We start from the raw sequence: 71667 nt of genomic DNA, 5'->3' as shown, positions 1-71667 counted from the left end.
GTCGAGGGAGCTGGACTGGTTTCATCCAGCACGCTGGAAGGTAGTGACAGAGATGATGGAGCCAAGCGCTGCCAAGTAGTTCCCAACAATATAAAATTAGTAATGGCCCTTGGTTCAGGTTCAATATTGGCAAAAACTTCTTCACTAGGAGGGCAATGCAGCGCTGGAAAGGACTACCTAGAGAAGCTTTGCAATATCCTCTCACAGAGGTTTCCAAGACATAGCCAAAATCATGGTTGAGCTGACCTAGTGTTGGAGAAGGAAACTGGCTTCAGAGGTCCCTTTCCACTGCTTGGTGGCTATCAGCAAATGCAGGTTTGTTTAGTTTTCCTCCTCCAAGACAAAAAGCCACCTCTTAGTGCTGCCGATGTTATAGCACTGGTTGTCAATAGCTCTATTGCAAGCACAGCACAAGACTGAGGAAATACACTATCTAGGCAGCAGCAACTGCGAGCCATCATGCAAGGCTATGATATATAAAGTCAGGACTAATGAAGCAGTACCTTTGTCTTCAATTCATTCATTACTAAGTACTTGGACAAGATCATTTTTCTAATCTTCAAAGGAACAGGTGCCCATATGCAGTAGGCAGAGAGGAAAAGTGTGTAGGCACTCTCGTATGCGTGGGTAGGGGAGAAGCTTGGTCTGCCAGCGTTAGGGAGACAGGACTCACTCATGACAATGCTTGGTCAGTGGTAGAGTCCCAGCACACTCAGGCAGGGAGGGACTTCCACTTACAGAAAGAAATCATTGTAATTTTCTCAATGAAGGAAAAGGAAGTCAGTTTATGAAAATCAGTTGTAATAATGTGGAGCGGTGGGACCCATTATGTGTGACTGGTCTACAGACTCAGTCTGCTCATGTCATACATGGCAGCAAACTCAGAGCACAGAATCTGAAAGTTAAACTGAACTTTCTTCCCATTTATTGCTACCAGTGCCAGTTCTTTGTCAGCCAAAAGTGATTTTATATATAACTCTATTTGTCTAAATTTTGCCCATTATATACGTAAATAAGAGCAGCCTGTCTAAGCATATTTGAAATTTCTGAAAAAAACAGAAAGAAGGAAGAGAGCCCAGCTGTGTTGGTTTTACAGGGCTATTACAATAGTCAAATCTTTTAGCACAAAAAGAGCAGATTTTTTGAGCAAGAAGTTGTCACTTTCAATTCACTGCTTTTCAGGATGAGCGTAAATTTAAATGATACACTTAATCTTCAACCTGTAAGATTACAGTTCTTCCTAAATCAGAATTTTACTTACAGGAATTTACTGTTAACCCTGGAGAATCCAGTCGGTTGTATTTTTATACCAGGACAAAAGCAATCAAAAAAGGAAAGGTTTGAGAAAGCTTGAGAAGGTGTGCAACAATTTTGTTGATGAATAAAACTGAAAAGCATTTGACATTTTAAAAACAACAAAAGCCTTCCTGAGTCAATACACAAGTTCACCACTTCTATTTTCAGACTGCACAACAGAAGAGGTTTCTTCTCTCTTGATGTTATTCTTAACTCACAGAAAAATGGTAGGAACCTGAACGTGAACCCCTCACATACCCAGGGACTCAGTGTGTAAAGTCAAAGGAGCTTTTCCTAGTGGGAATAAAAAAAATCAAGGGCTAACCAAAACCACCCTAAACAATGCCTTTAAAAATTGCATTTTTGGGTTTTGCTGTCTTCTGTGAATTGAACATAAACTGATGCAATTAACTACAGTCCTTTAAGAGCAGCTGTAGTTAACCTTAATTTTTCTGGACAAGACTGTTTCAGACACCCAGGTGATACTCATGAAAAGTGATTTTGTTTTCATCCAGTCAAAAAGTGATTTTCTTTTTATCCAGTCAAGCTTCTCCAGCTGGGCCAAACCCCACAGGTCTTCACAACACAGGAGAGGGCTGGCTGCTCTCAAGGGCATTTTTATCGATGGCAGATTATCCACCAACATCCTACAATTAACATTTGTTCAATAGTGAACACGATCCCCAAGCTGTATTTTGTAGACTCACGCAGCAATTGAAAGACCGTAAAACATAAAAGTAGTTTGGACAAATGGAAAAAAACTGAAACTGACCCAAAAAACCACCCCCAAACCACACAGGGTTTGTTCCTCAAACTCTTTTCCTGTACCTTTGCCTGGTGGGTTATATCACCTTCCATTTCCCAGGCCTGCTTGAGCACTGAACAGATCAGTGCCACTCCACTAACTTCTAACGCTATAAAAGTACTGTCAGAATAATGCCAGACTTTTGAAAAGTAGTATTACCCCAGAAGTCCCTTTGAGATAACATAGCTAAATGATTTTTAACAAAAAGAAAAATTAATGTAAATTCAACTGGTTTAATAGCGAGTAGAGGATCTAATACAGAACTTCTTTTTATAGCTTTCTTAAAACTGCTTGTATGATACTATATGATTTATGAGCTGGAAGACAGCTGAGGAAGGATCCAAGCCTAGATCAAAAACACTGATAGTCTCCTGACTTCTAGCAAGGGGCCATGGTGAGCATAGGTGGACACGCACCCTGTAAAGGTCGTCCAACATCATTTCATTATGATTAAATACATTAGTTAAAAAACATAAACCAGACAGTTTTTCCATGTGAGAATGATCAGCCACCATTTCTTCTTTGTGAGTTTTACTCACAAAAAAAAACCTAATAAATGTCACTCTAGCAGTTTATCATATCAAGTAATTTCAAGTGTTCAGAAATCTGCAAAGTGAGATGAGCTGCCACCACACTGCCTAAGGCAGCCTTCAGATCACAAAACAAAGTTGAAATGGGTTTGAAGACTGAAACTGATCTTCAGAGAGATATTGTCCTAAACCTCACAACTTTGTGTGCTGCTAAGCAATATTTCACTCAAAGGTTATTCTCCAATACCGCAACTTAACCTGTCCAAAATGCATGCAAACGAATGAAAGATAAACCAATGCTACTCAAAGATACAGACTTCTGCCTCTCTCATCAAGATGGTTTTGCAGGTTTTTTCCCCTCACATTCAGAACATTTTCCACTTTAGACTAATTCCTTCCTACAAGTCTTGGGTGCACTCTCCATCCTTCCACCCAAACACAAGGAGAAGAGATGTGGAGAGACAGTGTCCTTTGAGGAACTGGTAAGTCTAACAGGAGAAAAGAGAGAGCGGAGACCCCTCCAGCCCTGTGTACAAACCTTCCGAGATGACTCTAGCAGCTGCCATGAGAGCCTGCAGGGACCTGCTCAGCACCAGAGCAGCAAATGGCAGTAGCTTGGACAACCCCTTTATGGAGCAAGGAGGACGATGAGACCTTAGCTGCTGCACACCAGAAGGGACTTAATTTTTCCCAAATGGAACTGTCTTTATAAAGAGGAGTAGAAATGTGCTTTCCCTGAGCAAATTAAAAAGAAACCTGCCTGTCTTTGTTATTTACACAACAGTACAAATGGGAAAGCTGGCTTGGTTAGATTTCAAATTAGCATGCTTGCTAAGCATGTAGAGAAACACAGAGACAAGCTACACACACACTCTTTGCTCTCCTAGCACTGGCAAAACATGTGCATGGAGAGAATAGCTCAAAGGCTTAGTTACCAAAAGGGGTAGCAGCTTCTTCTCTTACTCTCTAGCTCGCTGTGTCTGTGTGGGGGAAGGAAGGCCCAGAGGAAGAAGAAAAGAGGATGCTGTAGCATGCGGTGGAAAGTGGTTATACAGAGAGTGAGCTGAGCCTGCTGCCATGAGAAGGGTCTGTCTGGGCGGCCCATGGTGGCTTCAGTTCAAAGATGCAAACCTGCTCCTGGAATAAAAACCACAGGAGGCACAGAAAGCCCCTTCAATCCCTCTTTCTGCCCAAGGCAAGATTTTGTGTATCTCCGCAGAGGTGTTCCCAAGCTGCTGAGGGCGCGTGCCTGGCCAGCACTCTCAAAAGTCATGCCCTTTGCCACTGCATCTCACATTGCGGCTCCCACCCAGCTCTCACACAGGAGACAGACCCCGCTCCTCAGGCAGGAAGGACATGGCAGAGCAGAACTGGGTGCTGGGCACACCATGTGGTGCCCATCTTGCTACTCAGCAGAGGTGGCCACTGTCATGGGGATGGATGGTGAGATGGGTCTGCCTAGGCTAGGGCTTCCTTCAGCTACAGTGTCTGCTTTTGTAAACAGCTAAAACTATTTCTCCTGTAAAGGTGTGTGGGAGAGAGAAGAAAACAAAAACCACCTATTTTTTTAAATTTAGGAAACATTAGTCTATGGAGAATATTAGGTGAGGGATCCTGTGCTGCTTCTAAACATGTAATTGAGTTTCTGTTAGCAAGAATGCTATCCGCATTGGAATATCACTCCTAGGAACTGCTTGCCACAAATATCACTGTGTGATGAGCTTTTGCAGTTCTGCTACCTCAATGTTAGCTGGAAAGCTCCAGAGAGGGAAAACTTGCCCCTTCAGCATGGACATGTCAAGTTCACACATGCAATCTTTTGTTTATCTTTTTAACATCAGACCAATGCACAGACTAAAGCAGTGTTAGCACTGAAGCATACCTCACCAGACTAAGAATAGTCATATTTATATAGTGTCTTTCATCTGAGGAAGTCAGAATGACTAAAGACAAGACACACAATCCTCCGCTGCACAGACTGCTCTCCATCTAGTGCCGGAAACATGGGAAGCAAAAAGGGTGAACCAGACAGGCAGCAGCTGAGCAGCCAGTGTAGCTCAGGTCCTGCGAGGCGATTCTGTGTCCCTTGAGTGGCACAGTTCATTGCCTTTGGCCCTGTCAGAAATTTTGCTCTCATTTATTTCACTTTAAATACCTATAAAGTAAATGTCAGCAGCACTCACTGCACAACACTGCATGACAGAGGGATCACCAGAGCCAAATTCATGCTGGAACCATGGATTCCTAATTTACTTATTTTTAAAATTGCTGCCATTTTTGCTTCACCAACAGGTCATAGGGATGGCACTGTTTTCCCCAGTACCCATTGCTCCAAGCTGAGGACTCATCCTCTCAGTAGCGAACTCATGCACGCTGAACGCACCCAAGTTGAAAAGACCAGCAGTAAATCTGCTCTGGGGCACCCAGATGTCATCTACACTGTCTGACACGCTTCACTCCAAAAAAAACCTCACCCAGCATCTGGCACCTCCTCCCCACCATATCCAGTTGCTTTTATATATGCTGCCTGTACTGAAGGTCACAGTGCTTACTCAAACCACGAGAGGCAGGGCTGTGTGGAGGCAAGGCGCACTTGCAGACTTCGTGGCAAGCCTCAAAGCCTGCCCAAGATGCAGGTGTTTCAAAACAGCCACGTCCTGCCATTTATCTTCTCACTCCAGCTTGTCACTTCTGCAAGTCATCTTATGAGCCAGTGTTCTGGGCCCCAGCCCTGGACGCACATGCAGTGGCCAGCTTCCCGTGGGGAGAAGGGCATCCCACAGGCGTGAGAGATCCTATCTGGGCTGATGGACGCTGCCACCACGGCAGCCCCTTCGCAGCCTGCACCATGGCACCCAGCTGGTGCCCAGAAGTGCTGCCAAGGGCAGGCTGCTGCTTGTGAGCCATTATGTTTGTGGGAGGTTTGAAAAACCAGTTGGTTTTCCCCCACTTACTGACGCACAACAGCTTCAAGGACAGGCAGATTTCTATGTTAAAAGAATAAGGGGCAAACTGCTTTTTTTGTTCAGTTTTAGAGCCCTAGTCTACCGCTTTCTTTTTCATATTTCCTGACGCCAGGCAAACTAGACTTGTAAGTAAGTGAGAGATGTGGTTCCACAGTTAATCTTCATTCCAACCAAGACTGCATTTACCTAATTCAGCGCATGGGTAAAGTCCTGTTGCTGTTCTGGAAACTGCAAACAGCAGCACTGATATATATGACCGCCACATCAAGATCACACAGGAAAAATACTGTTCTCCTTTTAAAAACTGGAGCTTTGAGTATACACATGAGACATACCAGTTAAAGCTACCAGAGAGCAGAGAAAGGCTGAAGGTTGTCCAGTCATGTAAGCTATACATATATATGTATGTATGTATTAAATATATGTATATTTTTTTTTAATCTTTTGGACAATGTGCTGAAGTGAAACTACGGTTTCATTTTGGTCCCCCACAGCAGTGCCATGGCTCAGTGTCACTTTCTAGTTTCCTAGAGGTCCTCTCAGCAGCTCTATTTCCTAGCTGCATTTTACCACACTCTAAATATGCCACATTGTTCCTTGAGTGAAGCAACTGCTCTCACCTCAAGCGAAGCACCCTACTGCAATGTCAAATAAAGAAACTACTGAGGCTCCCTCAACAGTCACTGAAGAGCTTCTGGCATCTCCAGCGAGCAATTCAACTTTTTAACATCTGGATTGCCCTCAACAAGAGCCAGTCCATCCTCCCCAAGGACAGAAGGCTTCTAGGACATCTGGGCTCTCAGATCACCTGTGTACTCCATATCTGTTAGATACTTGTATATCTGTACCCTGCAGATGAAACCATACAGCTGCTTATTAAGCATCTCTGCCACCTCAATCAACTCATTACTGAAAAAGATGCAGCCAATAATCATGCCAGAAGCTATCTAAGCTCTGGAAAGGAGACCATGCATGACTGCCCTTGTAGATTAATAAGAGTTCAAACAGTCATTAGTATCAGTATTAAATCTACTAATTGCCTCGTGTTACTGGAAAAAATGAAGATTCCAGTGTTTCTCTGAAACCTTTGATCTGTTTATTTACTGAGTAAACATAACTACGATTTGTCTCCTCTTTGCTCAAGTTTATGTTGGCTGGGGAATTTTCCCTCAGTATTTCCTAGAATCATATCAATGCATGTGGAATATGCCATTTCTTTTAAAAGATCCTAATACCTCAGCTTTGAATCTTGCACCAAGTCATTTCCAAAGCCAGTCCAGTGAAAGCAAGATTCACTCCCAGTTCCTACAGCAGTTGAAAAAAAACACTGAAAGTGTAAAGTCATCAAAATAACTGCACTGAATTCTTGCAAATCTCTGTCCCTCTTTTTCCACTGCACTGTATCTTCTCAAGCATGCCCAACACATTGCAGTTCCAGTACAGAGGACTCTGTGTATCTCCAGCTCTCACCTCCTAATTTACTGAGATCACACTGCAAAGCAGGGCCCTGTGACATGATTGGCTTGAAACTATAGGAGATCACTTGACTGGTTAAAATACCAGAATCCAAACTGCAGCAAGTGTGATTTTTAGGTTTTTTTTATATAAGAACTAAACTCAATAAAGATAGTAATGTTATTACAGAAAGTTATCACCTGCAAAACCTGTTTCTCTTTAGACTTTTGTAGTAGAAACACAAAGACATCCTAAGAATTAAATCTTTTTCTTAAAAGTAGGCTGCATGATTCGTTTTGAGTCACACAGTTCTTTAAATGAATCTAAACCACATTTGCCCAGTTTACATAGCAAAATCTGTTCTTTCTCCTGTTTTGACTTCCAGTGCTGGAAATTCAGCTTGGGGAATTCAGCTGCATCATTTCTTATTTATCCATCCCTGTCAAACAAATTCTGTGCTGGCTAAACTTTGTAAAAGTCCATTTCACTGGTGTTTTCTGGCAACACACAAACATAAGAAGGGACCGAAGCTGATGCTACAGCCAGAGCCTCACCAGTAAGGATGCTGACAGCGGGTGAGAACAAGCACATTCTCCCTTTCCACGCTCATGCTGGAAAGCAAACGCCTGCTCTGTGTTACACCACTATTCATTTAGAGCACAGCCTAATGCTTCATGTGTCATCACTTGCAGGTTTCAGACTCAGTGGGAATTGCCCATGTGTTGGCTCAATACTGCAGACAGGAGAAAAAGAGAAGCAAAAAAGTCCTATCACCAAATAAAAACATTCTGTACAAGGTCTATTATGTAAAAAAGGTGTTCAAGTTGATCTTTACAACAGAATTCTCTATCACCACCTTAGACCTGACTTCAGCAAACCAGTGTGTGAGAATTCTCCCCTATGAAAAGCTGACGAGATTTAACATGTAATTTTTTTAAGAGAGACCATACATCATGCTCTGTCTCTCAGCATCTAGTAGGTGGGAAATAGCAAGGAGACATTTCCTTACTTTCAGCCTTTAGCTGCATCTTGCCTCCAGCTTTCTGCCCTTGATCATGCAGCCATGGTTGGTTTTTTCTGTCTCCTGCTTTTAAGTTGCTGCCTCTTGACTTCCTGCTGCATTCTTCCTACAATTTGACCCCTGTACAAATCAAGAGGTGTGACCAGATAAATCTTTTATCCTGTTTGCACCTAGTCTACCCACTGATAGAAACCCTTTTCAATGCCAACTCCAAATGTTTTTTAAAATGAATTAGAGCTCAGTATGGCTGTCCATCACCAACCTCTGTCAATGCCAGAGTCAGCATCTGCACCAGGGACTCGCCATCTAATGATGTCTAGTCTTCAGGTCCCTGGCTTTCAGTCGTCACTAAAAAAGGAACAGTCAGCTGTTCCCTCAATTTTTTTGACTGGAAGGTGGAGAGCGCACCTATGAGCTTCAGTGAGATCTGTAAATGCCTAAAGATCAGGGACACACTAGCAGGAGGCACCTGAGCTTCAAAATAATTTCAGACTATTGTAATTTCTAAAGTATTTGTTAAATAGTTGGGTTTTTAAATTATATTTTTTAAGAGCCAGTGTCTACAGGGTTGGGCTTTTTGCTTTTTCTTACTCTAACTAGAAGTCAGGAACCAAATGACTAGCCCAAAGATGTACAGACATCACCTACCAAGATCAAAGGTGTCACTCAGCTTTTTAATCTAGCTGGACATGAAGTCACAGCCAAATTTTAGGCATCATCATTAAATGGGGAAGTTGTTTCCTTTCTGGCAGGCTGTCAGGAGCAGTGGGGCACCACCTGGGAGCATCAAGTGGCCATACCCTCCCCATAGGGTGCGTCCTGCTGTGCCTGTGCCAGGTGAGCAGAGTGGGCAGCCATGGGCAGCCAGGCTCCTCCTGAGCCCTGGTGCACCGGCAGGTCTGCAGGGATACAGCCAGGCCAGGGCCGGGGCTGTGCCCAGCACTTAGGGCAGCACCAGCAAAACAGGAGGCTGGGTACAAGTGTTCCCCAGCACTGCCTCATGTTGCTCCTCCACAGCAGCCTGATTTTGGCTACAGCTCATCTCAGGCACTGCAAAGCCCTGTTTGAAGAAGAGGTTTGGAAAAGAGAAAGAGGTTGCAGAGCCCCTTGGTGCACTCAGAGCCATGACAGTGACACCCACAGCTGAGCCGTGGTCCTTTTAAACATGCCTGCTAGTGCTTCACAAACAGGTGATGCCATCCGTGACTCAATCCTGTGGCCAGAAACCTCTTTAACAGCAGGCTGCCATAGAATCGTTCAGGTTGGTTGGAAAAGACCCTTGGGATCATCGAGTCCAACCATCAGCCTGTCTCTACAAAGTTCTCCCCTACACCATATCCCCCAACATCTCATCTAAACGACCCTTAAACACATCCAGGGATGGTGACTCCACCACCTCCCTGGGCAGCTATTCCACTGTCTGACCACTCTTTCTGTGAAAAATTTTTTCCTAATGTCCAGTCTGAACCTCCCCTGTTGCAGTTTAAAGCCGTTCCCCCTTGTTCTGTCACTAATTACCTGTGAGAAGAGACCAGCACCAGCCTCTCTACAATGTCCTTTCAGGTAATTGTAGAGAGTGATGAGGTCTCCCCTTAGCCTTCTCCTCAAACTAAACAGTCCCAGCTCCTTCAATCGCTCCTCATAGGATTTGTTCTCCAGGCCCTTCACCAGCTTCGTTGCCCTCCTCTGCAGTCGCTCCAGCACCTCGATATCCCTCTCGTATTGAGGTGCCCAAAACTGGACACAATACTCCAGGTGTGGCCTCACCAGTGCAGAGTACAGGGGGACTATCACCTCCCTACTTCTGCTGGTCACACTATTTCTGATACAAGCCAGGATGCCTTTGGCTTTCTTGGCCACCTGGGCACACTGCTGGCTCACGTTCAGCTGCTTGTCAATTAGAACGCCCAGATCCTTTTCTTCCAGACAGCTCTAGCCACACCTCCCCAAGCCTGTAGCAATGCATGGGGTTGAATCATAAAGTATTGAAATTTTTTCAAATTATTAAAGATTTTAACTACACTCTTTTTCTGTGATGTGCTTGCACACTTCTTTAACACAAGCACAGCCTAGAGAGCAGCACTAAAGTTGGGACATGTTGAAAGCTGGTCCCTAAAGGACAGAGCGTGTAACGCACACTCACAGCATGACAAGACCCGGCACACAGCTTCAGACCAATTCCTTTGCAAAGGTCAGTAAGTCAGAAAAATACATATATTATAAAACAGTATAAATAAACCACTGTCTGTTCCCCATTACCACAGGCAGCCGAGCTACCAACACACACTTGTAGAGTGATCCCAGAAGCACTTTCAGTCTCTCAGCAAGTGCAGAGTTTCCTATGGGACAAATGCTGGGCTAGCTATGCTCTTCAACCAAAATTTCTTTAATTTAAGTGTCTGTGCCATCTAGAGTACCAAATACATCATAATTCTCCTCCAGGTCCTAAGGTAATACCAATTACTCCAAATTTTAACATTCTGTGCAACACTTTTCTGTCCCTGGGCATGGCCTCAGCTGAAATGCAAACCTTCTTCCATTCCTGAGCCTTGCACATTTGCCTCCTTAACCTTACATTTCAGTTCTCAAAACGGGTTTGTGGCTCAGTTGCTTAAATTGAATAAGGTTCCTTACCAAATTTTCCACTTTGCTTGTCCTCTAACCTCCATCTAAGGTAGGAAGTTATCCCCCCGGGCCCGGGAAAAGGAAAGCCATCCCTCCAGCACGCACGGTGATCACCCCAAGCAGCCATCCCCCTCGTCCTGCCCTGCAGGCATCCTCTGCCTTCTTCCACCTTGTGGTGCCCATTCAGGGAGTCACATGTCCGCAGAGCTCTTACCCCAGACTTGATATGTGCTAGAAAGCCACAGCTGGGACTCTTCAGAGAATCTGCCCCAGATTTCCCTCAGCAGTGAGAAAAGGCTGCTTTTTCCTGTACATTGAAAAGTGTGGGATTGAGTCACCATTCTTCTCATTTCTGTGAGCTGGGAGACCTGAAGATCTTGTGTAATCCTGGGGGTGGAGAACATGGTGCTAAGTAAAAAGTGAAGAACTGGGGTAGTGAAATGACTGGCATGCAACATGAAACAACATGAACATGAAAACCCTGCCTAGGTTTCCTTCTTGCTGGGAGATTCACTGCACAGCACCAAGACCCTTCTCAATCACTCACCCAGGTTCACCTTCAGCAACATGATGCAGCCCAGGTGACTTCCGTATCTTGGTAAGGGAGACAGACCCATCCAAAATGAAATGAAAACCCTTATAATGAAAACACCTTAAAACACAGCGCTTTACCACAGGCAGAGAGATTTCTGAAGAGGAGATTACCCATCTCCGACCATGGCCCACCGGGAGGAAGGTGCAAGGTGGCAATATTTATGCTCCCTCAGAGCCAGCGCTGGGGGTCTACCTGCTTTTCCTGCCCTTCTGTTGGGCAGCAACTGGTCCTTGGACCCCCTACAAGCTGGAGCGGGGCTAAAAGCAAGCTGTGCTTCCTCCATGCCTGCACACCGCAGCAACGCACAACCTGGCTGTGAAAACTCAGCTGAATGCAAAACAAAACCCAGCACTCACATTCGCTCTGTGGTTCCAGTATGTACAAAAAGAAATGTCATGGTATAACTATCACCAAGTTAACAAATACAAATCATTTTACCACAGCATCACGTACCTCTTTTTTGCCTAGCCTGTTGCTTACGTGTTGTTAGGACCAGGCTGTAAATCTCTGTCCTGCTGAGTAACAGCTTCTTCTACCAGGGGACACTTGGCCATTGGTGTGGAAAGTGCTATTGAGCAGAAGAGTGCTAAGCCACAATTACATAGTGTGTCCATTTGTTGGGGGAGGAATTACAATTACATTAGCATGCATGAGTTTTCCTCCAAACATGTATCATCTCCTCAATCCAGAATCATAAACAAGAATTCTTCTACACAGAAACGGTCAATATTTCTTAGTTTGACGAGCCAGATCAGGTTAAAAGAGGAAGAAAGAAAGCACAACAAATAGTTACTTTAGGATTGTTACTCTCTTTCTACTTAAGAGGAACAAATTTTAAACCACTATTTATACTTCCTGGAAGAGATTTGCCTGAAATGTGGCAGGCTATGTACTACTATTAAACTGCAGTTTTAGAAGCTTGGACTCATCTTGATCTCAAATTTGACCAAACTTTTCACAAGTTTATGAGATACAGAAGGAATAGAAGAAACAATGTTCTGGATCCTAGAATAATTTACTCAGAAAACCAGGTGTCAACACTGCAAAACATGAACCAAGCATCAGCTCTGCAAAAACTGAATTATGGTAGGAATATTAAAAAAACCCAACAAACTGTAGTTGAAGAAAAAGATATTCTAACACTTTCTCCCCCTCCCCCCTTAATTCAGATCACAAGTCTGACTGCTAAATCAGCAACAAAGGTATAGCCCTTGTTAGTTTTGCTTCAGTGGTTGTGGTTATTTACAAAGAAATGCTCAAGACCAAAGAAATTTTATGCTAAAATGTTTAAATACTTGACTTTAGAACTGCTTACCAGGAAAACAACAGGAAAAGGATGTGGCCTGATAAATGCTTGTGACAACTTCATCAGTGTTATATTTATTCATATGTATTTGATTTCACTAAGAATTAGTAAGTGTGAGAAGCCTGAAGTGTACACATATCATGGTACAAAATTACAGTTAAATAATCTCCATTTTCAGGCAGGAAGACAGACATTTTTAAACTCACAGCAAATGCTGTCCACTAAAAGCCCTTTAGACCTTTCACTGAAGTTGCAGGAAAAAAAAGAAAAGGTACAGAACAGTGCAGCCTCAGCCCTTGCATACCAACCCTCTGAGGAAAGCAAGAGATGGCCAGTGGAAAGTGGAGGGAGGAGATGCCATGAAGGAGAGGGCAGGAGCAGGGGGTCTCCCTTCATTTGGTTGAAACCCAGGCTGTGGTACCATGTGGGCCCCTTTCTATAGGGACTACGTATCTAACTATGCATACATACTGTAGCATATAGTTACATATAGATATAAGGCTACCTTAGAGTACAGGTGGAATGAGCCTCTCCCTTCCCTAGTTCTGCAGAGCAGGAACACCCTGCACACACCTGCAGTGAGGAGACACGGAAAAACATGTAAAGAAAGCCCATAAGGACACAACATCCCTCACAATTTCAGTTGAATCCCTGTGAAAAGGTGAAAGGCCATCATACTCCTTTCCTCCATCTTTCCTCTCCCTCCCATTGTGTCCTGTCTCTCCACACAAGTATGTGCAGGCAGACAGCAAGCTATCTTAAAGAGAACAAATAGTAAAAAATGACCCTAAATTTGACTGAAGAATTAGGAGTGCAAGAAAGCATAATGGAAATATCAACATAAGCAATAATATGGAAAGCCTTTACTTGCAAATGTGATCAAAAGCCACCACTTCCACAGTGTAAAAAAAAAAAAACCCAAACCACCACAAAAAAAACAAACACAAAAAACCAACCTATTCTATTAAATTACATTTCTTCTTGTCTCAAAGCCATGAACTTAGTGGTTCCTTCCAACCCAAACAATTTTATGATTCTAACTTAGTAGGATTCAATGGAACAATTCAAAGATGCAAAATAACGGGTATTAGGAAGAACTACTTCCCTTAAATCAGGTTATTTTAGAGGTTTGAGACAATGCTTGAACCCCAGACTCTGCAGTATGAAGTGCTCAGAGGATTAAACATGCTACTTGCTGAGTGCTTTTCTGAACATACTTTCATGTCTGTCAGTTATGTTCTGAACGTGGTTCAACAAATGCTTTCCTAAGGACAACGTAAAAGCAAAACTATTCTGTATGTATCACCCCGCAAACACTAAACCTCGCACATTTCTCATTTTACAGGTAAACCAACACTGAGGGGGTTATTCATATTGTTGAACCATAGGACTGCTGGTTGACCAGCTTCTTCAGGCACTTTCATTTGCTGCTTTGGTTTACAACAAGCACTGGTGGCAGCCTGCAGGACAGGAACAAGGTAACAACCACTACTCAAACTGCCTTTCAAAGTCCCAGCCAACACATTTGCCAGGGTCCCTGGCTCCGGTCCCAGCTGTCCCACAGAAGAGCCCCTCTCTGCCTCATCCCATGAGCCTTCAGCCTCGATGCCAGGCAATGGAAAGATGTCCATGAGGTCATTGATAGCCAAGAGGTCAAACCACATCCTGGAGTGCATCAAACAGTATAAACAGATGGTCAAAAGAGATGATTATTCTGCTGTATTCAGCATTGGTGAGACCTTACCTTGAATACTGTGTGCAGTTCTGGGCCCGACAATTTAAGAAGGATGTGAAGGTCCTTGAATGCATCCAGAGGAGGGCACCAAAGCTGGTGAAAGGGCTGGGAGGAATGTCCTGCGAGGAGTGGCTAAGGACTTTGGGCTTGTCTAGTTTGGAGAGAAGGAGGGTGAGGGGTGACCTCATCACTCTCTGCAGCTTTGTGAGGAGGGGAAGTGGAGAGGGAGGTGCTGGTCTCTTCTCCCTGGGATCCCCAGACACATGGGAATGGTTCAAAGCTGCCCCAGGGGAGGTTTAGACTGGACATTAGGGAGGATTTCTTTGCTGAGAGGGTGGTCAAACACTAGAACAGGCTTCCTAGAGAGGTGGTCGATGCTCCAGTATCAGTGTTTAAGAGGCATTTGGACAATGCCCTGAACAACGTGCTTTAACTTGGTCAGCCCTGAAGTGGTCAGGCAGTTGGACTAGATGATCATCGCAGGTCCCTTCCAACTGAAATTGTCTATTCTATCAGTCAATGGCTTTTAAAGGGATTGGTGTTAAAATTAGGGCTGGAAATTCAGAGTTCCCTTTCTGTACCCAAATGTAGTTATTGCACAGTAGCTCTTCTGAGAAGAGAGAGCAGTTCAGAAGCTAGGTCTTGCAAAGGTACCTAATGCCAAAAGGTAACAGTGACAGGGGACACAAAGCTATCACAAGTCTTCCTCTTCCTTTCATCTGAACATGAAAGGAATGAGGGAATGAACTTCCTTCTGCATAAATTTCTCACTGTTAGCAAACTATAAATAACATCTCCCCAGAAAAAAAAAAAAAAAAAAAACGTAAAAAATACTGTGTCAAAGGTAAGCAAATTACAAATGTGTGAAAAGCAAACAAAAATGTGCAGACTATTTTCTATGGCTGGGAGACGTGGGATGCTGCACGCACGTTTCACATAGAAGAAAGCAAATGCTCAACATCACTGCTTAACAGTAATCTAAAAACCACCAGCATCACTGCAATAGGCTTTAGCGTAACCAAACTGGTGTTTCAACACCCGTACTTGTTGTAAGAAAAATTGTGCTGGCAAGGCAAGGTGAAAAAAAAAGAAGAAATCCTTCTGCTAAATGCACAAGAGATACTTGGCCAAAGAAACCAAATATTTAGCAGTACAAATTCTTTCTCTAAGATGAATCATCTTAAAAGGAATAATAATGGAAAAAGAAATGATGAATTAGGAGTGCTCAGCAAATTTCCATAATTTAGGTGACTAAATGGTAAGTGCTTCCGCAAACACCATACCACCAACACACAACAGCACAAGATCTGCTTGAAGGCCACCTCTTCCTGAGTTCATCTACAGAAAAAGGAGGGAGAGAAAGATATTCTCTTAATCCTTGCTGAAATCTGCACAGAGCATACCTGCAGAGACACTATATTTTTATCACATGTACACAGCCTCACCCTAACTAAAATGTTATGGAAATTAAACAGAAAGACTGAAAGATTCAAATTAAGTGATCACATATATATGGAAAGTTACATGAAATACACATCATCATATTCTTTATTACTCCTTTTGCAAGTTACTACATAGTTTCAACACTTACCAGCTGAGAACAGTTAATTCTGAATATGAAAGGGCAGACATACAAATTATTTCTGAAGAATGTGGGACTTCTAGAAGGGGTGTGAACATCCAGACCTGACTGATGCAATGCTGTCTCTCCTGGGTTGCAGACAGGGAGCTGGGCCCCAGGAAGGAACTGGCTAAAAATAGCATGTTGGTACTGGGAGGGAGGCATGTGAATTTGGGAAACCACATTCCACTGCTGGTGTCTTGTATCACCTTTGGAAAGTCCTTTGGCTTATCTCTGCTTCAATTCCCCACACGTAAAATGGAAAAGATAACAGACCCTCCGTACACCACCAGGATGACACCAGAAGAGTTACATTTCAGAGAGGATGGAAAACCCCACACTTGAGAGCGTCAAACAGACAAGCCTGCCATGGTGCATGGCAATGTCCTGTGTAGACACACAAATCACCCTAAAAGTGGTATGGTTAGGCACAGCAAATACCACACCTCATCAGCACAATGCTCGCAGAGCTAACAGGTTGTAAGGCTAGTGAAGCACCAAACTGACACATCCAGCTATGCCTATAACAAGAAAAGTGATTTTCATTAACAGCCAAATCCTCTGTGCACTCTACCTCTGGTGACAGCAAAGTTAAATCATACTAGTATGCCATGATATAATAAACATATGCATTGCTGCTGGCCTGTTAATATTATAGTAGACCATGAGATGACATTTGCCACAGTAATGGTACACAGTTTGCCTAATGAAGTAATAGAGCTGAACACAGAGAAAGCAAAATGAATTCCAAGAAAAAATTATTTTTAAAAAGTTTCCCTTTTTTCCTGCCAAATAAGTCTTTTGGAAATGTATCATTTTGGAAAAATATTTTCTTTGAGGAATATGCTATCAATATAAATTCAGGGAAAAGTAGTGTTGCCAAATTCTGACTGCTGTCAGTGCATTTATAACTAATTCATCTCCTCACGCTAATTATCTAAACTCAGAGGTTTTCTGTCTTTCAGTTCCTGCTACCTTAGGAAGATCAGAAACCATGATTCAGCAACTTACCTGCTTTTTCTGTTAAGCAATTGTAACAAACAAACTACCTCTATACAGTTCATTGATATCCAACTGGTTCCCTAAAATACTAAAGGTACATGGATAAAACATTTTGGTATTTTCGGCATAAAGATGCTAGAATTGTCTGCTAAATAGACACATGCAGATCATGTTCAATGCATGGCACATATCTGTAAGGCCTCAGCAGAAAAACACTGTGGGATATGGGAAGAGGAAAGTCTGGAACCTAAGGGAGGCTTTATGATCAAGCGTTCCTTATTTTCTAAACTGCTTATTACTGAAAGCATCATCAGCAACGGGAATGCAGTTTCTTATGCTCTTCCCCTAAACATCCACTGCTGGCTTCAGCCTAAGGATGCTGAATTAGATGAACTTTTTCTCTTGCCTAAAACGACTCTTATGTTCTTCTTCAGTTCATTTTTTTTCTCGTAATGACATTCAGTGAACTTCCCTCCCTGCCATGAGAGCTGCTGTAAATATGTCTAACAATTTCTCACAGACACACTCTGGGCCATTACACAGGCCCCAGAAACAAAGCAAGGAAAATTGACTTTTCGCATTAAGAAGGAATGGACCAGTGAGCCATGTGTGGTCTCCTGGTCACCATGGGGTGCACCCCAGAAGGACACTGGCTGAGGAAGAGTGTGTATGAGTACCTTTTGGAAAGGAGATCTAGTTATGCAGTTACTCCTAGAGTTATACGTGCACTTTGTGAAAAATAAAATGAGATCTCCTTGATCATCTTCAGTAACTTTTTTTTTCCCACCTTGCAAAATTACAGCTGAAGTGCCTGTCTCATCATGTCAGGGGAGCGGGGGTGTCTTATGGTTTGGAGGTTTGTATGACCTGTTGGGAAATAGTTGATTTACGAAAATGCTGTCTCAAGTCTTTCAAAGGTAATTATGAGTTGAAGATCAGTGTAGCTAATGATTTGAGTAGGAAAAAAAATATAAAAATACCTTAGAAGTGTCAAAATGACTCAGTCATTAGGCTGGAAAGAGGCATACACTGTGATGTGGTATGTAAGGCTCTCAGCCAGGGCGCATGAGCCCCATTTGAACGCCTGGTCTGCAGAGTTGGAGAACAACTAGAAGCACAAAAGCTGCAACACAAGAGACAGATCTCCACCAAGTTGTTGCTGTCGGTGCTGCAGCTTGGGAGATAGCAGAATAAGGACATAGGGACATAGGAATGAATTGCCTGGGCCTTAGGTCAGAATGTAAAAGATTTGGGAAAAAGAGTTTAGTTTCCTTTAGGTTCATTCACATTTCACCAGTTTCAAATTTCACCACTCTCAGGACCACTGACACAGAAAATACCCACCCTGCTGACCTGGTCTCAGGAGTCCTACGAGAGCATCCCCAACTGATTTCTCTGTGGAAACTGAGACACGTCTCTCAACAAATACTAGATCACTTCAAAGCTAAACATGTCAGGGCTCAAAGAGAGAAATCAAGTTCACCTGCTCTCCCAAGCAGCATATTTAGCTCCTCCAGCATTGAAAGAACACTTCTCTGCTGGGACACTCTTAGCCCTGGTGCACAGCCAAGGTTTGCTGGTGCCTCCCTCAAGCTGTAGGGTCCTTTCAGAGGACACTAAACACCAGTGAAAAAGCCATGGCCTGGGGTCAGACCTCTGTACTGCTGCAGCAGCTTTCTGGCCCTGGCCTCTCAGCCTCACCAGCAACCCACAGGCAGTACTTATGGTCACTTCCTCTACAGAAAAGCTTCATTTCAGCTGTTCCTCTCTACCTATCACCATCAGAGCTTTTGGCTCTCCCTTTTCTCATCACCCCTGGGGCTGTTCATGGTGTAGATGCTGGAGCAAACACAGAGGCCGATGAAGACAAATCTAATGCTCGGGCTGGTGAAGGCAGGTTGTGGGATAAACTGAGCTACAGGATCAGCTGTTCCTCCTGGTGATCAACCACAAATAGAGACAGAGACATCTCAGGGCTGAAGCTGTTTCTCATTTCTCCTGTAGCCACGAGATGGAGCAGCTCAATAACAAACAGCTCTATGGAGCCACTGGATTTAGGTGATGGGACATTTCATCCCAGTTCTGGCTCACCCAGAGGCTGCAGGCAGCCCTGGTGGGATGCTGCAATGACCCAAGGCGAGTACATGGCCCATGGTAGGCAGAAGCAAGCTCAAATAGCCTCCTGGCCCATGTCCCAGGTGAGACACAGGGAGAGGTTGGTGTTCCTGGGTGCCACCCAGTGAGGCCTCATGGCAAGGCCAAAGAGCTCAGAGATGCTCTCAGCCCTCCATGGCAACCCCAACTAAACACATTCTAGCAGTAAAAGCTTGTCTGGAACCATCCCATCTAGTTGCGGCCTTTGTTGCCCAACCTCATGCTGTTTCCTTCTGGCTGGCTTCCAAAGCCTCCTCCCCAGCACAGAGCTAGTGCAGCCCTTCAAAAAAGAGAAAATCCAGGGGCCTGGGGATATGGGAGGGCAGGGGGCAGGTGAATGAAACTGAAAAGTGGAGAAGACCTGAAGGGCATCTGGGGGAAATCAAGGGAGAAAGCAAAGGGATCACAGCAGTGGATGCTCTCTCTTCTCAAGCAGAGCAAATATTTTTCTCACTGGTTAGACTCTGATTTAGGTCAAGAAAAAGCCACCGTGTCTCCACTGCACAACCCTGTGTGGTGCAACAGTTACTGATTCAGCTCCTAAACTGGAAGGATGTCAGCAGCACCAGCCCCATACTGACACTCTTCCCGAGAGCCAGGACTAACAGCTGAAGAGCCAGGACCACAGCACTGCAGTCTGCAGCGCGGTCCGGTGTCAGGGCACAGCAACACACTGGCAGTGCCTTGGGATGGCCAGCACAACCTGGCACAGGGAGTCAACAGAGCTTCACTGACTGCCACCCAGGGATGCGTGCATGGCCTGAAGGGGAGGGCTGTGGGGCAGTGACAATAGGCAAAGTCCTCAATACTAGCAAAAAAATGCACGTGAGACAGCTTCTTCATCAGGAAAAAGTAACAAGATAATGCATTCAGCATCTGAAATAGCAGGAAGCAGCAGGTGCTTTGCATGCTGGTGGCATCAGTGACACACGCAGAGATGCCGAGGACAGAGCAGAGTTTGCAGGGTGTGGTCCTCTTCTCCCTGGTCTGCAAGAAAAGGGACAGCACACTTGGTCTTGCGGACTTCATGAAGAATCATGTCCCATTAGCACAAAGTAGGGCCTGTGGCAACAAAAGAAAGCTACCTTGGCTGCCCACAGGTTTCTCACCCTTGTATCACAAGTTACACTATTAATCAACAGTCTGAAAGTCCTTCATGGACTATCCCAGCCTTTCCATTATGCTTCTCACTCAGTTTCAATCTCCCCTTTCCATCAGCCCTCAGCATCATCCTTTTTCACCCTTTCGATTTTGAAGGGAGAGGAGGCTTCACACCTTGTCCCAAGTACATTTGCACACCCTGCACGCCTTCCTGGCCATTTCTCCTCAGATTCCCCCATAAAAAATTCATGAGGATGTTTGCTGGAAAAAAAAACAGATCAACTGCTGGTGGTGGCTAGACTATGATGTGCCAACCTTGGCATTGCTGCTTCTTCATCCTCCCCTTTCCAAAGCATCTTTCTCCAGACGTGTAGCCACACAGGGCTTTGTGTAGCAAGCGCGCCCAGGGGGGCATGCTTCTGGGCAGCCTCTGGCAAGGTAGGCTGTGCTTAGGTGGCATGCAAATATGAGTATCAAAGAGAAAATGAGGAAGAAGAGAAAGCTGCAAGTGTGTGAGGGGAAAACCTTCAACGGGAAAGAGAGCACGTCTGCTCCAAGTATTGGTGGCAGTATCAGAACTGGCATGTGCAAAGCCCAGGGCAGGAGTACACAGAGCACTCCGGCAGGTGGGCTTACATCCCATGCTGACGGCAGCCTCCATTCCTGCCACCCAGGCTGGCTCAGGCCCCAAATGCCTCTTCATGGTAGTGGTACCTTCCTGTGTTGTGTGGGGTTTTTTGTTAACATCCAAAATACAGTCATGGTCCCAAGACCACTACTGGGTACACAGAAGTGAAACCTAGCTGAAGAATGCGATGAGGTATTGTTCACTCAGAGCTTCTATCATGATTTTTCCCCTTGGTGGTATTTCTTTTTTTTTTTTTTCTCTAAAGTAGAGTCATTTCAACTGAAATACCATGGGGAAACCCCAAGTACTATTTTTTCTCTCATCTATCCCCCATCCCTTTCACAGATGCACAGTTTGAATTCAGCCAATATAATCCTCAGTTTTGATACTTAAGGAGTATGCAGAGGACCAAGCAAAACTACCCCTCTGCCCTTTCTTTCCCCCTTTGGTAAAAAGATTGCAAACACGCATACAACAGGCAAAAAATCTTTTTTTTCCCCTTCGCCCCTGAACAAAATCAGCACCTGACACTCTCCATGGGTACGTTCCCTGCTCCCAAGGAGTATAAACAGATTTAAGAGTAACTCTTGTCTTCTTTTAAAATACCAGCTTGAAGTGAACACATCAGATCACCACTGAAAATCAACGATCTCTTTTTCCTTTTTGGTATCATGAAAAGTAAGGGAAACAATGACAGTGATAGCTCAGGATTGAGCTTAAAGCACATTTTGACAGCTAACACTCTACCCACAATCAATAAAATCATATCATGTAGGAAAAAAAAAATCAGAGAAAGGTCTGTAGGGCCTTCTCTGTTACTGGAGACTGTTTTGAATGGGTGACTCAGAGAGACGCTAGCCCCACAAAGCCATGTATTTACATCCTTAAATGAGCTCTGTGTGACATACTACGTACATAGTGCGTGTATGCAGACACAGTGTGGGGAGACCAATGTTGTAATGGAAATATGTGTTGAAACAAAAAGCAGCAGCACTTCATGCTTTCTGACATCCTGACCAGCAGTTACTTCGCATGCAGCTCACTCCACTGCCTTAAAAGAAAACACAGGACTCGTGAATTCTACAAGCTGAGAAGGAGAAAAAGTCAACAACCAGAGCTAGATACAGCCCAAAGGTAAGATGACAAGAGAGAATATTCCATTGTAGCAAAACCTTGCCTTAAAAGCTTTCTTCTTGCTACAGGATCTGAAAACTAAGTATATTTTACATAACTTGTTTTGCTTATAGCATATCTACTTTTTTTTTTTAAAGAATGAACAGAGCTACCCTTTGCATTTATGCTTCAAATAATTTTTTTCTGTTTTGTTTATAAATCTACACAACAGACTAGTCTAAAATGCCTTTTTATCACAACTAGATTTTTCTCAGGTAAAAATTTTGGTTAGAAGGTGAAATTCTATTTTTCTAGACCCAGAAATTCCTAGATACATTATCAAACAAACAAACAAACAAAAGACTAATGAAATCTCCCACAGAGGCAATGAGGTAAGAACTTTTTCAATATTTATTACTTTTCATAATTCTTAAATTAACTTTTCATCACTTTGGCTCTCAGTAATGGGTTCCTTCCCGGTGTTAGACTCGCAGTGTTTTGCTCGATGCAGGGGACTCAACAGGAGAGCAGTATATTGGGTTGAGCCTAGGCCACCCCCCTGTACCAGCAGTATAACTGCCCAGGTCATCAGTGTAACCCCTCGTCTGCCATGGCCCACCTGAATTCAGAGGTTCAGGGACCCAACCCAGCTCCCAACAAACTCCCCAGCCCCGTGGCTGTGAGAGGGTTTAACTCCCAGGCAGTGAACAACCTGCAGCATAACAAGGAGTGCTTCTCCCCTCCAGCCACTCCAATCCCCAAGCACTTGCTTCACAAACTCAGGCTTTTCTGACCTTTTTTTATTTGAGCAAGTGAATTTCGTTATTTCCCCTCAAACTTCCTTCAGTCCCTTGCAGATGACAGCAGAGCAGGTGCTGGTGACAGGGTTACTGCCCCCCTCAGCCATGTGCCCCCATGCCTTAGGGGCAGTAGTGCTCTGCAAGGAAGGAGGCTGTTAAGTGCTGTACACAGCCAGCAGCACTGCCTTCTGTGGGGACCAAAGAAAACCTGTACCTGCTACAGCGGGACAGAAGCTGCGGATGGATCCCTGAACCTGACCCCGCCAGAGGTATGCTCTCCTGCACCCACAGCCCTGCCAGCACCCCACTCTCCTCATCAGGCTGGGTTTCTGGAGCTGGTTTTCTCACTTCTGTAACAGAAACTAGTAACTTACAGAATCATTTGCCGGGCATCACTGTGTCCTTAAGGAGGAAACAGCCAAGCTGCTCTGGCTTCCTAACAATAATTGCTAGTTCTTAAGTAAGACATTTCCTTTTTTGCTGATCCTAATCTCTCTCAAATCACAGCGTGGGTGAGCTTACCTCTGAAACACTGTGGGAGTGACGATTTACAGAATGGGAACTTTTACTGCACAGCTGAAAACTGGTTGACAAATCTGAAATGAAACAGCATCAAGATCAGTAACTCGTGTAGGAGAGGCACTAGGTCAAAGTAATAACAATTAGAGAACAGCAGACAAAAGTAATTTCTAGGTGCTGACGAAGATCTCTGATAGGCTTTATTTACAGGTTACATTTGCTGTGACGGAACTGGCTGGAAGAAAGGACGAGATATTCCTGTGCATTTGCATTTGTAAGCAATTCTGGCTGAGACCAGCATTGCAGAAACCAATGAGAGCCTTCCTGGTCCTTATCAGGAGAGTCTGAGGGCAGGATCAAGCCAGCACCCTTCCTCTAAAGAAGAGAATTACTTCATGACCCCTGCTCAGAGGGTGCCTACCTCAACATTTTTAGCCCCCTCTTTGCAGAGGAGAAACCAGCTGCATGTTTTCTGCAACCCCTGTCTCTGCAGATACAAATTTATCCACTGTGGTAAGTCTGGATGATTTAGACAAAAGCTTGGGTTCTTAAATCTCATTCTTCCTCTTCTAAAGACCTAACCTCTGCTAGAAATAGCCTGCTTGCAACTTCTGCCTGCTGCTTTTAGCAAGCTTGTCAGAAGGGCCAGAGGTAACCAGAGCCCCTCTTTGCTCAGTGGTGGTGGGAGAGGGTGCAGGATGGCAATGACTGGGATCTTCACATTAATAAACATCGGGGATCCTTATGCTCTTGGGTCCCCAAAGTGTCCTACAATAGCTTGATTCAGGTAACCTGATCCAATTAATTGCCTCCATCCCCACAATCCAAATAACCCTAAAATCAGGGGCTGCTACCCTGCCTCTGCAGAGATCGCATCACTCTAGGGGGATGGAGCAGTGACATCTATACTCTGCTGAGCCTAAATTATAGGCAGCACATTTTGGGGTAACAGGTAACAGTGCAAGTGAGGCTTGGACCCCAAAAAGCCTTGGTCTTCCTTGAGGCACCACTTTGCCCCAAGATCCCTTGGCACCGAGCCACTCCATGTTAGTGGGAGCTGCAATTCAGCACACAGCAACCTGAGAGGAAAAAGCATCTCCAGGCCTGTGGACACATAGAGACCTCATTGGCCTTTATACCGTGTCTTAAACGTGATCTTCATCCTTCCTTGTGGTGAAGGTGATTTCCTTCTCTTCCAGCATACCTGGAGATATGAATGACACCCATGTCAAGAGCAATATCAGCAGTACCGTGGAACTGTTCCAGCTCATCATGTACACCCCCACATTTACCCTGGGATTGCTGTTCAATGTGATGGCTCTGTCATTCCTGTTTTTTAAGGTTAAAAAGCTCTCCGAATCTACAGTCTACATGATAGCTCTTATTTTCCTGGATACTTTGCTGTTGTTTACTCTTCCTTTTAAAATCATTTCCTACCACCTTCAGGACAACTGGAACTTGGGGTCTCTGTTTTGCTCCACCTTGGAGAGTCTTTACTTTGTAAACATGTATGGCAGCATCCTCATCTCCCTCTGCATCTGTGTAGACCGGTACATCGCTATCCAGCACCCTTTCACAGCTCCCACCCTGCGATCCACCAAGAAAGCTGCTATGGTCTGTGCTGTCATCTGCCTGGGCACCTCGGCCGGGACAATCTCTACTTTCCAACTGCATGGAGAGGGTCAAAACATCTCATCCTGCTTCCATAACTTCTCCAAGAACACGTGGGAAAACACAGGCCTGTTGAGCGCCTTGGAGATTACCTTCTTTGGCAGCATGGCAGCCATGATCTTCTGCACTGTTCAGACCATCAGGTGTTTGAGAAAGCACAGAAGACCAGACAACCCCCAGACAGACACCACCAGAGCAGAGAAGATAGTGGTGACAAACCTTGTGGCGTTTTTGGTCTGTTTCACACCCTATCACGTGGCATACTTCGTGTACTTTTTGGTGAAGAATAACATCATTCACACCAGTTCTCAGCAAGTGCTACGAGACATTGTTCAGGTCACCCTCTGCTGGGCAAACCTGAACTGCTGTCTTGATGGGGTGTGTTATTATTTTGTTTTAAAGGAGTCCTTGGAAGACCCGTTACAAAACAGTGAAAAAACAGCCACGAGAAAGCCTTGATTCATGTGCTACATATTAGTTACTTGGGATGATGTGTGGAGATGATTTCATGGAAAGTGCAGGGTCCTGAACTACTTATCTAAGCAATTTACTTTAAATATTCAGATGTGAAAATAGTTCATAAAACCAAAACTAAGTCCATTCCCAGGGGACTGCTCCTAACCTTTTTATTTCCGTCCATAATGTTTTGTGTTAGCATTTATGGGTAAAAAGAAATGGAAATATTTCCTATAAAGGGTGATGCATATCTCTTTGGATGTGATTCCTCTTTACATTGAAACAGAATTTGTTCACTTATATGTGATAGCATCTTCCAGCCTCCCCATCTGCATGGCACCTGCAAACCTCCCCAGGCCTTTAGTCCGTACAGACTTCGGCTGCTGAGAAACAGAGATTCCAAGTTTATGGTAAAAAACTTAAGACTAAATTCTATAGCTTCCCCTGCCCTGATCATTTACAGTCATGATCACATACATAAACACCTGTCAGGTTTAGATTTGCACATGCTACTTAAAAATACAAATTTATTGTAACTCTAAGTCCAAAGGCAGTTTTAGGTTAATATAGTTACAGCAAGACCTCCATGCCACTCTTCCACTGGCTGACTTGCTCTGCAAGGTACAACTCTTGTTCTAGTGACAGATCCTGTGCCTACCACATTGCACTTCTAATATTTCCACTGGCTCAAGTCACCAGATAGCTCAGATTAATTGACTATTCCAGTTCCAGGCTTCCTCACCAGCTCCTCTCCTGCTCACAGGCTTTTCATGTATCTGTTCCTTCCTGCTTGGTTACAAACCTAGCTTCATGAACAGAGCCAAACCGAACAAGAGCATGAAATAAAAAGCCTGAGTCCAATGTAGTAGCAAACACATGAATCTGAAGGAGCAACCCCCACCTTACTGGGGGATAAAAGCAGCCCTGATCCCTAAAGCAGCAGCCAGCAACATAGGATCCCAGGGGGAAAGCAACTTTTTGGACCTCGGAGCAAGCTGAGCACTACCATTTCCCAAACAAACAAGGCAATAAAAAATAATCCACCAGCAGGAGCCTAACATGCTTGTCAGTTACTTCTTATCAGTGCTCACAGGCATCTAGATAAACTGAATGACAACACACTCCCAGCATGAAGAGAGGTAGCTCACTGCTCGGGAGGACCCCCAGCTGCCCCTAGCACTACCCTAGCAGCCGGCTGCCACTTTCCTGAGCAATGAGGATGATGACAACCAAAGCAACTGTTTTCATATTCATGTTGAGTTAGAACCTTGCAGTATATCTTCTAAGCAGAAAATGCCAAAGAATAAGAGGAAAATGATCTCAGTTGCATTTTTATAGCCCAGGGCAGCTCCATTAGTCTTACTGACATGACTTTGGGCTTACACTGCTACAACTGAGACTAGAAGCTCACCTGTAGTTTAATGCTTCCTGTTGCTCAGCATTTTTTCCATTTTTAAGTATGCCTGTTCTTATTTGTTTGTTATCCTGCTGTCCTTGATCCCACAGATCATAAAGTAACTTACATTGTAATTTAATTTAGAGCATTGGTAGACAGAAAATCTAGGAATTTTGGGCTTGGCTACCTCCTTCAGCAATAACACACTGGTTAGAAGAGGCAGGGATGTTGACCAAATTAAGCAGAGTTAAAACTGTATGAAGGACAAGTAAAAAGCATTTGAGGTATTTCTTCTTCTCCCAAGCCTCTCCCATAGGTTTCTCCATCGTTTCTGGCCACCAATTTTTTCCTAGAAACAGACAGACTGAGGTGTGGAAAAGCTATTACCTCCCCACAGACAGGGTACAGCCAACCACCCCCTGAGGTCCCTGACTTACACCTGGCTCACAGTGCCTCTGCCAGTTCTAAGAGAACACTAACTATCAGAGCAGGGTAACAACTTTCATTCTAGATTTCTGGGAGAAATTATAATTTGCAAAGGCAACATTTTCTACTTAAAAGTTCTCTGTTGGATCTTATTGCTTCCATGCCTCTGAATATTCACTTTCCAGGTCAAATCAGGTGTGGTCTGATCCATTCTCATTGCTCAGGTGGATAGCTGTAACAAGTTTTTTCATGGGCTTTATATCCAAATCATGACACTGGGTATCTAGTGACACTACTGAGATTTCTGTTTGCACCAAGAGAATATTAAAGACATAGAGTGCTGAGAAATAAAAGGAAAAAAATATCTGCAAATATGCAATCTAAAGCCATCACAGGTTTTCCAGAATAAAGGTAATGAATCATCTGAGGAAAAAAAAAACCAAAACCCAGGATTTGTTTGGAAATTATTCACCCCTAAGAACAGAGGACTCATTCCTAGCACATACAGTCCTTAGTTAAAAATCATTAGTTTATTCTGAAAGAATGAGAATGGGGGCTAGAGAGATGTTATGGAGCACTTTTCCCACTTGTGTTTGTTTTTGCATTTGGATAGTTAAAGGGAAAGCGTTTAAACCAGCACTGAAAGCATAGTGGGTCATGGGAGGTGGTGAAGCTTCTCTGCCAGGGAACTTCACCCTTTGGGCCAACCAACCCATTTCATTTGCTGAGACCTGTCTTGCAGACATTCATGCCTGTATCGTATTCATATAAGTGACTTTCCTATTCCTACTCACTTATTTGCAGGTTTCACTAAAAGACTGGGCATGTGTTTGTTTCAGCAGCTTTGAAGCCAACACTTAAACAAGCCAAATGTCCTATTTCCTGCAGGCTCACCTGGGAAAGCAGTAAAGCTCAAACTTAAGTATCCACTAACTGCACATCTGTCCTTTGCTTTTCAAATTTCTTCTAGTACAGCTATTATCTTCTGTTTCAGGCTCAGGAAGTATCTGTTTGGATTGGGAAGGAAAAAGCTTTATAAGAAAACACCACTGATGGTATTTGCACATAACCATGGAAATCCCAACCAAAGCATTCATCTCCCAAAAAGAAAGAATCAGCACAGGTACCTGGCATGCAGTATCTCCTACAGATTTCACTATTGCCTTTTATGTTTTATGAAAGATGTCCACATACAATGAATGGAACAAAATATTTACCGTGAGCAATACCACATCTGTGGTCAATGATAATGAGAAAAACCTCAGAAAAGCAAGTCCCAAGAGACATGTGTAGGTTTTATAGAAATTTTCATATGTATATGCTCCTCTCGAAGTGTTTTTAGCATTTCTATTGCCACTAGAGAGGGTTAAAATTGTCCTTTGTTTTCTCTGCTGTAAGACAGCACCATGAGCTAAAGATGAATTTGTAGCACTCTAGATGCTAGAGAGAACCCTCTGAGAAAACTCGCATAGACAAGAACTGTGAAATAGTTAATTTTGCTGTAAAGTGGAGTACTACAAATAGGCACATAAAGAAATCGCATCCCAGCTCTTTTCACAGTTATTTATTTCCCCACACAGCAAAGCTGTTTGCGTGCTCTTTTCATCTGCTGCATTTACTGGTAGTATGAGATGGAAGTCTCATATACAAGTAAAAATGTCCTAAGTGACATAATCAAGACACAGAGCACTCCCATTGCTGACCTTGATGCGACAGAGTCCTGGACGTGTCCAGTTTTGGTGGGAGGATACTCTGACTCTCAAACTTGACCTGTGCAGTTGCTCCTAGATTTGCAACTGCAAAGCTACAATTCTATCAAGTGCTGCAGCCCACCTTGCTCAGGCCTGTCCTCATCCTTCCTTCCCTTTCACATGCCTCTGTCTTCAGCTTTTTGGAGACACTGTATTCCCCAGAAAAGCTGAGAGTTTTCCCTCTATCAGGTTTCTTGCTCACTGAGAAACTTCTACCATAGCAACAAACTCTAATGAATCAGTGTCTTTAGCTACTGTAAAAGGCAAGGGACACCTACAACCTCCTTATCTCATTAATTCATTTTATTCTGATTTTTATACACTGTCACTCCATAAGAATGACATTTACCACATCACCTAATGTAATAAAAAAGCTGCTGTGGGATACTGATACAACCAAAAATCTATGAGGACTAGAAATACTTCCCAGGAAGAAAAGCTGAATCAGTGCCATTTGCAGACACCAAAGGATGTGAAACCTAACGTCTGCTGTATGCTACAGATTCCTATTAATCCTCTCTATTCCAAGACAAAAAAGGCATTAAACTTGGATTTATTTGAGACCAAGTATCAGCAGTTTAGAGTTATAAACACTGTCAGGCAATTGTTAATCCAAACCAAAGCATTACAAACCCAGGAAATCCAGTTCAGATTATACTTCAGAGTACACCAACACAATCCTGACCATTCCCTGTTAAGCATTAACTTTGTGACTACAAGTAAAGCCACCTTCTAGAGACCATAATCTAACACGGTCCCCCTCAGACAGTCATCGTGTCTGAGACAATGAAGGACACTGTTTGAAATAGCTTTACTCAGTTTAAAGAGGAGGTTAGGAAAGCACGAGAAGTTGCAGACAGCAGAGACTAGTCTGACTTCATTCATGCTAATAGGAAGTGCAGTGGCTCGAAAACATTGGAGCTGGAAGGGAGCAGAAATAAAGGAATGGGACTTTTGACAGACCAAGGTTGGTATGGTTGTAAAAACCCTGCAGATAGATTTGTTTCCCTCATGCAGAGTAAAATAACTTGATATTAATATGTTTGTGTAGACCATTTTATATGAGTAGTGAGAAGGTAAAAGAAAGCCTGAGCTATAAAATGCTCTTCATCTCACTCTGAGCTCAGGCTTTTGGTGCCACTCCTGCCTGCAGCTGCGCAGAGACCTGTTGGGACCTTGGGGCAGGACTCTGCTGTGCAATGAGGGGTGTGTGCTCCCGTTTGAGATGCCCTGGGGTATCCCACCCGGCCTCCAATGCTGAATTGAACAGGGATGGGCTATTCCAGGCCCTTCTCACCTCTACCTGTCTCTCACTGCAAAAATCATATGAAAGGAGCCAGATCACACTTCATTCAAACCCACAGCGTGACACTCCTTGCCTTATGATTCCTCAGAAGAAACACACTTAGGCTATCAGGAGTGGGAGGAGGTAAAGCGATGGGCTGGACATATTTGCATTTGTAACCAACTCCATGATATAATACCAAGACAAAATTTAACCCTACACTCAGTAGCAATAGTGAGACCTTTAATGCCCCCCCGCCTTTGCAAAATACAGAGGCAAAAATAACATGTCCCTTGTTTTGGAACAACAGGGCAGAAATCAAGCAGTATTACTGAGTCTTATTCTAGATATTGTTTCTGCACATAATCACACCATTCACATTGTTATTACACTTCATGCCATTATGGGTTATTTCTCTCTGAAATTAGCCTGTGTCACTTGCCTTGGGATGCCCACATACACCTATCACAAAACATCTTTAAGAGCCATCCCAAATCTCTCTCCTACTTTTTGGCAATAAAAATCTGATCCTGTGTGTAAATTTACCCATTCTAATATTTAGTCTATCAGGTTGTCTAACCTGCACAACAGAGCAGTCAGACTCCCATACCAAAAACTCCTCTGTTTGCATCAGATTATGTGTTTGTTTTTCCAGAACTCCACTGCATACCTCCAAGAATCTTGTTTTCAACATTCTTCCTAGTCACATTAGGGTTACAATCCAGCTCCCACCTCATGTTTACATGTCCTTTAAACACAGATGTAAACAGGACCACATAGATTACAATCTCTCTTACCAACATTTTGGCAAAACTGTTCAGGGTACAAATTATTTGGGGGTGGGGGGGGGGTGGGGGGAAATACAAAATGTTAAAGCATCAAAGCTTGAAGGTCATCCTGGCAGGGAGACAAGAGGAAGGAAGCACTTTGCTGGTCAGTTTGAGGACACCTAGAAAAGTCTTGTTACATTTTGAGTATTAATGAAGACAGTGCAAAGTACCATTAGGCAAGTTTCCCAAATCCAACGAGATGAAGAAGCAGCACCACAAGCCTATGGCAGGTGACAAAGCAGCCGTGGAGCAGAGTTCTGTTGCAGTTGGCCCACTGGAGCAAAGGGACAGCAGATCAGGCACCTGTGGCTCAGCCTCCAGGGAAGAAGTAGAGTTTCAAACATGGCTGGAAACAGCACATGCAAATTTCAATTCTTTTAACAGCTACATTTTCCCCTTGGAGGACTCTGGGGAAGTATACCTGTCAGAAAAGTAGTTCACCGATATAACTTACATTTTCTGTATTACTGCACTCCACTCTCCATTACAACCATGTTCGCTCAGCTTCTGCTGCATACTTAATCCACCTGAAGTTAGAAACCTTTTTCTACATCACAAGCAGTTGCTGTGGAAATGAGCCCAGTATCCCAGAGGATTAGAGTCTGGAGGGTCTGATTTAATTGCGCTCCCTGGACAGACTCAGACTCCAATGGTCAATGTCCAAATGAGGAATAAGTAATAGGGATGGATCAACTCTTGAGAAACAAAAGGTCCCGTTTTCATGCAAATAGCATTCACTAGGAAGAACAATGAAGGAGAAATAAAGAAAAGTCAGAGACAAAGCAACAGAATCCTTCTGGGCTGAAGGTTTTTCAAGAGGCGTCAGCTGCTCTTTAAACTGTAAAGAGAATTTCAGAGCTTTTTTAGATTTGCTTTTGCATCCCTAGGTGGAAGTTGGTAGATGCAACCAAAAGCAAGTGTCTGATTTGCTTTAACTTTCTTTTTATCACTTAGCTCCTATTCACAACCTTAGATGGGAACAATTTTCAACATCTGTTACCAAGCTTTTAAAGGAGAAACTTCAAGAAAGAAAGAAAGAATAAAAAAAAAAAAAAAAAAGAAGGAAAGAAAAATGCAGTAAAAGGAAGAGTGGTGGCAAAAACAGCAACTCTCCTCAGCAGGTGCCGGCTGTGAAAAGCTCCTTTGGAAGATCTTGGCAACAGCATTCCTGACCCAAGGCAAGCTAGTGCTGGCAAAGGCTGGCAGTGGGCGATGGGCTGAGGGTGCATCTCGGAGCAGGCACAGTGAGCTAACAAGCAGTGGGGCAGCAGTCGGTAATGCCTGCAGCAGAAGGTGGAGAGCATTTAAGACCTTGTGCAAAGCACAGCTACATCCATGGGGAAAACTCCAGCCTTAAGCTGCCACAGAGGGAAAATACCAAGAAAAGGCATATACAGTGACAGCTCTTCATGTATTTTGCATGTATTTCTCTCAACAGCTTTGCAATTTTTTTCATGTTAAGCCCTGGTGACATGACAGCTTTTTTCCTCCCTTTTTTTTTTTTTTCTTTTTTCTTTGCAAACGAAACCATTGACATCAGAGCACAGCAAGGGCAAGTCACATTCAACACCCACACTGGGAAGGGCTCGATGCCGCCCAGCGTTTGACTCCGACCATACCAGCTACTTCTTTTACATTTTTAAAAATGACAAAGCAATGACAAATTACAAAGAAATGCCGACCCTGGTGGTGTCGCACATCCCCCATGAGCAGGCTGCAGCGCCAGCCCTTTCTCCTCCTGCTGCCCTCTAAATCAGCTGGTTTGCTTTGTTTAAAAAAAATAAAACAAAACAACCCCAACCGCCCTCGAATACTTTCCTAACTACACCATGACATATGGGATTTCGTCTCCACAAGATCCTGTTTTTGCATTGGCCCCTGACAAGAGACCAAGGGACCAGGAAGGCAAGCCCAGCTGTGGGCAGACTGCGCCTTGAGGGTTTCTTTTAAACACTGACAGCAAAGGATTCAACTTCTTTCTCCTCAAAGCCATTTGCCAAATTCAAAACCAGTTTCAGACAGAAAAGCAGTAATACTTTTAAAAGTTTCCTGTACCCAGGGAGGATTTTGCATAGAAATGCTCACAGCCCCAGTGACAAAATGCTGCCCATGGGGCCATGTTTCTGTGAGGAAACAATGTGTTTTTCAACATTAAACTGCTTGTTTAAGCTTCCCCCACTTCGAATACAAAACCGTGTGAGGAGGATTGAGGCGTGAGGTGTGCAGACCCAAGACGGCAGCTCCTGCCTTCCCTCAGCACTGCCGCCATAAGCTGCCGCCGCAGCACATCCCTCGGCCAGCTGAGGCGAGTCACAGCCAGCACAGCCAGGAAACCTGTTGAATCATGGGGGTCATTCGATGAGCTAATGACATGCTAATTTATGCAAGCAGCCCCATATGCTGTGGCACAGGTGCCAAGCAGCCCTCAGCCCCACTTGCTGTCTGGGACTGGAGCCATGATGGCGGTGGCTGCTGACCCCTCAGAGGCAGGTGTTGAACACAGAGAGCCTTCTTTACTCAGAAAATCCACTTTTTGGCCAAACTGGTGGCCACAAGCAGTGGCCACCCTGCCCCATTACAGCTGCAGGGGGCTAAGGTTACACTGCCCACAGGTTTCACAGCAAACAAACTGAACGCACTGAGAGGTACAAATATTAGAAGGCATTAATCGATTTTACAGCTTCCGCAAACAGCCCCACCTGGTGCTGCCCTTCCAACAGTCATAACTTAAAAATAGTTGAGCACTTGCTGCTAATGAAAAATTTGGGGAAAGAAGTGAACTGAAAATGTAAAGACCCACCAAGTCCATAGAGGCAAGCACAAAGCACTGCTCTGGCATAGAGGCGGGCGTTTCAGAAACAGCCACGCTGGATGAATTCAGATTGTCAAGGAGATTAATACCAAATATTTACCTTTTAGTGCAATTAAACAACTTCATCAAAAGTACTGAATGAAAGCAAAGTGCATTTCCTTTGCAAACCTCATTACAGAATTGACATGCCTTCCTCTCCCCACTTAACATTTCAACCAATTCGATATTTGGTACTCACTGTTATAAAGGCCACTAGGTCTGACTTCATTTGTTGTTTGCTCATGGATTTCATGGCCTAACACTAAAATACTGGGATGGGGAGAAAGTATTTATATCCATGACATCTTAATTGAATCTTTTTTAAAAGCTGTTACAAAGCTCAGAGAGAGATGGTCTAAAAGCTTATTGCAAACCTGCCTCGTGTTTCAGAGGGGCCCAAGCCTACATTGCAACTGTTCGTACTTTTGTAGCACTCACGTTCATTGGAGAAGTGGATGAGTATCAGTTTTAAAGGCCTCCTGTCTTTTCAAAAACCATAAAATGTTTCTCAAAGCAATTTTACCAGGCAAATTTTTTTTCCACTGCTCTGCAACCCAGCCTACTGCTGCCAGGTGAGGAGCACCTCCTGGCAGTGCAGGGGACAACTGTATAGAGAGAAGTGACCAAAATAGGGCAGGAGACAGAATACGCTTAATTGGCCCTTATTTCCTTCTCAGGTCCTGGGCCCAAGCAGAGGCAAGACTGACAGCTGTGACCCCTCGAATATGCAGCTGTCCCCAAAATATAACTAAGCACCTGATAAGCACCTTGGGGTGTCTCTGTGGCTGGCAGGCCAGGGAGGGAGCACACAGCAGGCCAAGGCACAGGGGCTTTGGATGAGCTCAGCGCTCATTCCCAACAGGTCGTCATCTGGCATGAGAGAGGCAAACGCCACAGTCTGCCCCAAAATGGCTGCCATTTCACTGTAACCATCCAAGCCCGTCCCAGGGGCTAACTGCATTGGCCCTGACCCAGAAACCTGACTTAGGGGACAGTTTAAGCAATGACCTTTCCCGCAAAGGAAAACACATTTAAACAGAGTTACTGCCAGTGGTGGAGTGGGAAACCTCCCATTTGCTGTTCCCAGCCACATTCATTGCCCCAGGGAGGAGCAGGTGATCCCTCCTGTTCCACGTCTGCCTCATTTACACTGCAGGGACCTGTGCACAAACAGGTGCTGCATGTGGTGCCGTGGGATTTTTCCAGCATTGCTCAATAGCTGGGTGTGCTGTTAGCTTTTAAGGAGGAGGCTGCGTTAGCACCTCAGACCCCAGCGGGCAGCCTTGAAGGCAGCATGCTGCAACCCCTTTGCTGTATGGGGACGTTAGCCTGCCAGCAAGCTGCATGCTTACCGTGCTGCATCCGAAGGGGTATTTGAAATACGTATTAAAAGCTCCTTATAATGCAGGGAGTCTTCAATAGCACGGGGGAAGGCCCAGGATGGGAAGCGCTTTCTGAAGTTTCGAGCCCATACACCGAACACCCTACTCCCTTCCCCCACAGCTAGTCTGACAGCCCCAGCTTTCTCTGAGATCTTGCTAAGATCATTGCAAAATCAATCAGCTGCACAACCTGTGACACGAGCGAGCCAGCAGCGTGGGGCTGCCAACCCACACAGACTCGCCTGCTTCACCCACCAGGAGCTGGGGCTGCAGGTGGCCACGCAAAGCCAGTCACAGCTAATTTTAAAGCCAGCCTGTAGATTAGATGTAGGCACCTGTGCATGGTTTACTCCATCCTGGGCATTTTTTTTTTTTTTGGACATTTTTGTGGTGACCTCCAGTGCTTATTCTCAGCTTATATAACAACACATTGTTGTGACTGCTCCCAAATATTCAACCTACAAAATGATGTTCATGTGAGGACCAAATTGAACTCAGCCAAGTCATATAAAATGCTGCCTAAAGTTGCTACTTTCAGTACTCAAAACCGAAACAACAGCTGTGTCAGGTCCAAACCTTTCTCTAAAGGGTAATTCTATTGGTCAGTATTTTCCAATACTCCCTCACAGAGACCATTAACATGGTGCTGATGGTATGATTACCACAAAGGCCACTATACATTCAAAAACACTGAGCTGTAATTTTCCTTCATTTTGCAAATCCAGCTTGCCAAATTTCTTAATGATGTGCATTGCTAAATCACTGCACACTTGCCCACAGGCACTTCCCCATCCTCCTTGGCACTGTCAGACCCAGTCACACTGCAGGAGGAGGTACCTGGGGGCCAGCAATAGGCTGCACCTCCCCAAAACCTCTGCAGACTTTGCAGAGGGCAGCGCTCTAACAAGGCTGCTGACAGAGGAGCATTTTCAGAAGGCAGCCCCATGTATCCACAGTGCCAAATCAAGTCAGCTTGTAGCTTCTTTGAGTTTCAACATGCAACAATTTCTGGAGAACGGCCCATGAGGATTGACTGTGGTTCTAGCAGTGACAACCACAAAATCACCACCTGAAAAGAGCGAGAAATGAGTTAGGGCCTGATCCAAATCTTTACTATTACTTTACTGAGAACAAGTTGCTCCGTGAATAACAAATGGGGGAAGAGTGTGACATCCTAGAGAAATCTCTTTAAAAGATGACAAATTTTGAGAGGTTGTCTTCAACATTAACTTGTCTTCTTTTTTGAAACTTCTTTCCCTGTTCAGAATATGAGAATATTTCAATCTTTGCATAACATGATATCAATTAAATTCAAATACATATCTAAAAATTCAAGTATGAAACTACACACTTGGCCTTTTCACATTAATTAATCCAAATGAACAGAATAACGTACTGGCTTCCACTGGAGAACATATTTGTGCTAGCAAGAACAGTTAATTAGAGCTGGCACGAACACCTTCCACATTCACTATGAATAATAAAATTCCCAGAGCAAATATTCTCAGCAAACTTAAGGAAACAGCTGATTCTTGATTCTTCAACCCACCCATTTCTTTTAAGATTTTAGCAAGAGTGAAGGAGTTAAAGTACTGGTAATCGTCCAGCAGTCCCTGCATCATGTGCTCTTCCTGCTTGACTAACGCACCCAGCTCCAGCCCATCCTCTGACGTGACCTGCCTACAGAAGAGGCATCTAAGTCTATATAATCAGTCCCAGTGGCAACGCTGCCTTGCATGTTATATCGTCTCTGCAGTATCCTCCCCTTGCCTCCAGCAGGCCATTAGTCGCAGCCCAGTGATGGATAGGCGAGGGCAGGGGCTAAGGCTCTGGGCTGTGCTGCACCGCTCCCGTCTGCAGGTGTTTTGTAAGGAGATGCCTCTTGGGGACCATCCCCTGTGATGGGGCATGCAGCATGTGCCACCTTGCTGGGAGAGCTCGGCCCCACAAGACCCAGCTGGGAGCTGTGAGGACCCCGTGGAAAAGGGATTATATGAAAGGAGACTATGGGGATGGGAAAGGTCACTTAGTGAAGTCACTTAGCTGAAGCTGTTGGGGAGGCAGCTCCAACCTAAATGAAGAGATTTTCCTTTAATACAACAGAGGCTGAAAGCAGCAGCCACAAGTCAGCACGCAGGGACACCCAACTGGTATTTCTGCTCAGCACTTACCTCCTTACCTGCAGACACAGCAAGTCAGAGCCAGCTGCATTTCAGAGTAAGCAGGTCTAGTCCTCACGCAGAGAAGCAGAAGCATCCAATGTACAAGGGGTTGTGTACACAGCAGTCAGGAAAAGCAACAGCCAGTATCACCCTGTCCTAAAGTCAGTCTTGTTTTAAAAAATACCAGTCATTAAAAATATCTGACACCCAAGGGTATTCATATTGTCTAACTTAGGAGACTAAGGTATGCAGAAACTCCTAAACTGAGGACTCAAAATCATCCTCAAGAGATGCCCTTACTCTCTAGGAAGCAAAGGCTCCTAATTTTAGTACGACAAGTGGGATGGTCCAAATGTCACTTCAAGCTCCAGTTCCCTTTTCGGTCTCATTGAGCCCTGGTGGCAAGTAAGGCTGGCTACTGGATAGAAAATAAGGGACTTTTCCTGTTGCAGTATGACGCAAATTAAGAAATAAAAATAAATTTTAAAAAAAGATTCAGATCGAACCAAAATTAGGTTATCTCAGGTTTTTCCAGCACACACACACACACACAAAAAAAAGTCATATTTTGTTGACATTCTGGTCAACGTGTTTCTTTTAACACAAAATGAAGTGTTTCTTTTGTTCCTATGTTACTTGACCATTTTAATTCAGCATTTTTAGATAAAAATTGTTTCAAAGCAAGAAACAGTAACTCGGTTACTAAAATAATAAAACAAATGCTTCAGCTTCACATCAGGAAGTTTAGCTACTCCCACCCACCTTTTTGTGCTATTATTTTATTTTTCTTCCACTGACAATATTGGCTAAAACTCAGCCCATATTTGTTAGCGACTCTCTCCCCTCAAACTCTGCTTTCCGTTCTCCCTGCAATGGAGCTGCAGCACCTCATTGATTTCACTGGGACATGAGTGCTCCCATCAAGAATTGTACTTACCAAAATAGAAAGAAATGAGCATCTACCTGAGACCTGGGACACTAACCTGGGAAACTATTTTTGTTAGATTATATAGCTGCCCAAACATGCCCTTTTTTCTCTGGAAAGCTGTGACAGCATCCACAATACTTACTTTCATAATGTCCTGGCCGGAATTCTGAATAGCAGCAGCAAAATGCTCGGGAACAACTTGTACATCCTAAGGCACATACTTACGTATGTGTAAGAGTGATAACAGGCTTTCATTAGCTTGGCATCAGCATAGCAGACAGCTGTTCATGTCGAGCTAAATGGGCTGTAGACAATTCCTAGTAAGGACAACTGAAAGTCCTATAAACCATAATAAAATGGGGACTGCTCAGTTTTCAGATACGTGCATCAGGGAGCCATTCCACAAGGTAACACTTGAGAGATATCTTCATTCTTCACAGCATAAAAGTGGCCCAACAATCCCTCTTCATTCCCAGAACCAAAAGGTGATGTGTGGAGAGCAGCTTCCTGCTGCCCATACCAAGCCAGCATGGGCAGCACGGCCCTTCAGGCACTCCAGCACACCCTGAGGACCAGGCGCTCCACGTCCATGCTGGCAGCGGGCGGTCAGCCCCTGGCAGAGCTGCTGCCTGAGAGCACAGAGCTTCCTGTGCCTCGTGGCGTCACCAGACTGGCGGTGGGCAAGCGCACCCGCTGCCTGTGCTTCGCTGCCCCTTCCCGAGGGACCTAGCAAGCCCTCCTGCCACCTGCCCCAGAAGCACACGTGACACATCAACAAGATGCAGCCATTCCCCCCACCAAAACCAGGCTCCTCATCATGCTGGTGAAAATACAGGTCCTTCAGCCTCCTTGCTGAGTCTACATGGTCCATTGCAGCCAAAACTCTCCTCGTCCCAAGGCTGCAGAAATCCCAGCAGACTGCACTTCATGGGATGGGAGTGGACTGTAAATGTAGCTGTAGAAGACTTCTAACAAATAAAGAGCTCATATACGAGTTCCTCGCAACTGCTAACAGGTTTCCAATACGTTTTAAAAATCCACCAGAGCCTGGAAGTGGATGTGCCTAGAGTTAAACCAAAACTTTGACTTACTGAGCACTGCCTGGCAAAGCTAAACTACCACTGAGTCATACTGCAGTATGCAACTATTAAAAGGTAAATTATATGAGGTGCTAGCTGCTATTACAGTGACCCATATCTTAGGATTTCAACTGCATCTCTGCCACACAGTCCTCCTAAAGCAGGCTTTATTGCCAAGCTTTTATATGTGCCACTGTTCAATCAAATAAAGCAGCCTTCTGCCAGAGCGTGAGCAAGATTAGGAAGTAGGACTGATTATTTCAAGTCTCCTAAGAGCAAGTGGCAATGAACACAACCTCAAGAAATGAAAAACTGAACCAAGAGTGAATGTTAAAAAGAAAATGCAAAATTTCACAATACAAGCTGGTTTTCTTTGCACTGGATGAGTCTCAAGGTGGATGACTTACTGGTAACTAGATTTACTGAAATCCATCAGTCATGTTCTTAATAGCAGCATTTCAGCCTTCAAAAGGGGAATATGTCTGAAGGGGTCAGGTTCCCCATGGGGTGATGCAGAGCTGTTTCCTCAGCCCAGTGCTGATGGAAGGTGAGGGCCATCAGGCAGAGCTGGCTGGGCCAGCTCAGGAGAAGAAGCTTTGGCAAACATAATTACTGTAAGATGCAGCTCTCTTCTGCAGAACCCAAATAATGGAAAAAGTATCCAGATACTCAAGACGTAAATGCAAAATGCAGCAAAAATGACTGTAACAAATGAAACATGAAGTTCCTCACCAATTGACCAAAGACTAATTGTGGAAAGAGGAACAGTTGAGTTCAGGAACAACGTTCTGACACTTCCCTACCAGAATGATGAAAGAGGGCGAGAGAAATCTCGCGAGAGCATTAAGGGACCCACATTGCTGGAGCGAGGAGAGGAGCGAAGCCCTCTGAAGACCTGCCCTGCAGAGCCCGTCAGAAGGCAACAGCAGGCTTAGGTCACATGTAAACAGACAAATTTCTATGTAGAAGTCTGGTAGCTGGAGAAGCAAGGCTGAGCGTGACAATCAGACACCCACCAGCCACCCAGAGGTATCTTGCTGCTTCACAGACCTCAGTTTGGCAGCAACTTGCCCACCACGGGCTGCCCTTGGGTCTCCCAGGGAAGTGCAAGGACAGGGGAAAAGCCCTGCAGAGCCTGCAGGCATGGGCAGGCTCCACAATGGGCTGCTCAGCCACATCCCCACACAGCTCCCATCACCATGGGGAAGGGCCTCCACGCTGCAGCATCCGCCCACTACCTGCCTCCAAGATGCCGCCGGACCAGCCCCTCCAGAGCCATCTGGCTGCTGCCTCCCACGAGTGACAACTTTGTGGAGGGCATGTGCTTTCCATTCTGAACAAACACACGCTTTACATATCAGAGGTAAAAGATTTTATTATCCCATGGATTTTTCCTAAGAAGTAAGAGTCCTACCAGACAAAATATACAAAGCATCTTATGTTTTCTTTCTAGACAACTGCATTCTCATCCTATGAAACAGTGACCACATTAGTTCACCTTAAAGAACCAAGGTTTGTCATTAGAGCTGCAGGATTGCACAGAGTTAGCATATTCAATGACCAGTTAATTCATGCAGAATCAGAAGGAAGGGTAAAAAGGTCTGTATGCTCACCTGAGTGCAGGCTTAGGTTCCTAGAAATGAAGAGAAATGCAGGGCTTAAATTTACCAGTTTGCGGCACTTCCATTAAACAAACCAATTCTCTGACCCACTTCTTGTCATCCACTCCTCAGTGAAAGGTTAGGGCTAGCAGCAAGTTATCGTTGGAAAAACAATGCTAGAAAAGCAAATAACCCTCTGGCAGTGGGAAACTTTCCTTACCAACCTGCATGAAGTGCACATAATTCTTCATTTTACATCAAGCTTAAAGCAGAATGAAACCAAAGTGTCCTTCTCTATTTGTTAAAACTTAAAGTTTATAGTTGACTATGTTTATATAAAAAATAAATTTTCAGCCTCTAAGGCTAATTTCTATTGCACTACATGACCATTTTGAGATCCTGTTTTGTTTTCACATAATTAACTCACAGTATTATTACTTAAAAGTTTTATTGTAAAATATATTCACTTTTTTTGGTTTTGCCAAGTTAATGATTGTACTTGCATTTACTTTATCCTTCCTCTTCTAAAACAACAAGCTCATTTCAACAGATGGTGAACAAGTCCAGATTTGCTGGAAACCAATTAACAAGAACGTGCTAAGTTGAAACTCACCCCATTCTTTCAAGCCAAAAAACTGCCTGCATTTCAAGAACCTAATTAGTTTTAACTATATTTATGGAACAGAGGGAAGAATATTTAATTACCCTGCAATTCTTCTGTCTGATGATCAATAGAAATGCAGTTTCGTTCACACAATTTCTCTGCAGTATATTGATCAGATGAATCTTGCCTTGTATCAATATCTGTACTACAATGGTGCCTGCAGATAATGTGATACATGGCTGGACTACAGTAATTTCTCTCAAAACAGCTTTCATCAGAGGAGTTATACAAGAATACACACTCTGTTAAAAAAAAGTTCTGCTTCTGCACTTGCCAATAACTACCAGTTCTGCTGCTGACACCACTTCATACGTAGGCATGGCACCCCATCCACACACAGATGGGTTCTCAACAACTCAGGAAGACAGACCCATGTGAACATAACTCATCTCCCCAAGCAAGCAGAGCTGGCCAGGATAGACACAAGCTGGAGTAAACCACCCGCAGCCACGGCCTATAGACAGGACATCAGTGGAGCTTTGGCACCTTGGGCAAAGTGACGGCAGATCTGCCCAGGATCCACAGCAGCTGCAACTGTGTGTTAGAGAAAAGGCTACACAGCCTTGCGCTTCACCCTCTGCTTTGTGGCGGGGGAGCAGGGCCACGCTGTGTCATTCGTGTCATTTCCAGCCTGCCTCATTGCCCCTTGCCCTGGCCTCCCACCCACCCTGAACACCCATCAGGATACCCTGCATTGCTCAGCGGGTCACACCGAGCCATGACATGTTCAGGAGACATGGGGAGGGTGAGTCCAGGAGCCAGTCAAAAAACAACACATAGTGGTTGCTTTCGATGTTTGAAAATCTGGTCTCCAGGGGGACAGCACACAGCAAGCTGGGACCACCACAGCATGGTCTGGGCAGAAACCCTCCTTCTGCTGAGCTTTCTGAATCACCCTGTCTGTAGCCTCACAACTATTCTTTTCCTAAGTGCATCTGGTTATGTATTTCTGGTCATTATATCAGCATCAAAATGGTAACCCTCCTCTTGTGCATACACCTTCTGTCCTGGTGCCAAGGCAGTCTCAAAGTACTATACCAGCCTGAAATCGTTCGGCCAGGAAAAGAGCACCTATTTCCAGCACTCCTATTTCTTGGCCACCCCTTCTACCCCAAACCTGCTCCCAAAATAGATTCCTGTCCTGTGGTGTGGAAGAAGCTGCATCTACTCCCAAGTTATCTTTAACTTCTGTGTAAATTTAAGCCCAGCAAACGTCTAAGGTAGGTAGCAGGGAGAGAAGAGAATCCACTGTCAGGCCACAATGGACCCAACAGGTTAGAGCTGCACAAGCAGGGGAGAGAGTAAAAAAGTAAGACAGATTACCATGACTAAAGAGAAGGCTGAGAGCATGTGTGTGCACATGTATGCAAGCAAAGCCAAGGAGGGTTACATCTGGACAGTGGCCTCAGGACTTTTTGCAGATAACAGTTTCGACCACAAAAGTGTTTTCAAAGTGACGAATACGATGACAGTTTCCAGCCTCACGTCGACTGATACCTAGAAGTGATTGAAAGAGAGGAGAGGGGAAATTCAACAAATGATAATCTATCAGAGCTGCAGCAAGTGGGGGAAGGAAAGCAAATGAGATGCAACTGCTGAACACTGAAACGCAGGAACAACACAGCCCATATGAAAAGCTGCATAATCTGGTCTTTGGAAGAATAATCATATCTCTAGGCCATGGTCCTGCAGTAAGATCTCCCATGAGCTGGGGGAGCCACCTGGAAACAGCTGGTTTCTGCTGACAGCATCTCAGTGTTATCTCAGAGACCAGAAAGCCTCACAAATCAGCAGAAGCCACAGGCTGGTAAGAGCACAGCTCTGAATGCAGCCAAGAAGGGCTTGAAATAGCCACCCCTCTGGCTGTTTGTATCCCCACGTGCACTGATCCTGCGATGGCCTCAGCCTCTCTGGGAAACAAGTAATGCTCCCCATGCCCTTTAACTGCAGGACCTCAACTCTGGGCAGCTCTGCCAGGCAACTACTCCCCTCTCACAGCAAACCCCCTGCTGACAAACAGGACCGTGCCAGAGCTCCACGAGAGCAGCAGCCAGCGTGCCAGCAGCCCCGTGCACAACTGTGCAGCTCCCGTTGGGAAAACAGCCACGAACTACAGCCATGGTGACTTCTGCACCTGAATGCTCTCAGCACCCTGCAGCTTTCCCAGAGATCCAAACCCAAACTGACTATAGTTTGTGTTTCAGGTAAACCTTTAAGTATATCAGTATCTAAAAACAAATAAATACAAATACTAAAATTAAGGAGGTTTTTTGCAGCAATATTACCATTTGTATATAAGATACATATTGCCGATTTTCATTAAATCATTTTAAGGTAGTCCAGTGATCCCTCTTCACAACTTTTTCTGTATTATTAGGAACTTAATTCATTAAAGGCAATTTGCAGATCTAATCTGCTCTGAATAGCTGCCACTGAAGCGGGTGTCTCCATTAGGGAAATTTTCCAAACAGTTCCCAACAGCACTGCTATTAGTTCAGCCCCAGGAGCCCACATGTAAATGAATTGCTGGCTCCTGCAATCATTTTCTCAGTGTTTCTATTAGGGTCGTAGATGACAGCAACACAGCAGCCAGCACCCATTTGCAGTAACATCATCCCAGATTTGGGTTTAGATGAATCCGATGAGAAACACCACAAAAGATCTCCTGTGTGCTTACACCCACAGGGAAATCTCCCCTCTTGCTAAGAGGCCAGCATGGCTGTAATAGCAAAAGTAACTTTAACGCGGGGGAAAGCAAGTTAGGACAGCTGAACACAGCAAGGCTCTCACGTCTCCTTGCGCTCCTCCGCTTCAGCCTGTAGGTCTCCTTGCCGCTGCAGAGGCGGTAGATGAAAGAGCCAAGCTGCTCCATGTCACTGACGTGCTCTGTTGCAATCATCTCCTCTTGGATTATGTATGTCTGAGGCAGGTATGTCCCTTTCTGAAATGACAGTTTTCACCAAAATAAAGCACAAATGATCTCCTCCTTGAACAGAACTGTCTTACACAGAGCACCAAGGACAGACAAACTGCAGAAAATTCACTGTTAGAAGGCTCAAACTCCAGTTACCGCAGCCTGTTAACATGCTTCCCTGTCCTTGTGGTAAACTGTCCCATGCTACTAGCACAGGGCACACAAAACAGATTAGATCCAGCAATTGAATGTTCACACAGGGGATGAAGCCAGTGTAGGATCAACCCTGTTATAAATTAACCCCAGTTTTAAAGGAGGACATGCGAAGCTGTAACTGACAGCACAATTAACCCACCTGGAGAGGGATCAAGGTTCAACCTTGCCAAAATGCCAGGAACTCAACTGAAAATGTGCATTTTCCATTTACTTCAAAAGGCAAAAACCAAAAACACAAGCCCTGCTCAGATTCCAACGGTTTCCTGAGTTCTCCACATTTCCCCCTCCTCCTTGGTCCCTTCAGTATAGCCACAACAGTCTCCTGCCCTTATAGCCCACAGGAACAGGGACTAGAGATGGGCCATGGGCTCCACATTTAGAAACACAGCCCTGCATGGTAGTGGTGGGCACTCAGGGAAAAGCGAGCTCTCTTCCATCATGACCCCAGGGACATCGTCCAGCGACTCTGGGGCAGCACAGGAAAGCAGTTCACACCAGGGACCAAGCTGAGGCAAAGCAGCAAACACAAGTTCCCTGCTGCTGGGGTGGAGGCTGCTATGAAGACCAGGGTGATGAGTGGGGTGCCTGCAGGGGGGACACAGCAGAAAGCCAGCAGGGGCTAGAAAAAATGGGGTGAGAGAAAATGGGGGACCTGGGAGCACCCCAGGAACAGGGGCAGCCTCTTCCCCTGCAGGAAGGAGACCTTCTCAGCAATGATGACTCTCTGCAAGCTGATCCCCAGATGCTCAGAGCATCTCACAGCTGCCTGGGCATCACTGCAGCAATAAGCAGCTGTGTTACCAGCTCAGCCTGGGCTGGGGGTACTTCTGAGCAGACTGGATGCTAACTAGGCCATGAAGCAAAGACTCACTGCTCGTCCTTTTTCCTTAAGCAGAGTCAAAGAAATAAATGAACCAGCAGATCCTGGGGCCAATATAAATATAATCAGGAGGAAAAGCAACCAACAACAGCACAATTTCAAATATCACCTCTTCAGTTTCCACAACAGGACTGGTTATCTCCACAGAGATGTACCTGGAAACACGCTGCCTTAAGCTAGCACCATGCTGTTGGGCTGGCATAGCCTACTGGATCGATAAAGCTCTCCTCTAATGCTGGAGGACTAAACTATTAGTGGAAGTTTGTGCTACACTAACACAACAGTTCTGCAAGAAATTCAATTATTGATTCTCAGTGGGAGAGTGCAGGAGAGGGCATGTGATACGTGCAGTTACTGTCAGGAGCTGTCATGTTAACACCCAGGGCTGAAGCTCTGGATTTGCCATATCCTTGACATGGCGACAGGGCTTAGACAGAGACACACATGCACACAATCCAGTTTCTTCATTGTTTTAGATTTAAATAGCTGCAGCAGCTGAAGCAGTAAGGGATCATTGCTCCTCCATTGCAGGACTGTGCAACAAGCATGATACCTTCAATTTTCCACTAAGAGTTTTAAGAAAACTAGAGCACTGAGCATCTTGGGATCTGCAAAAGATGTGGACCCTCCACCATTTAACTGGGTCATCTCCAACTTCCTGCTGCTGCACAGGGGGAGCATCGCTCCATCCTTTTCTCTCAGATGCTTATGCAGCCCTGTTCACTAAACCGTTACACCTATACATAATAAAGTCTGCAAGAAGTAGCAGAGCTGCCGTTTACTGGCAAAAAATAAGACACAAGAGGCCTGGTAACACGTGTATGGGGTGACAGCAGGGTCTGGTACAGCCGTGCCTGCACACAGCAGGGATTGCAGAGCAGGCACTAAGCATGCAGCAACCACAGTGCAAAGGGGCACCCTGGCACCAGGCTGGCTGGGGAGGAAAGGGCAAAGGAGTTTCACTCAGTCCCTGTGCTGCCACAGTCTGCTGGCACAAACTGCTACCTTTACTTGCTGGACTAAGGTTTGGTCCTAGAAACAGGACTGAAGCCACTGAACATCTTCAAAACTAAACTTTCAGCTGGAAACTAGTCTCATTCATTAGGGACTTGACTGAATTCAGAAGAGTGGAGAAGGCAAAAGGAGACACAAGAGGAGCAAGGCAAAAGTCTCCAAGTCCAAGGACCAGTGCAGCTCATCCAGAATCCAAACAGGAGCACTTCAGAGCAGGGGGCTAAGTCATCAGGTGATGAAGGTCCCCTGCAGTGGGTGAGCAGTCTGCCCTCTCTGCCCAACACAGGCCTACAGCAAGGCTGTACCTGTGGGCATGAGGATCACAGGCTCACACGATAATTCTGCTGAGAAGGGACCTCAGGAGGTCTCCGGTCACACCTCTTGCTCAAAGCAGGGGCATCCACGAGATCAGACCAGGTTCCTCAGGGCTTCATCCAGTCTCGCCTTGAAAAATCTCCAAGGATTTCAAGGAGGCAGCACAACCTCCCTAGGCAATCTGTTCCATCGCTTCTGTCCTCATGGTGAAAAACCTTTTCTGAGCCCACAACCAAGCTAAACACTTAAAAACAATATTTCTAAGGTGTATGTTAAAACATCCATAGACAGGTTGGACACTTTCTCATCTCAATAATCAGAAAGTTATTTAAATACACATCTGCTTTGTACTCTCTTTAAAGAATCAAACATGTAAGACCATTCTAACTGCATTTTTATCCCTTTTTAAATTAAATTTCTGATAAAGTATCATTTTCATTGACTGTGATTTTATCTCCCTCATTTTAGGATGTGACCAGCATTCCCAGCCTCTCAGTTTTTTTCTGGGGCTCTGCTGTCAGCTTGTGCAATCCTGCCTTTTCCATTTCCCTCTGCCTCAGGGACTGGTCACCTGCCATGGTCAGAAGCTGTGGCTGGTTTGGAGCGAGTTGTAAGTAAATGCGTGTTGTACCCCAGCAGGGTTCCCAGCACATTTGCCAGACAGTCACAGTGCATGAAATTGTGAGGACTGCTAGGAAGAGAACTGGGAGTTTGACAAGGTCTGGAGATCAGGCATCTCTCAAGGCACAACATTTTGCCTCTGAGCTTAACCCCTACAAAGTTCATCACACTGCATGTAGCAGCAAGTGAGTAAAGGGAATTTAAGAATGAGTTAGATTGGTGGGGTTTTTTCTTTTCTTTTAAATAGACCCTCACAGAAGGGAGTAAGAGACCAAGGCTCAGTGCTTTGCTTTACCTGCAAAAGACTGAGATAGATATGCACCTTTTGCAGTCTTAAAAATCCTGGGGTTTTTTCCTGCTGTTAAGATTAAATAGTACTCTATTTTAAGAAGACTGCTTTCAGTCACTGCAATAGTGGCACGGACTTCTGAACTGAACAAAACTGCTGGTACTAAACCCAATTAATGCTGGCTGTGAGCAAAACTGCATGAGCCCAAGTTCAGTGTTGCAGCCCACAGCACAGCAGGGAGGGCAGCACAGATTCCACCCCCAAAAGGGTGAAAGCTGAAGGCCTGGTACTGCCCAAGGGACACTGAGAGCTCTGCAGATGGCAAACCACAGCGGGTACCACGGCAAGAGTGAAAGGAGGGAAATTTTTCTTTTTTTTCCTTGATTCCTACAATCAGTAAACACCAGACGGAAGCAATCTGCTGCTCCTCTGTGTCAGCCTGGTCAGGTTGATCTATCATGCCAGTTTTACCATGCTATCTGCAAAATTAATATTTCAGCTAAACCCACTGAAGCCTTCACTCTACTCTGTCAGGGCCAAGGCTTGCTCCCGCAGACACAGCAGTTTTGATTTCCCAGGAGCTTCCAGCTGGTACCCACAAGCCAACTCAAGAAAAGCATGCAAAATCAGCAGGATTACAGCTGTACCTTCACATTAACCAGCAGCTCCCACAGGTTGCGAGGAGGCATCACGATAGTGGTGTTCAGCTCGATGACGTAGCATTTGTCCAGCGTTATGTCATGATAAGCTGTCAGACCCTGCGTTCCAAGCACAGAAATTAAGGAACTGAGCCCTCTGCAATGAAATATGGCTGTGAAAATGGGTGAAAAGAGGGAATTCAGGGAAGACACGAAATTGCTTTAAACAACAAACCTGTCCGAGGACCTTCCTACCAAGCAAGATGAGCAGGTTAAAAAAATCTCAGAGGGCCTTGGGAAGGAGGACAGCTCAGTAATAAGATCATTGTAGACATATGTGATGACAGTGATAGTGCTAGGCCATAAGTACCATGCTGGTGCACCCCAGCTCAGCCCCATGCTACACCCCCAAAGGCCCCAAGAGCTCCTTACTCGCTGGAAATCATGGATGATATCCGCAGGGTCGCTCCCTCCAAACTGGGGCACTGGGACGTTGATTTGCTCGTAGTTCTCCTCAATGTAAATCTTGACATCTTCATGCAACTCCAGCTGCCCTTTGAATGGCGAATACAGCGAGTCTTCGTAAAGGACACCGCAGTGAAACACACTCTCACGGGGCAGCTGTGGGGATGAGATCCAGGTGGAGGTACAACACTCATACACCCCACACCCCATTAACAGCTACAGCAAACACATGAAGAAATGGACCCATACTGGGTAAAAACACTCTTTTCAAAAAGATGCTTGAAGATATTTCAAGAGCAGTCTTTTTACCAGAAAATATTCTTGATGAAGATAGTGCAGAACAGCCTTGTGAAATGACCACATCTCCCTTCCTGCTAGCTAGGCCCAAAGGAAATAAAGGATTCCCTCTGGGATTTCACGAAGAGTAATTCAGGGAGGCAAACTGACTGCCTGTCGGCTCTTAAATTTCATAAGCAGGCTGTTCACATCCCTCCATAGACACGGCTTCTAGTAACTTCGCTTTTCTACATAAGGCATGTAAGATTGGGGTAAGCAAAACATAATTTCTAAAGGCACTTGTAGCTTGGATATAGCAAATGAATGAAAACAAAGCAGCTCTGTCTCACAGCAAAACAGGAGCTGCTGCTCTCCAGGGCTCCAGAAGCACAAGGTATGGGCAAGAGCGCTAATGCAGGGTGAGTCACCAACTTTGAGCACGAGGATCACAGGGACAAACTGCAGCCACTGGAGACTGAGACATAAAGGCCCTGTTGCTTTGGTCTCTCTGAAGCATTTCTGGCCATGCTGAAGGGGTTTTGCTGTGTAATTGGATATGAGCTGTCATTTGGTATCACAGGCAGGCAGTGGGGATGACAACAGGTGGCCCCAAATGGACCAGGGGGCATTTCTCAGTGCCCTTCAGCATGTGCCAAGGATAGGTTATTGACTGGCTGATGGACAGAACGCTGCCCATAACCTGGTCGATAACCCTCCCTCAGTGCTGGGGGCTTCTTCTCATAAGGAAGTGTCTACACCAAAGGCCCTGCAACAGGGTGCCATCACGCCACCACAGCAGCATGTGGGAGGGTTGAGCAGCCCTACGGTTATCACAGGGTTTCCAGATCAGGTATAAATGAGCATGGGTAATAAAGATGTATCTTAAATCAAAGACTGCAATTTAATTTGACAGCAAGAAAATCTATGGAGCAAGGGAGTGCATAAAAAGACTATATTGCTGAATGGATAAGTGCTGGCTGCAGAGTCAAAGGCGGTCCTGGGAGAACTCATTCACTAATAGCTGCTCTGCAGCAGAATGAGGGCTTCAGTGCAAATCGATGCTCTGGGGTTTCTTGGCTAAAGACTCAGCAAGCCACAGAGCTCAGCAGTTACCTCCTTAAAAAGCAGCTCTGCCCTGTCTCATCCCCTATGCTCTGACCCACCACAACGCTGCCAGCCAGTGCCTCAGCTAGGCCAGGCTTTGCAAAGACTATGTGGAAGAAAAGATGCTGAATTTAATGGAGGTCAAGGGCTCACCTTCCATCTCCCACTTACTCTGCACTTCTCCACTTGCTTTATTAATAGCAGCACCTATTTTTGTTACACCTACAGAGTTTTGCTGTGCTAGGGTCTAAAAAACGTACTGCAAAAAGCTGTTCCCTTGCCTGTACCTCCCTGCTCTCTCCAGGGCTTGCTCTCCCCTCACAACAAGCCACGCTTTCAGACTGCCTTATCCCTGGCAGCAGTGACATTGGGTTTAAAAGGTAGAACTAGTAAGACATTTTCATGGAGTTAAAAAAACCCAAAAAACCTCCCACAAAGCCACAAGGGAGGGGAAGAGGATGATTTCTGGAAAGCCCTTCCTAGCAGCCAGGATGGAGGTAAGCCTGAGCGTACCTCTTAAGACATGCCTCATCTGCAGCGCCCAGAGGACTGGCTCCTGATTTACTGCAGTGCAAAGCAATAACTAACAGCACCACCTCTTTCAAAGGTTGAAGAAGCTTGTCTGGCTGCTCTGGCTGAAGAGCCAGCAGTCCTTCCCGACTCACCCCTACCTGGGTGATGAAGAAGTATCTGTACACATACATCGATGCAAAGACCAAGCCCAGGAGCAGTACGAGGAGACCCATGGTCAGGTAGCACACCCCGCTGAGCGATGACCTCCGGCCCTGCACCGCAGGAGCTGGCTCCTCCTACGAGACAAAGATGAGAGCATTGGTCAGCTGCTGCTGCTGCAAGGGATCAGAAAATCAAGTCTATTTTATGCAAAGGCCACGCACGGGTTTGTGGTGTGCGACTGAAGAAGGCACACACTGTCCTGCAAAGTGACTTCACATCTGACAGAATTCTGGCAAGAGAAAAACACTTCTTGTGCATTTTGCTCTCCCACCCCCCATATATATTTATTTTTATATATATATATATAAATACGTGTGTGTGTGAACATATACACATATATGCATACTCTGCTTCCCACCAACTGCTCAGAACAAAGTCAAGCTTTGTTTCAGTGGACAATAAGGATCAACCAAAGAAAAGGAAATCAGGAACTAACAGTTCCTGGCTACTGAATGTAACAGCATTTATGCATTCATACACAAAAATTTTTGTTGAAATGCTGTCACTCTTGCAGAATTTTTCAGGGGAAATTTTTGAGGTGGAAATTACTGGTCTCAGAGAGGTACCTCCTGGCCCTACTGGGGCGAGCCTACCCGAACACCTGTCTTGATCTCAACTTCATTTTCAAGCAGATTACTGCACACCTTCCAGGAATACAGTCAGAGCATCAAAAGAAAACATATCTGCCATTTTTTGAGTGCTGCCCAATCTATATAGACAGCAGCCAGCTCACCTTGTTACAGCCCTCGAAAGGAGAGCAGTGCAAAGGCAGGGATACCTCCTGGGGACCACTCATCCCAGCCCACAATGCTCTTGTTTTTACTACAAAAATACCCTCCAAAATGTTAAGGAGGCAGATGTAAGGCCTTTCAGAAGCAGATGAAAGAAGCCGGATCAGAGATGCCCCAGTTTCTGCACAGAAGAGCTGAAAGCTGCCCTCAGCTGAGCAGGCAGGCAGGGAAGAGGCACCAGGGAGGGCTCCTGCAGATTAACTCCCTCTGCGCAGTACGTGATCTGACACGTTTGATTAGAAAAAACACCCTCTCCATGGCTAGCCAGAGACCGGTAGGAACTAGAGGAACAGATTTAAAAGCAAACAACAGCCTCTCATTTCTAAGATGCATCACTTTTTAAAGGAAGAGATGTTTCTCCAGGGTAGCATGGCCAAAACCTGCAGGGTGGTGCAGGTGCTGAAGCTCCAAGGGGAGATGGCCCTGGGTTCCTGCCACACTCCAGCAGCATGAGACCAGCCCTGCCCAGCAGAGCTGGCAGCAAACACCTCCTCCCCCTTTCCCTGCCATGGAACAGCCCTCACGAGAGCAGCAGTTCAGTCCCAGGCTTGGAGGCATCAGGTCACTCCTGCCCCGAGACTCGAGCACCCCAGCATCCCTGGGACAGCTGTGGGGAGCCCGCCAGGCAGGGATCCCCCCACCTCCCCGGCACCTGAGCTCCATCAAGGAGCAGAACAGGGGCAGAGCCAGGGTCCTGCAACCCCTCTGCTACCTGCTTCACTCCCAGCCAACACATACTGCTCCAGCTATTGACTTTTTCCTTTGCTAGCTACATTCAGAGTGGTAACTGCAAAGACTAAATTGCTTTGGGAGAGCTACAATTCCAGCACAGCTCCAGGAGAAAGTAATCTATATTTATTTCTCCTTCATCCCAGCTGTTGAAAGACCCGCAGCACCTCTATTCACCGCCAGCTCCCTACACTGAAGGATCAGTGTAATCAGTTTGTTGCTGCTCCTCCAGCAAATAAAGGGATGAGCAAACTCAAAACCACCACATTTTAAGTTCACTTCCAATCTTTGCCTTCCTCTCCTTCTGGAGACAAGGGGCAGCAACTGTGACAAGCCACAAAGAAAAGAAAAAAAAAAATCATCACATTACTAGAGGAAGTTTAAAGGCTCTCTGACATGAACTGCTAGGACAGGAAAGTCATGCTATATGTCAAGTGTTTCACAAAACCAGATTTCCTCAGATACTTGTCATCACAGAAAGAGTGCAGACAGTGGGGGTGGAGAGGAATGAAAAGATCTCCTGCTACTGACACTGAGCATGGCTGAGAAAAAGTTTAATACTCCGCAAGGGCATTACATCTGAAGGGTGCCCGGTTCCCGTGATGGATAACGCACCGCTCAGTTCCTTGGTGAGATGCAAGTGCTAACTCCATGGAGAGGCTGAGGAGAGGGTTCAGAAGGACACAGCAACTCAAAGAGACAAAAAAAAATACACTAAACAGAAAAACTGTGTTGGAAGAATGGTAGGGAGGGGCAAATAAGCCCTCAGCGGTTCGCTATTTGCTAGAGCAGCTCTGTGCTCTTTGCACAGCCAACAACACAGTGAGACATCCCACCTCTCATTGCCAAAGGAGATGAGGTCGGCTCTCTACCAAGCATTCCTAGCTTCAGGAAAAATGCCCAAGTTTTGCATTTGGGAGAAAGTGGGGGAAGCGAAGCAGAGCTTTGCCCTGGGAGAAGTTACAAAACACCAAGAAAAATGAAAACAAACCCTCAAATTCTGAGGGAGGAAAGAAAAACTCAACAGCAACCATTCTGATGGAGCGGAGATTAAGGCGGTGAGGTTAAAAATGCTGCCAGACAGGCCAAGGGCAACAATTAACCACTGTCCTGCAAAATATTGCATAAAAATCACCAGCGCAAACCCTCACTAAAATAAGCATCTCCATACCGAATCCCAACAGAGTAAAAGGCCACCAGCCTTTGTCACTATGAATGAATTACAATTTAAAAGCAACTACATGTCAGTCGGCACCTTGGCTTCGGGCTGGAGGCGTTCTCAGTGCTGACAGCCTGTGGATGGAGCAGTGCACAACCTGCTTTAACAGCATTTCACCCAGGGTAACAAATCTTCACTAGGGTGGAAAAATCCAAGAAGCTTCTTCCACAGGCTGCTGCCCCACTCATGCTGCAACGTACCTCCTTCCCACAGGACTGCCACTCCCTGCAGTAGAAATGTGGGTATATTGAAAAATGGGAAATCCACTGCAGCTGATTTCCATCTGTTCTCGCCATTGGAATGCCTGGACTCCCAGCAAAGGAGCAGCTTTCCCCTAAGCTAACCTTATCATAAAGAGAACCAGGTGGTCCCAGCAGAAAGCTGCAGGAAAGCCAGCCCTGCCAGAAAGACTCCCAGGACCAACCAGCAAGCCAAACCATGCACCACGCTCATGCCACACGGCAGACTTTGCACATCTGGCAGCATTGCTGGTCTCCATGAATTTCAGTGGTGGAGAAGAGAATTAGACTTAGCAGCAGGGTTCTCCTGAAGAGCAGATCACGCCTTCGAGATATGCGTTTCCCAAGGAGAAAAATCAAAATATTAACATGCGAAAATGCTGTACATTCACCAGATGTTTAACAATATTCCGAAAGAATTCATCAACCAGACACTATTCTTACAACAAGCCATCCTACTAATTTTCTGCCTCAAACAACTATGGGCTTTTTTGGCCAAGAGAACTGGGAAAGCTTGGGATCAAAACCATCCATGGGCAGAGGCAGGAACAGGTATTTCAGGTCAGCAAATGGGCTTTCCATTTCCTTTTTCATTGCTTTAAACATGATATCCCAACAGATGGGCATATTTTACACAAAAATCAATATAAGGCTCTTCCTCCCTTCTCTGGGCTGTGCAGAGGACAAACATTCATCTGCTTTTCCATGAATGAACAGGTGGGAAAACAACAGCAGTGGACGAAGAGCACGATGCCCACAGTCCAGGCACTATGGATGTGCATGCAAGGAGGATGCACAGACAGATCCACAGCTCTGCAGAGTATCCCACTGTGATTTCAGGGCAGGAAAATGCTGCCACTCCATGCAACGATCCTTTCTTTGCTCTGAATTTCTCGGCACCACCACATGCTCCAGTGCCGGTACAGGCAGCGGAAGCTGCCACTTTGCTGGCACTACAGAAAGGGCCGAGCCAGCTCCCTTTCGGGTGGGAAAAGTGGAAGAGGCTGTGGGCAGAGCTCCTTCCCCTATGCAACCCGAGGAGAAGGCGCACCTCACTCTTCCTCCACATCGGCAGTGGGGGAAAGCATCCATCTTCCCAAGGAGAGTGCCTGTGCATCTTGGTTTTCTGCCAGGCATTGTCCTGCTAATACTTCATCCCACCAGGCAAGAGATAGAGGTAGCTCCAGCGCACAAGCCTGAATAACCAGACATGCTGACTCGGCTCCAGTTCGCAGGCACAATTGCTTCGCAGACACAACCCAGGGCTCAGCAGCAGACAGGATATTGGAATATAAAAAGGAATTCCTTTCCTCAAATAAAACAGACTCTTCACTATGCTTCAGTGCCCTGCCTGCTCATGGGGCCGGTGCAGAACAGAGCACAGGCAGCAGATACCCAGATGGGAGAGGATGAAGTTATGATACAGACCATTTGGTAGAGGAGGCTTGAAATTAGCCTGAGGAGGGAAAAAAGTCCTAATTCAGTCTTTGCAGATTTTCTTCAGAATTTCAGGTCTTGCTGAGGACATGATGAAAATGGCTGGTGTCCTATTATCCCTATTTGCTACTGAATGGCTAAGGAACATCTCTCCTACAAGTCTGTGGGGGACAGAAGCCTGGCTGTGCTTTACAGGCGCAATGTCTGCTCCACAGCATGGAAATCAAGTCCAAAGGCCAGAGTAAGACAGAGCAGAGAAAGCATCAACAACCTGCTGAGCACTGCAGAGGGCACCTATTGCTGAGCAAACCCTCCTGGCTTCACGGCGCTGAGCCTTTGGACACACGCTAGCAGGAGCTGCTAGCAAGAACCATACGCAGTGAGGTGTTGCCTTTGGTATTTCTCATAAACACAGTACAGGATTATGAAAAACGGGTATTTGATTCTATCACTCCATCACCAATGACTTGCTGAAGATGACAGAAACGAGGAAATTAAAGGCGTCATGTCATGCCTTGTTCCTTCCCAAGTTGCACACCGCCTCAGCAGAGACGGACTCAGCTCACACCCTTTCCCTACTTCCTCAGCTTTGGAAACAGCTCTGAAATCTTCACAAACCATTTTTCCTGCATTTTTGAAACACACAGGTTTGAAATCTTTCATCTTAGGTGTAGCAGGGCCTGACAAACAGGGGACACAGCTCAGCAAGTGTCTAAATATACACTCCCAACAGGCAAAGAAGCTTGGGGTGACTAAAAATAGTAGATATGATTTTGATGACTGACAAAGGAGGAGAGAGATGTGATGCAGAGTAAATACTCAAAGGGATGTGGTTTGGACAGGAGTGCTATCTGAAACGCAGCAAAATATGTCATCCTTCTCTGGGAGGTTGCTTGTTTCAAGGGAGCAGCAGCCTGAGTTCTCGACGTAGATGTACTGACGTAACTACAGACACTGCCACAGGCAGCCACCGCTTCCTCAAAGGACACATGCTCGAAACCTAAGAAACCCACATCAGAAAATCTAACCAATCTTGCCATTTACTCATTTCTGGTAACCAAAGGCCAATAGGGAAAAAAATCAGTTCAAGGTCTCTACCTCCAGCACACAAAGTCCCATATTCACTGCTTTACCAAACGTAAGGACTTGCAATAGTGGCACCTTCACTGACTTCAGATGGAAAAGCCCCACAGCTGACTGCTGGAAAACTGCAGTGCTGCTGCAGTGGGTGTAAGCTGGTATGGACTGACCTTTCCTCTGATGTGCTCAGCTTTGAGTGTCACCTCTCAGAAAAACGACCCCCATGTCTGCACTGACGCAGCTTGCTCTTCCTGCACGCGAAGCAAAGCCACCCCGCAGACGGCATCCCTACCTCCTGCAGGTGCTGGGCACTGCTGGCACTTACTGCCCCTGCTCTGTGTGATAAAAAACACCGGAAGGTTTGTGGGATAAATTGTAGGGCAAGGAGATCCAGACCTGCCTCCCAAAGACAACCCCTCTGTGGTCAGGCATTCAGACCCAGGGGAGCTCAGTGGTGAAGAGCCCCCGGGGACAGCCAGAGTGAGCAGGGGTGGCCAGCCAGGGTTCAAGACTGGACCACTTGCCAAGCTAGAGCTCTGGAGAAGCAGAGCAAGAGACTACACACAGGCAAAAGGCAGACAAAGGAAGACAAGAAGGGGGAGAGGAACAGAGAGAGATAAGCCATCACAGCAAAGGCAGCTCATCCCTGCATCCACCAAAGCATCTCCCACGCTCCAAAAAAGGTTCCTCTGCCAGATGAACAAAAAATAAGTCTTGTCCTCAAGAACATTTATGCTTGGAGAGAGTAGAGGGAGTGAAATGAGGAGAAATACCAGGTGACACCAAACGGGTAACAGTGCCTGGGCCATCACCCTGGCAGAGAGTCACAGTGGTCAGTGCTCAGCACTAGCAATGAGAGGCCTCTGAATGAGCCCGTCACCTGGAAAGAGAGTCCTTCCAGGCTGAAGAGCATTTCTACTGCTTCAGGTCAGAAAAGAAAATAATGTGAGCATGCATGGAGAGAGAGATACACACACACATATATATATATGGCACAGTTTCCAAGGCAACCGAACTCCCTGCATGCAGTACTTGAGCAGCGCTTGTGCAGGGCACGCAGCAGCATTTCCAGAACACAGCTGATGGCTTTTGGACTCAAAGATGCCTGGAAACAAACAAACAAACAAACAAAAAAAAACCAACAAAAAAACTCAAAAAAGCCTGTAATTAAGAGACTATCACAGTCAAAGGTAAAAAGGTTGCAATAAATGAATCTAATCACATCTTTAAATGACACCACAGCACGTGACTAGCAAAAAAGCCACCTGCCTCAGGAGTCACTTGGCAGCACTGGAAATTAGAATATCAAAAACAACCACTGGCTAATTAAAACCCCCAGCTTTGTTGCTATACAACAAAGACAGCATGATGTTAAAAATGCAGCCTAGCATGCAGAAGCTCCTAAGAGCTCAGTGATCATATTTTCCTTCTCTCTTGTCAGCAAGAGAGATATAAACCCCTGTCTTTTCTCCTTTTTCCATCCCTTTCTGGAACTAAGGGGCTGTTTCCCCTCCCTCTTTGCACTGGGGTGAGGAATACATTTCCATACATTTTTTAATTTTATTTTTTGGCAGAGGCACAACAACTTCCAGCTGGAGTTTTTCCAGCCTCCCTCTCCTCTTTCCCAGGAGTAAAACCATTCAGAGCATTAGGAGCCAACAAAGCCCCTTGTAAAAATAAGGCTATTCTTACCAGGCACATAGCTAAAGCCCCAAGTGTCACACTGAACAGTCAGGCAGGCAGAGAGAAAATAAATAGCTGTGATAAAGAGGCAAAAAATGTCCCAACCTGGGTGTTTAAGAGCCTGAGTGCCAAAATATGGTCTGATAAACATGGCCTGATTTCCAGAAATCAACAGGAGCTGCAACCACTCACTGCAACTATGGGGAAAATCAGTCCCTGCCCCAGGGCAGCTCCACCACCACAGCTAAAAGGCTCTGGAGCACCTGGGCAGACCTCACCTGGGAGAGGGAAGGAGCAAGCACAGCCAAGTGAAGGCCCAGGGGTCTTTTTGCAAGCCTGAGGTGGAAGGTGACATTAAAAGACTGGGAATTTTCCCCAGGAGAAGAACGAAGGTTAAGCTTTGGCACTGGGTCTCAAAACCTATCCAGAGCAATTAAAGACAAAAGGCAGCTCAAGCAAGAGTGAAGCAGAGCAGCTGCTCTGGAAATAGGGGAAGCTCTTAAAACAAGGGGTTGGCAAAGTTAAAGAGAGAGACTTGATTCAAAGGTAAAGGCATATGCAGGTGGGTAGACACCAGACTCCTTAAAAGACCTTTGACCAATGCCAGAAATATTCAAGAACACTGAGAAACTGAGGCAAGGAAATGCCAACAGCTTTCCTTCTCCTCCCAGGTGAAGTGAAGAGAAGCTGCTACCGTTTGCTGACAAAACCAGTCTGCTTGCTTCCACCTTCACACACGGCTTGAGAGGAAGCAAGCTATGAGCCTGACTGCCTACCAAAGTGACAAGCTGTCCCGTGGCAGGACAGCAGGACCACGCACTTGGGAAGGAGCTGGACAGACTTCCCTTCCGACAGCCGCACACTCACCTTTTCCCAGACTAAAATTGTACAATTGCTCCAATATAAAACAAACACACCTACCAACCTGTGCAACAGGCCCAGGGAGTCCTGGACACAAGCCAAGAGAGCTAGCGACTGATTTGCAAAAGGTGCAAAAGATCGGGTGCTATCTCAACACATTTGAAAGCAGAACACGTTGACAGGGAAAACACCTCCACACTCATCAAAAGGTTTCACACGATTTCACCTGAAGTTCTTCACTGTCAGTGATGGCTTTGGATCCTAATGAAGCACCGGAGCAGAGCAACAGTTGGGCACTCATGAACATGCGGCTGGGCTCTAACCCACTGCTTCCCCCCAGTGAGCTCCATGTCCAGATAGTACGGGGTCTAAACAAATGTGCAGTTTAAAACTACAGCACCCACCTCTGAGCTTCTACAGTCAGGCTGGCGCAGACGGTCATTCGCCATTTTCCATGCCACCAAGGGCAAGCCAAACACTGCTGCTCTGGCTGTGGCCAACTAAGCCATCACTGTCCCACTAGAGGAGACTGATTCCCAAAAGGCTGATAGAAAGGAAGACACAGCCATGCCCAAGACACTTACAAGCTAGAACAGCCAAGGTACTGCCTTCTGATGGTTCTGCAGATGAGACAGGGCAGAGCCCTAAAGGCGTACTGTTCACTCTGAGCAGAGGGAGAGTCCTGCGTTTCCTGGAGTTCAAGCTGAAGCATCTTAACAAGGAACTAGATTTCAGGTTACAACATCTGTGTCTTCCCTGAAAATCAGGACTTACACAGTGTCACACCGTAAAATGAAATCACTGCTCCCTTTCAGAACACTGACAGCAATTATCTCTTCACCCAGCAGCAGCATAGGAAAACCCTGACAGTCAGTCCTACACTCAAAAATTCACCACAAAGAAACAGTGTCTAGTTTAACAGCAGCAAGAGAGAGGAGGCAAATTTACCCTTATGAGTTTTATTGTTCAAACTGACTTCAACGGTAGGGCATCGCAGCAAGGAAGACAACTCTGCAAAGCAAGTGCAGAGGGATGAATTTAAAAAAAACAAAAACCCTCACACTGTCCTCCCTCAAATGGTAACACTGGCATTAAAAACCAAACACATCTAGGTTCCCACACATCACCTGGGAAGAAAATACCCGCCTAGAAGCAAAAATGCCTTTTCCATCTCCTGTAAACCCATTAATGAGCAAAGATTTGATAGCGCAAAAGCAGGAGTTGCAAAACTGCGCACAAGGACAACTCATCCTCCCTAGACATTCCATCTCTCCAGACCTAGAAGCACTGCTCTGCTGCGTGGGAGCTCCCCTCCTCTGCGCAGCCGTACACAACGCCTGCCAGGCCACCTCTCCCCAAACAGCACGGTGCGACAAGGTGAAAACCAGCGCTGGGCTTATCGCTGCACAGCACAGGGCTTCTCACAGCAGAGCAAGGAGGGCTCCTGTCCTACAGCTGGGACCTACACTGCTGCAGTATTAATACATGCAGCATATGCAGCAAAGCTCCCCCTCACACTTGGTTCATTTGAACCCTTTAAAACTGCTTCTTTTTAAAGGTATTTCTTGGGTTTCTGTGTTTTGTCAAAAGAAATTGCTGTACCTAAAGTGGGTAAACGCAACAAGTTCTTCCCATGTAAAGAGCACCTACGTGCAAATCTGCATTGGCTTCGGCCCCCTTCCAGCTTTGGGGGAATGCACACCTCTAGACAGACATTTCAAGTTTCTGCATCTCCAGCTCTTCAGTCTACATCAGTCTGGTGAAAGAGAGGTCCGTGTTTCCAAATTCAGTCGCATTTATAACATTTCTGCCAGAAACAGTCATTCCCTCTCCTAATCTCCCCACCAGTTTTAGACAGATCCTTTGTCATGCTCAGCTGGAATATCAAATATTCATGTCCGGAGTCTGGTAAGATACTCAAGTTTAGTATTTCACTTAGAGCGGATCCTGTAAGGGTCCGGAGACATTTTTTCCAATTCAGACCTTTTCTTCCACTTCCAAGGCATCCCCAAACTACGGAGAACGAAGAACCAGTGATAATGCTTCTTTTTAAGCTGATGACTCTATACAGGACACAAAAAGAAGTCATCCCTTCAGGCCATGTGTATATAGGAGGGTTGGGCAAAGGCCAGGAATAATCTTCTATTACAGGAGGCAGCTTCTTCAAACTAATATCTATCATGTTTAGATCCCTAAATCAAGACCTCAATAAGTGAAAATACCTGCAGCTCAGAAGCATCAAGCCTGGACTCAAGCCTGCAAATGTGTCAATGAGCGTAATCAATCCACATCGCTGCCAGCTAGTTTTTCTCCCTCTCTCTGGATTTACAGCTTGCTGTGTGAAAAAGCCTGTTTAAAAGACTTTTCCTCACATCCCCTTCCCTCGCCATATGTCTGCCACCTCACAGCATCCTGCAAGGAAGTTGCTCACAAAACCCAGCACTGCACTGGCACAGCAGCTTCCACCAAGCTGGCGTGACTCCGCTTTACAGGGCCAGCAGAGACGCCTTCGTGGCCAACAAGAGCCACTGCTCCTCCACCTGCTCCATGCGCCAGAGCCCAGCAAAGCAGTCACAGCTCACCATGCCCACCTGCAAGAAAAGGCAGGGGAGCAGGGGTATCGCAACAGCCCCAGCAGCGAGATACTATCTGTCTGCTAAGAGCTCTGTATCCACAGCAGACCTGCTCCTCTCTGGGGAGTTTTGAAGTGGCAGTCACAGGAAAGAGCTTCCCAGGCACTAGAGAGGTAGACACCCCCTCAGGGAACACGCTCCCAGGGGTTTCAGGGCTTTCCCCTGCTATTTCTGTACAAACAGGGCAACCACACTCTGTGCGGGATCTGCCGCTGGCTCCCGGGGAGCAGCAGCAGCCCTGCCGCCAGGAGGCTGAGGCACCCCACTGGACGGTCATGCTGAGGTGCAGCCCACAAAAAGACCACACAGACAGACAGAAGGGTTGAGTGGATCCAGCACAGGGCAGCAAGCTGCTCCTTGTGGGAAGCTTTTCCATACGACCAGGAAGAGCATGATCCACAGCCCACCAAAAGGAAGAGTCTTGGGGAACGCAGATGAGATGAAAGGCACAAAACCAAAGCCTGGCATTACTGCAACCAAACAGCAAAACGTCAGTCATACCCACAGGACACCATTGTGTGCACCCTGGAGAGCCCCTTGCAGCCCCTGGGCCTGTGACCCACTGCCAAGGTGTTTTCAGGGGGCTTGCCAGGCCTGCAGGTATGGAGAGAGCTCTCCCAGTCCTCCTGCTTTGCCCGTAAAGCCCTTCTCTCCCACCAGCCAGACCTAGCAGTCATGGCCTGAGCAGATACCGTCCTCCCCTCAACTTTCATCCTTCTGGCAAGCCAAAGATGAACATGATCACACGCATCGTCTCACCACAGCCTCTCCCAGATGCAGGACAACAGGTTTTGCTTTCTGCTTCCTCTCCCCAAAGGTTTCTGTGAAAGCAATCCCCGACACACACAGATGTCTTCGCATCATCTGCAAACCGCCCCAGTCCCCACGGACACCCATCTGTGCTGCAGTGTTTGCTGTAAGGCACGATTCACCCCGGGCCAGCACGGAGGAGCGTCCGGCAGAGCCCTTGGCCAGGGCAGCTGAGCAGCCAGTCTCCACCACATACAGAGCGAGGGGGACGAGAGGCACCTCTTCCCTCCAACACTTACCATTTACACCTCATGAAGCAGAAGATTTTAACGAAATCCCTTCTCCTCTGGCTCTTGTGCTCTCTCTGCAGAGTAACTAGCTGCAAGTATTAGAGGGGTTTACAAGAATCAACAAAAAAAACCCCAAACCAATTTTTGACTGGAGAGCTCCAGCCATCAGTTTCACTTGGATCCTGTGGATTTCAACATCCATCATAAACACGAGAAGAGTATTTCCCAATGCAGTTAAAGACACAGCATATGTATTTCCATTTCAGACTATAAATCCAGAGTTCAGTTAAAACTCACTGAATACTATTTTGCACCTGAGAAGATATTTTCCAACAAACACAACAAATTATTTTACTGACTGCATAACCTCAAACTGCCTTCTACTCGAGGCTGCTACATCCTCCCAGCTCCCACCAATAACAACAAGATTGTTTCTTTTATAAGCCCTTAAAATGTTGCTATTGCCTCAAAATTATGTGGATTTTTCTGACAGAGTTCAAATTGCATATCCTTTCCGATTCAAACTGAGCTGCACAGACGAGAAACAAGGCTCAGAACACGTGAGCTTGCTGTCAGGACTCCTCACCTACTACTTTTCAGGACACATTAGCATCACAGACATCTGCCTGCCTGCCACATCTTTGCATTCACGAAGCACCTGCCAAAATTCACAGGCTGCAGAAGCTGCTGCTGAATCATTTCCCAGCTCTGGCTCCTATCACTGGGATTGAAGTTTTGAGATCAAAGAGGAAAAAAACGCAGAGCATCTTGTTTGCATATCACCAATGCCATTTTGCTGCAAGGCAGCTAGAGAAAGACACACATAGACAGGAATTATTGGCAGCAAGAGAGAGAGCACGGCAAGAAAGCCTGGCTACGGAAAGACCAACCCCACAAGTTGGGTGTTTTACAAAGCAGCACACACCCTCAGTCCATCTAAGTACAAACCATCAAAGAATCTAGTGTCATAGATACCCTGAAAAACAGCATCAGGAAAAGGCCACCTTCTTGTCAGTGGACATGCTGCTCCCTGGACACCCGCATGCTGCACTGACTCACCGCAACCTGCTCCTGCCCTTCTGTCACGGGTCTTACGCCAATTTTCTTACATGTTTGTCTGCTGGAATTAAGAGAATGTTGAAGAGTCTTTGTTCTAAATTCATGTTTTTAAGTTCCTTTGTAGCTCATGTGGGCTTAAAAGAACAATATCATGCTCCCCAGGAGTCAGAGAAAGTCCCAAGGCTGTGTAAAGTACCCAAAATTTATTATTTGCTACCTAAGCCAATTTCACCCATCTGGCAGGACCTGAATGAGAGTAATTTTGATTGCTGGGATCTGGAAGCACTAACGATGGAAATAACCTTCTGTTACTTTTATTTTTTATTATTTTTTGAACTCCTTTTCTCACAGTGCTTGTGAGATGGAGACAGATCGTGCCCGAGCTCGTGCAGGATCAGCAGAACAACCGACTTCCCAGCTGTGGAAAGCTGGTTTAATGGCTCCAAGAGCTGGAAGTCCAGTGTGATAGTCAACTTTCAGGGTTCAACATCAAAGGTGGGCATCAACCTACCACCTTCTTTTGTTCGTAATTAGGAAGGGTGAAGTCTGGAAACCACCGAGAGATCACAGTGGGCCGCGCTCCTCCATTACAGGTTTCTGTACAGCTCCTGGGCATTAGATTAATAGATGCAATCATGACAGACTGAGCACATTCAGACACTGACAGCACAGCTGAGAGCTGCGAGCACATCCGTGCGTGATGTGAGAGATCATTACGATATAAGCAACTCCCTGAACTCTCTGCAGAACTGAGCAACCTTCTGAAGCCCCTACTGCAGAGCAACCCTCTGGGGCAGGTAATTCCCACTCGCTCGATAAGGCACATGAGGAGGTACGCTCCGCATTGCTGCAGGAACAGAGCAAACCACAGCTCCCCCATAGTTTTTTGAGTCAGGGAGATACCAGGGTTCAATAAACGATCAAACTGCACACACAGTCTGAGGGAGGCATTTATGAGAATTGCAGAAATGCCATTTAGGTCTCCTGCTCTGACACAGAAGCATTGTAACAAGGCAGACTTGATGCTGTGGGTGAGGCCCACCTCTCTGAACACCCTCCCACTAGGCGCTGTGACATTTACCCCAGCGGGTCCACCCTTGCAGAAGAGCTCACAAGCTGGGGGTTCTCTAAGCACAAGAGACTTCAAACCACTCAACTCCTGGCCAAAGAAAACTGCGCCCCATTTCACCTTCCCCTCCTCAAGAGGGGCACCAGCCATAGTACCACTGGTACCTGCCCAGCACTGCCTGCCAGCCACTCGCACAGTCTGGATGGGACTCGGCAAAACCCCACACCAAGGCCCCAGCCACGCTCTGCATCTGCTAGGGATGCCCCAACACCTTCCTTCACCTCGTGCCAGGCAGGATCCCAGCCTCTGCAGGCACAAGCGCTCGTTCCCCTCTGATACCATCACCTGAAGCCAGCAGAACAATTCAACTTCAGCATGTCAACTCCCATCCTGAAAACTGCAAAGCATCTAGAGAGCCACGTGTGCTCTTATCCCTTTGCTTCTCATCTTGCTCCAGCACCAGCTGGTTTGTTCCTCTCTTCTCTTTTCAAAGCCAACCCTCAGCCTTCAGAGATGTTAGAATCTAAAATCCACCCGTGAATGATCAATCCCAAATTACATCCCCCCTGGCAAAACCACCGAGACCAAGGGGATGAGTTCTGATGCCACTTGTCCGTGCTGGCCGTTTACTTCAGCGCCCAAGGATGGCCTCTCCCTGTAATGGCGCAGTCCCCCTGCCCCATCCCCTCCCTACTTCTCCAAACTTCAGGTGCCTACACACCCCCCGGGGCGGGGGCCAAGGGCCGGGAACCCGGACGCTTTTCTCCTTCCCAGCGTCGGCCCCTCCGAACAGGACCGAGCTCCGCGCTGACACCCGGCCCCACCTTCCAGCTCTCCCCGGCTCCAACTTAGCAGACAAGGGACCAACGCCGGCGGCACCCGCGGGGCCCCCTCCCACCCGCCCCGCACTCACGGCGCCCGGGGGCAGCAGCACGGCGCCCGCCGCCCCATCGCCCCCCGCCGCCGCCTTCTCCTTCTCCTTCTCCGGCTTGAGCGCCGCCGGCGGCTGCTGGACGCCGATCTTCACCATGGCCCCACGCCGCCGCCGCTGCCCGCGCCGCCGCCGCCACCGGCACCGCCCCGGGGAGGGGCCGCCGCCGCCGCCCCCGCCCCCGGCAGACCCCCGGGGCGCTCCGCTCCCCCCGCCCGCCGCCGGTGGGAGCGCGGAGGGGGCTGCCCCCGAGTCGGGGGCGACCGGGCCTTTGCGGCCGCCAGGGCTGCGCCCGGTGCACCAGCGGGCTGCGGGGGGCTCCGGGGGGGCGAGTGCGCGGGCGAGTCCCGGGCGGTTAACCCTGAACGGAGAGAGAGCCCGCCAGCAGCACCCACGGCTGCTCCCCTCTCTCAGCCCGCCAGCAGCACCCACGGCTGCTCCCCCTTCTCAGCCCGCCAGCAGCACCCACGGCTGCTCCCCCTTCTCAGCCCGCCAGCAGCACCCACGGCTGCTCCCCGCTCTCAGCCCGCCAGCAGCACCCACGGCTGCTCCCCGCTCTCAGCCCGCCAGCAGCACCCACGGCTGCTCCCCGCTCTCAGCCCGCCAGCAGCACCCACGGCTGCTCCCCCCTCTGAGCCCGCCAGCCCCCTCCAGGTCCCGCTTGCACAGCTTTAGGCTGGGCCTGGCCAGCCCTTCCTCGGGTTTAGGACGTGGAGGGTGCAGCAGCAGCCCCCCCCCCAGGAAGCCCTGTCTGGTGGCGGTGCTAAATTGGCACTACTGAAATGGGGTCAGCCAAGGGGGAAAAAAAAAAACCCAAAACTAAATTAAACAACCCACCTAGCCTGAGGATGCATCAGCCTGGAGCAGATGCACACAGAGAGCAGGGGTTACACTCCGGGGGAAGATGGGAAAAACCCAAGTGCCCTTTGTTTCGAGGCTTGAGACCAGAATCTGTGGATGTACCAAGAGCATTGAGGTGGTCTCTGCCCCAGGATTAGCTCTGGGCAGCAGAACAGGTAGATTCCCTTCAGCATGGGATCAACGATCTAGAAAAAGCCCTTCCTGACAGAAGCAGAGCGTGGCATGCAGAAGGGAATTTGGGGGGGGTGCTTTTGTGCCACTGATTCTGGTCTTGCGCCAGGGGATGCTGGCTGGGGAGCAGCGGGGAGCAGAGCGGCCGGCCAGGGGCTGCGGATACGAAGGGGCTCTGGGCGGCAGGAACAGCAGGGCAGGACCCGGCTGTACGCAGGATTCACGGGAGCACCTGCAGAGCACGGAGTAAAGAACACACGTTGACAGTTTTGTTAAGGTAACAAAATGGAAAAAACAACATTAACCAAACCCTCTCTGCCAGCCGTGGGTAGTACGGAAAGTAGCAAATCCAGTGGAGAAACACAGCAATACCCTTACATTGATTTGGTCCACTTAAACATAGTATTTATTTATAATAAAGTCATTATGGGCATTTTCTTTCGATCCAGAAGGATTCATTACGTACTGAGTGCTTTACATCATGTTATGAACTAACCCATTGATAAATTAGGGCTAAATTTTATTTGCAAAAGGCATCGTTGGCAGGGATTCAGCGTTGACTCACAACAATTGCTCACAGTGCTGACTTGCCATTGTTCAATATTCAGAGCTGCTCAGTCCTCCCGGCATCCCGCCGTGTGGGTAAAAGTTACATCAGGATCACAAGTTTTATCTCACACAGAGATAAGAGGCAGCATGTCCAAAACAGCCCCTAATTTTAGGAACTCAAACTGAGACAAGATGGTCCTGAGTTTCTGGCAACAGGAGTGCTTACAGCCAGATCCAAATATCTCACGCTCAACATGCAAACCAAGAGTCACCATCAGGATCTTCCGTGACAAAAGTTCTAAGGCAATTGCCAACTATTCTGATAATGTTTATCCTAAGTCACATGTAGCCTTAGAGCAAGGAAGTGTCCAGAATGGGAGCAGAGGGCCAGAAATCCCTGTCCCCCAGTCCTCTGAATCCACCAGGTTATCCTGCTTTCTACCCCCTTCATCACTCTTGGGCATTGATTTGGCGCAGCCCTTTTTTAGGTTGTTTGGCTACACTATTCCTCGTGTGCAGCTCTCTGTACGAGAAACGCTACGTTACCTCCTGTGCCTCCAGTCCAATGGTCCACTGGGCAGCTCTTGTCACAGAGAGGAAATCTAAAGCCAGGATGCCAGCTGGGGAAAAGTAGTATGAAATCTCTCAGTACACCTGAAAAATGGCAGAGAAGGCTTGACACAAAAATCTTTAGTTTAAAGGCAGAAGTTGCAGAAAATTGGGGATTTTTTCTTCCCGTTTGTGGCAAACATGCCTCCACCCCCATCCCCAATCAGTCAGTCTGCAGGACTGGTGGGACAAACCTGCAGTCAGGAGAGCAAAGGATCCTCTTCAAATATTTAGGTCCTTTGTGAAATAATGTCAAAGATGCTGAGAGAAATAATCATGAGGCTCCTGATGGTCATCTGGTCTCCTGACAGAACTAGTCTATCAATTTTCGCAGAGGCAAACAGACTGAAAGGCATCATCACACCATGCCAAGCAGCAGCAGGGCACCAAGCAGCAGCGACAGTGGCTCTGCCTTTTCTGGACAAGTGCTGGCCTGTGAACTACTGAATCAGCCAGGTCTGCTGGAGTACAACTACTAATTTCCTGTTGTAAGTGGAAAGTAGCATTGATCAAATATGCGAGACTGACATCAGAGCGTGTGTGCGGGGGGAGTCCCCTGCTCACAGCTCAGAAGCAGCCTGCTTGGACCAGTCTGGCTATTCTCCATCAGGAAGCCCCCCACCCTCCCTGGCTGCTGGTTCTGCAACTCGTGCCCAGGGCACAGCTTAAACAACGTCACCCTGTAAAACATCAACTGGCCCCCAAAAGAACCCGCGGAGCAAAAACTGCTCCCCACGGGGTCAGGAATCCTGCAGGATGCTGTTAATATTAACATATGCTTTTAAAAAACTCTCTTTAAAAATTATTTTTTTCTAATAGAAATATGTACAAGTGCCTTGAACAATCTACCAGTTTGCAGTATTTGTGACTACAAATGGAATACTTCTATTAATTTTACTCTATGACAAACAAAATCTGCAGGACTGGCAAAGAAGGCAAGTTACTCTCAGCATAACAACAAACCCAAAACAGGTAGCTAAAAAACTTATCATCCAAATGATTATAAAATGGGTCAACATTAAAGGTCTGAAATTTTAAGCATCTTTACTTATTTAACATTTCAAAATTTAGTATCAGTCCCAGCCATGTCACTCCAAGGCATCTCCTGATTTCAATTAAATGTCTGAATAAATGGCTTTGCAAGCATTAAGAAAAATCACCCTAGTCATCATATGCCAAGTTTCAGACTAAAATAATTTTTCAATAAGAAATCTCCTCCAGCTATAGGCTCTTCAGTCTGAGGCTTAGAGGATAAACACTGACAATGAACTTAATGTTTCTCACTAACACAGCTTAAAAAATGTGTCTCTTGCCTTGCAGTGGCGAAGTGACATGCTGCTTATAAAACATCTTGCTCAAATCTGTCTTTTCTATTATTAAGCAAGCAGCCTTCTGTTTAAAACTGCCACCTTACTGACTTTATTAAAGCCACCTGATATTTTATTAGTCTTCCATCCCTAGCATGTAATTAAGTTGAATCCCAGGAACAATTTATTTGACTGATCTTTCATTAAGCATAGCAGCACGATAGCACTTTTCAAGTAATGGTACAGTGGAAACTTTATAAACCTTTATTAGAGAAACTGTCCACTACCTTGCCACTTTTCACCTTTCAAAAAAGTACCACTTTATGTAGAAAATAAAATATTAAAGAGAGAGCACAAGATAACTGCCTTAATATATTCTGAGCCAACCAAAATGTGTTTGTCATTTACTGAGCTGCATCTATTTCAGAGGTCTGCCTGGTGTATTAATAGCCCCTCACTGTATCAGGCTGGAAGAAAATGTGAATTTTAGAGTCCTTAAATCATTCTGCTTTTCCACTGCAGTTCCAATAAGGGCTTGTACTAGATAGCATGCTGTAAAAATGAGCAGAACTCAGCCGAAACCAGGACACCCAGTAATGTGCTGAAAGTATACTTTTATTTTACCTTCCTATGCCATACTGATCAGCTGGGGAGAAAGCAAGAGACAGGCTGGGCTAAAAAAAAAAAAAAAGTTAAAAAAACCATAATCACTCTTAAAGGAACAGACCACAAATACAGAGGATGCATTGATGGTTTTTGCTATTCCTTGAATAGTCTACTTCTAATTACCCCCCATAATTGCATACGGCAAAGCAATTGCCTGTAGCCAAAGGTAGAAAATCAATCCAGTAGTTTCCATGGAAAGTTACAGCATTCATCTGCAGCTGAACTGAGCTGAATTTGTCACTCCTGGGTGTGCATGCCACACCAGCTGGGGTAACGTCTCTATCCCTACTACAGCTATCATGGATCGAGTCTTTTGCTCCTTTTTTTTTCTTCTTTGAAACAAAACTGATAGTTAGGCAGCAGCAGGAATCCGTGGGCCACCTAGGAAGGTAAGTGGAAACCTATTACCATTATGTGTTTCAAAAATAACAAGTGAATAATTTTCTCCTAATAGTAAGAATTATCCTAGATTAGTCTCCCTCCTGGAAACTAGTGAACTCCAGGTATCTCAGTTATCTCTCTTTTATAAACTCTAGTCTATAAAAGGCTAATACTTGGCATCCTTTGGTCAGTATTAAAAAAAAGTCTCCACATTTCAAAAAGTACGCACAGACAGTACAATGGATTTGACCTGAACCACTATGTTCAGTTAACCACAGATGGCAGGACTGCTGTAAGCCAGAGCCAGTATGCTTGTTAACATTTGGTTTTCTGCTGTGGCACCAAAACCTCCTAACAGATACATGTGAAAAAGTGGGGAGGGATGGTGAGAAAGGGAAGGAAAAAGGTGGCTTGAAGACAGCACCCCAAATACCCAATCTGTATTTTTATCTCATAGGATAAGCAGGGAACATACCAGAGACAACAAAGTTACCAGAACTGTTGTACAGTTCATACTTTTTAAGATTTAGAGGTATAGAGGTATAGAGGTATCCACAATTTAACTGGAAACGTTAGGGGTTCCACAAATCAAAATACTTTGGAAAACTCCAGACAGAGTACTTTGTAACACTTCTGGAAAGGCTGTGACCAGCAGGGAGGGCATTTGAGTCAGTGGGAAAGCACTAGTGAAAAGAACGGGATACAAGCCTAAAAACCCAAGAAAGCCCGGGAAGTGGGAAGGGCCCTATTCCCCCCCTTTACATATGAATGCAAGTGTTAAAATACAGATTAGGAACAAATGCAGAAGTGAATGTAGGGGAGATGCTGGTTTAAGAAGATAAAAGGCCTAGGACTAGATTTAAGTAGTTGTGGGAGAAGGTGGGTGGGAGGTCTGAGTCCCACAGAGTTTAGCTGCATCCTTCCCCAGTTCCCAGAGAGTTCCAAAGGGAGACCCCCAAGTACAAGAGAGGATGTAATCTGAGCTCTGGCTTTCCTTTTGGCCACCTCACTTCTAGTTCTGCATTCAAGAACTGGACTTTTTGCTCTACCTGCACCAACCTTGTAATATTCTGCTTGTCTGATGTTGAAAGAGGTCAACTGATGTGGAAAAGCATGCATCTTCTGGGGAAG

At 46.0% G+C, this 71667-nt stretch overlaps 2 protein-coding genes across 2 annotated transcripts; one reads left to right on the top strand and one right to left on the bottom strand.

Annotated features, from left to right (window-relative positions):
- The first annotated feature begins 21837 nt into the window (after nucleotides 1-21837).
- On the top strand, nucleotides 21838-25648 carry LOC141946950 (lysophosphatidic acid receptor 6-like). Its single transcript, XM_074877419.1, has 4 exons — nucleotides 21838-21974; nucleotides 23470-23610; nucleotides 23654-23785; nucleotides 24472-25648. The coding sequence occupies exons 1-4, from the start codon at nucleotides 21838-21840 to the stop codon at nucleotides 25400-25402; spliced, it is 1341 nt and encodes a 446-aa protein (XP_074733520.1). The 3' UTR covers nucleotides 25403-25648.
- Nucleotides 25649-40846: 15198 nt separating this feature from the next.
- Nucleotides 40847-66150, bottom strand: ITM2C (integral membrane protein 2C). Its single transcript, XM_074877767.1, has 6 exons — nucleotides 65975-66150; nucleotides 51158-51295; nucleotides 49074-49262; nucleotides 48651-48761; nucleotides 44545-44695; nucleotides 40847-43251 (listed from the first exon to the last, which is right to left on the bottom strand). Exons 1-6 carry the CDS (start codon nucleotides 66089-66091, stop codon nucleotides 43160-43162), a joined length of 798 nt encoding a protein of 265 aa, XP_074733868.1. The 5' UTR covers nucleotides 66092-66150; the 3' UTR covers nucleotides 40847-43159.
- Between the last annotated feature and the right edge of the window lie 5517 nt (nucleotides 66151-71667).

The sequence above is a fragment of the Strix uralensis genome, chromosome 9 (assembly GCF_047716275.1).
Source record: "Strix uralensis isolate ZFMK-TIS-50842 chromosome 9, bStrUra1, whole genome shotgun sequence".
Taxonomy (NCBI): domain Eukaryota; kingdom Metazoa; phylum Chordata; class Aves; order Strigiformes; family Strigidae; genus Strix; species Strix uralensis.
Note: the sequence above shows the minus strand (reverse complement) of the source record. Positions and strands in the feature narration are given on the sequence as shown.

Bases quoted from the DNA above. Each gene is read 5' to 3' on its own strand.
- LOC141946950 (XM_074877419.1), top strand. From the start codon at position 21,838: ATGCTTTCTGACATCCTGACCAGCAGTTACTTCGCATGCAGCTCACTC. The intron at 23,611-23,653 runs GAGAGTCTGAGG...CTTCCTCTAAAG, and splicing joins GCCTTCCTGGTCCTTATCAG to AAGAGAATTACTTCATGACC. The intron at 23,786-24,471 runs GTAAGTCTGGAT...CTTCTCTTCCAG, and splicing joins ATACAAATTTATCCACTGTG to CATACCTGGAGATATGAATG.
- ITM2C (XM_074877767.1), bottom strand. From the start codon at position 66,091: ATGGTGAAGATCGGCGTCCAGCAGCCGCCGGCGGCGCTCAAGCCGGAG. The intron at 48,762-49,073 runs GTAAGGAGCTCT...CTTGGAACGCAG, and splicing joins TCATCCATGATTTCCAGCGA to GGTCTGACAGCTTATCATGA. The intron at 44,696-48,650 runs GTACAGCTGTAA...CTGTCATTTCAG, and splicing joins AGCTGCTGGTTAATGTGAAG to AAAGGGACATACCTGCCTCA.